The following is a 72,089-nucleotide window of genomic DNA, read 5'->3' as shown; positions in this document are numbered from 1 at the left end:
TCGGGGGAACACTGAGGAGGATGCGGAAGCATGTAATTGGTTAACGGGTGTTAAATTGCGACTTACTTGGGTCGATGGCTAAATTGGTTAACGTGGTTGTGAAATGGGGTGTTAAATGAGTGAACACGTACGGCACGTATGCGAAAGGGACGTCGATCATTCTGTTTGTGGATTCGTTGGCATTCATTTCACGGCGACTTCGCACGTCGACGCGCCGTACAAACCAACGAACGAGCGGCAACTGAGCGAGCGAGCGCCGACCTTGAGTATATATACAGCGCGACGGCGCATGCGCTGTCAGCTGTCGAATGTTCTCGAAGGAGAAGCGCGAGCGGCACAGATGGTGGGCGACGGCGCGACGGCGCATGCGCGCGCGTCAGCTGTCGAATGTTCGAGAAGCGGTGCGGATGGCGCGGACGGCGCACTACAAGGCGCGAGTATAAGATGCTTCCGCATCTAAAAAATATCTCAACGCGTTCAATAAGTGTTGCGCTTTATTCCGATCGACTGACGACGTCGGCCGAAGCAGCAATTTCGAAATGAGCTCGTAGCACACTGCTACAGTCATCCCCATCCCCTGATATCTTTAAAATAGTGGCTTTTTATCTGCAGTACCGTATCAAGCAAGGACAACTGTTTTGTGCATCGACTTGTCTGCTAGCCAAACTGACCACCCCCCGAGCAGCATAAAAGCATTGCAGATCATTTTAGTGGGATAAAAAGGTTCCGTATAGTTCATGGCTTTTGTAGCTTGTCATCGTCACAGTCAAGGTTGAAAAAAAATAAAGAATGCACTGACATTGCACGGCGAGGTGCTTTTTTTCAACTGAGCAGTAAAAAAAGGCGCGCGTGCCACTGTTGACTTGTGTGGTGCGTCGAACCGGAAGCCTTGGTATCCCGCAGTTTCCTGCGATTGCCCGTTTTACCAGTCATCTATATTCTCACAGACCACGAATCACTAAAAAATAAAGAGAAAAAGAAACGCAAAAAGCACAATCTTGGAACAGATTCACATGTTACGTGCGACAAGAAGCAATTTTCCCCCCTTTTCCGAGTTAGAACGGTAGCAAATGAAATTCAGTATTCCCATTCCGAACTCCAAAAAAACGTTTATGCCACCTCCTGATAAAAGCTTCTTCACCCTGAGTTTCAATGTGTTCTTGATGGTACCGAATTATGATCATTATAATCTTCTGTAACACTGGGTATGCAGCTCGTTATGGTCGTCGCCGTGCTTCGGCCATGCAGCGGCGACGCCACAAGACGAAGATTGTGACGTACAGTACGAGTTGTTCAAATAAGCCCCTTCTGCGCGGTTGGCCCGAAGGAATTGACACTCCGAATTGACGACGCACGACGTGCCTCACGCCTTTGGCCGCTACGCATGCAAACATTGTGTGGCGAATCGTTTCTCTTCCCGTCCCACAGGAAGGCTCCAACCAATGACGCAAGGCGGCTCGCAAAATGTTTGGGTATGAGTACAATGTGCCCGATATAAAAAGCATATGCGCATGCTTTGGCTTTCGCCACCGTCACTTTGGCGTCTAGTGACAAATTGAAGTCAGCGGCATACGCAAAGACCTGCGTGGCTCTATGTACGGCGTTCTCCCAATTTCTTTTGGCCACCTCCCCGTCTTGAAAGTATACCCGAGAACTTTGACGGCATCCACGTATTGAATACCAACCGGCAAAGAGCCGTGGAAGCCACCGAAACGAAGGGCTTTGCTTTTCTCCGCATTCAGGAAAGCACCCGATAAACTGCCATACTCTTCGAACAGCTCCAAGAAAGCGCGGTAACTGGCTTGGTTTCGCACGAACACAGAGACTTCATCCGCATAAGCAGTGATGCTAACTGACTCCAGACTTATCATTGGAAAGCCCTGAATTGATATGTGGGGTTTAACGTCCCAAAACCACTATATGATCATGAGAGACGCCACTTGGAAAGCCCTGAATCTTAGGGCACTTTGCCACTTTCCTAAGGAGTGGGTCTATGGAAAGAACAAAGAGCACCGGTGCGATTGGGCATCCCTGGCGAACACCTCTTGTTACTGGAAAGCTTGCTGTCTCTACGCCGTTGATGAGAAGTCGGCTGGTCATGTTGGTGTATAGAAGCTTTATACAGCGAACGTACTGCTCAGACAAACCACACATTCTAAGTACGCTGTATAGGTAGTCATGTTCGTCCCTGTCGAAGGCCTTAGCTTCATCCAATGACACGAAAGCACCGGTAAGGATTTTGGCGTTGGCATAGTAGAAGAAATTTCTTATCGGAGTAAGTGTGTGATAAATTGACTTACCCGGCACTGCACACGTTTGCGTGGGTGACACTATATCGGGCCGAAAAGGTTTCAGCCTTAAGCCAAGGATCGTAGGTACAAGTTTGTAGTCCGTGTTAAGGAGCGTAATCAGCCTCCACGACCGTGTATCGTCAGGCTGCATACCCTCCTTTAGCAGCAAAACTACACGGCCCTCACTGAAAGACCTCGGCTTTTGCCCATACAATAAAGCCGTTAACCATGTCAGTAAGTGCGTCGCCTAGGACGTCGAAGAAAGTTATATAAAACCCCGTCAGAATTCCGTCTCGACCTGGAGCCGTTGTAGTGTTCATATTCCTCAAGGCTAGCCAAACTTCGTCTTTCGTCGCCTCAGCGCAGAGCAAATCAGACGACCCAGGACACCGCGTGGGCAAGCCTTCACAAAAGTCTGCGATTCTTTCATGCCGGTTACTGTCTTTAGAGCGATGATCTGCAGAGCGTTCAAGATGCGTTCTAAAGACCTCCTCAATATTTGATATCTGTGACGATGCTCCCACACTATGTCCGTGCTGCACCGATAATACTGGGCGGGTATTTTCTTACCCCTACTCGCTGTGCGTATGCCACGTTACCTAGTTCATCCGTAGGCAGGTGTAGTTCCTCTGCGCATTTAAAAGCCCCAGATATTGCATTCAACAACAGGTCGTATTTTGCCTTTTTGCCCCAATGTACTCTTGAATTGCGCCGGTTAGATTACCTGCGCGTTCAAAGATTCAAATACGCCTCAATGTTTCATTTATTTGTGATATTAGACGTGCATGGCGAATTTTCTCGGCCTTCTGCGCAATCACACGCCATCTGGCCTTCAAGAGATCCCATGCTGTCGGCGTAATTTGCAGCGTTTCTTCCAAAGACGCATAGATATTCATGCGCATTTCAGATACCGAAACTTCATAATTCGAAATTGATGAATCTATTCACCACAACTTGTAGCAATGCCTTCCCAGCTGGGCCTTCAAGGTGAACAGCACTGGCATGTGGTCGCTGAGCTTGCGTTGCCCAGGCGCTAAAAAATTGACATCGCATGTCTCTATACTTGCAACGAGCTCGTCAGGGATACAGGCTCTGTTAATCCTGCTCTGAGACGTGCCCTGAACGCGCGTGGCTCCGAAGGTGTTCCCGAGAAGCGTTGTCCTTGCATAGACTGGATCACCACCACCATCATCATCATCATCATCATCATCATCAGCCTGACTAAGTCCACCAGCTTCAACTCTCTACATATTTTCTGCAACTTTTTCGAATGGATTGTGCTTCGTCTCTGACTAGGGCCTCAGACATCTTGAATTGAATCAAAAACACAGTTTAAATCATTTAACAACACGCATGGTGCTGAATTTACAAAAATGACCTAGCACCTCTTAAAAAGTCATTGACAAAAGACCTATTCACGGGCGCGTAAAAGTTGGTGAATCGTAATTTCTGGTCGTTATCCACATGTCCACCGCAAAAACACGGCCTTCTGCATCGAAGAGGCAATGCGCACCCCGCCAACCTCGGATTGAAAACACGACACCGGTGCAACGCGACTTCGTCTGCGTTAAGGAGAAGAAGGTTTCAACCAAAAATTTATTACGGAAGGTCATGACATTGTGCCGCGTTCGAAAGTTAGTCTCTTGCAGAAAAAGCACGTCGACCCCGAGCGAGCGTGCAAGGTACATTATCTCCTGTTGTTTTACAAGATCTTTGAAACCGCGAACATTCAAAGTCATGAAAGATAGACCATCTATTTAAAATAAATTTAGGGGGAAATGAAACAATCGTTTTTTTAACAGCGATTAGTCAGGGCACGCCATGGCCTCTCCTGTGTCAGGCGGCAGTACATGAAGTCAACGTGATGATACTCGAAGGACTAACGCTGAGATTTACTCACGTGCACTGACAGAACGGACCCAGTAAGCAACATCAATATTAACAGAAATAGTACACACAGCATGCAACGTAACTCACATGATGCAATTACTATAACAGGGCATAGCCGCCACAGAATAACTCACTAATTGGTACATGAAGGTTCCCTCGTGAATGACAGTGACATATGAAATACTAAATAGTTTGCATGCATCAGAGACAACAAATGCATAGTGGTTGTACGGCTGGGAGCAATCATTGCAACGGTACAGGCAACAGGACGCGAAAAGAATAGGTGTGAGCCCATATAAAAAAAATTCAGTCCTCACCCGCATCAGGTGATAGATCTTTGTTTGGCGAATCCACTCAGGCTTTTTGGATGTTCCGGAGGTGGTGACATCACTTCCACTGCTTGAGTTACTATGCTTGGTGCGACGCTGAGAGTTGGTGGCTTTAGACAACTTGTCGGGAGAACACGTATTTTCAGATGACAAAGATACCGACCGTGAGGCTTGCAAAATTATGTCACTCCTTAATTTTCGTTATGGCGACCGGCTCCTACAATGTCTGGATGTCTTGTCGGACGCTTCTTCTTGGGCCTGTACAGCATGTGTGCGAGGCGTTTTTGGCTTCCTTGAAGACGTGATCTTTATTTTTTTCATGGGCGTCGTCTTCACGCAACCTTCCAGGCCCACAGTTGGCCGTTCATGGAACTCGTAATTTGCACTTGTTGTCTCGGAAGGTTGTAGCTGTTTTCCCGATTGGCCAGCGCCCCGAGATGCTTGGGACGCTTCCTCCAGCGTTGATGCATTCGAAGATTGTTCGTTTTTTTGGCCTTGAGTTCCTCTAATAAAGACGTAGCAGACGCACTCGGCGTCTCCACATCATTGCTGGGCTCCTCTGACGACGTTGTTGGAGATGACAACGCTGTGGTGTCCATAGTCAGCGCAGAAACGTCGTTGTCACTCGTTGTGCATGGCGACGTGGTATCAACGCCGCTGGCGTATTCTGTCTTGGCGTCATGAAATTCTGTTTCTGTTGCGCTGTCTTCATCTCAATAATTTGGAATCTTCAGTAGCCGTGGCTTCGTTTGTTGTAAAACTTTCATGTACCTGGAGGTTCCAATTTGGGTATTTCTCTTCGAAGCAGACTCTCCAAGTTCTGGGAATTCTTTCAGTGACTGTGAGGTGCTCTGCGTCAGCTGCGCCTGCGTATGACTTGGGACAGAAGCAATCTTTCGTCGCGTGGTCCCCATTACAGCGCTTACACTTGGACACACAATCCTCAGATGTATGGCCGAAGTTGGCACATCGTTTACAGAAGGGTGTTGTGCAAGTAGCCGCAACATGACCTTCTCTGCTGCGTGCGCACACTCTGCGCATACCGCGATACTCGAGCATTACGCGGTGACCTTGAATTGATAGGAAGTCAGGGGCGGGCTTGGCCATCTCGATTTGGACAGTGCGGGTGCCAGTGTACGTTGATTGATGCCTTCGCAAGGTAACAAATATGATACTGTCACGGGGTCGTGACGTGGCCGAAGACAGGAGTCTTTATGTTGGGATATAACTGTTTATTTGGGCGAACCTGTACCCAGTAAACGGAAAGTTCGATTGCAGTAGCAGTCTTGCACAGATAGCAGTGAACGGAGCGTCGGCCGTCGATCGACTACTGACAAGTGGCGAAGCGCGTCGGCATTTATACTCTTGCCGTCGAATGTTCTAGCGTTATCGCTGGCGGTGCCGTAGGTTCCAGACTAGTCCGTACAGTTCGCATAGTAGGCTTGATCTTATCGAAATGATCTACTACCGTCCGGAAGCTTCTCGAAAAATGCAGGCGCGGTTTGCGCTGAGAATTGTGTAGTGTTTTCGGAGGATAACAATATTTGGGAAATGGAACGTGGCAATACCCTTCGCTTTTCCGTATAGATGAAGAGCTTTTATAAATAACTGCGTCATCTGACACGTACGATGGAAGGTGGAACACACTGACTTGTGTGCTTGGCATCCCGACTGCATCAACTTGTACCTTGTGACCTTGTAATTTGAATCCATGGTTTCCCATCAACTTGGTTGCTTGTGCAGCCGACCGAGCCGCAACTAGGAACTTTGAAACTTCGAGGTGTTGCAGAAACAGCACCCCTTCACTCCCCATGACGTCTTCGAGACCATCGATGATCTCGTCGACCAACGCCGTCCCCTCCGGGACGGTGAAGTTTAGGCAGTGCTCCTTGAAGGGGTGCGCCGCAGGCCTTAACGCCATCCTCGCTGGTCCCGGAAGGGGCCGACGACGATGCGATCAGGCCTCAAAAAAGCTGGCTGGCAAAGCCGCGGAGTATGCCCCGCCGCGGTGGTCTAGTGGCTAAGGAACTCGGCTGCTGGCCCGCAAGTCGCGGGTTGAAATCCCGGCTGCAGCGGCTGCATTTCCGATGAAGGCGGAAATGTTGTAGGTCCTTGTGCTCAGATTGGGTGCACGTTAAAGAACCCCAGGTGGTCGAAATTTTCGGAGCCCTCCACTACGGCGTCTCTCATAATCATATGGTGGTTTTGGGACGTTAAACCCCACATATCAATCAAAGCCGCGAGTGGACACCCGGCAGCAACGCCGCCGGAACGCTGACCGCGTTGAAGACTGGAACGCCGAAAAGAGCACAACAAAAGGATGGAGCGGCACCGGTTCGTCCCTCGCAGTAATCGTAGTCGTAGTCGCAGTGTGTAACCAGTGTTACATTTTGACCTGCAAGGTGGTACCGGTGGGAGGCTTCTCCTGTGTGTTGTTGAACGAATAAAAATTTGCAGCGTCCGCGTTAACTAAAAGCCGAATTCTCCTGTCTCTCATTCCCCATTATCAGCCATTGGCATGCACATTGAGCACTATCTGACAAGAAAGGGTTGCGGGCTATAGTCGCTGGGCGTAACCTCCTTGGTTTTAGAAAGGTTTAACGAGCGTTGGGCAGCGGTTCCATGAATACAGGTAACTAGTATATACCATGAACTCGAGGTGGTAAAGGTGGGAAGTAGACACGAAGCGCAAGCCGTGAGAAGGTGTACGTGTGCCACCTCTCGTTTAGTTCTTGGACATCCACTGGATGGCGGTGCTTCCATATGGGGAATATATGAAGAAAAGATGCGAGATGGTGGTACTCGGAGTGCTGAATATGTAGACGAACGGACGCACAGGCAGATGCATAGACAGACGTACAGATGGCTGCACGGACGGATGGACGCACGGACGAACGCAGGGGCAGACGCACAGATGGATGTGTGGATGCACGAACAGATGAACGCTCGGACGGGTGGATGGACGCACGGACGGTCACACAGACGAACGCATGGACGGACGAAAGCAAGAAAGAATGGAAAGGCGGATGCTTCGCCCAAATCTCCATCATTCACTCCGTGGATATGCTGCCATTTTTTTGTGTATCTAAAGGTAGGAAAACAGCAATGCTGATGAAGTATGCACTGAAAATCAGAAAATGGTTTCTTGTCGTTGCGTTGCTTTTCAAATCACCAAGTTCCAGCTGGGCAGTACCTTGATTTTCCTGAAACACATCTGCACGCTTCCATGAAACTTTGTGCTCTTTTCCTTAAATGAATAGTTCGTTGATCATAGTTCGTTGATATCCTTTCAAACGAATGTATCATTTATTTTATGGTACTCGTGTTAAAATGTCCATGTTTGATGCGCTTGCGAAACCGAAATTGCACGAAAACGGACTATTTGGCATGGTAACACCTGTACCGAAGCTCCGCCCACGTATCTTTGGCTGCGCTGCCACAGAAAGTTGTCGCCCAGTAGAAGTTGCTTTTCAGAGCAGCGGGACCTAAGCAATGACCGTAAAAGCAATGTTTCCTGCCAGTTTACTTCTGAGGACTCTTCTCTCGCATAAACATTATGACTTTCATTATCAGCAGTTCCACTACGCCCACTAGAGGGCAAAACTACTCTAATGTTCAACCACTCGGATAGGGGGCTTTCTGCTACCACGTTATACCGGTACTTTTCTTCATCTCGCCGGCCCAGAATGGTGTTGTCACGAAGCAGTGTCGAAACACCCCCCCCCCCTCACGCACACACAATTTCAATATTCGTTGTGTATATACGCACACAAGCAAACGCATACAAGAAGATGCCTAAGGTATGCTTGAACACTACTTTATCGTTCAACCATACTTTTCATTCGTCTTTTTCGCCTTACATTCTTCTTTCGGGGATTTTGTCGCTTTCTTTCTGGAAGATTACGGTGGCTGTGTATTTGTTTTATATTTTTCCCAGTATGTTTCAATAGGCTTCTTCTAAGCCCCAATTTCGAAGATTACGGTGGCTGTGTATTTGTTGTAAACTTTTCCTAGTATGTTAAATAGGCTTCTTCTAAGCCCAAAATTTTGCAGTGCTTGGATGGCTGCTGACATCTAGACAAAAAAAATGTCCTCTCGTATACTCCTAAGCATAAGTATATATATTGGTTGCATTTCATGCGTTTTGCTATCGCCTGATTGACAGCGAGAACGTCATTTATTTTGATAAGCCTCTACGGAATGCCTGCTCGGTCTTCAGGTTGATTGAACTCGACTGTCATTGTAGTAGTATTAGCTTTCTTTTTTTTTCAATAGCCTGTAGACAACGATCAATAATTTAACAGGCCTGTAATTTTTTCAATAACTTGAAATTCCTATCAATTTTTATTAATATAACGTTTACATACTGCCCCAGTTATTTTACCTTTTCCGCCAAAAGGCGCTTCATGTGCAGTGTGGTCAGTTTTACAGCGAAAGCTGTACTAGATCACCACTCGGGTCTTCCCCAGAGCCGTAGTTGTCCGCCCCCGCCACCGCCACCACCGGTGTCCGTATCCACATCGCGCGAAATTAGAAAAAATACCTAGTAGCAAGGACACAGGGTGGCTCGAAGCAGTGTCGGCTGCGTGCCGGCCCAGTAGTCCACCACTGAACCACGCCAGTGCTTGGGACTTGTTGGCAAATTCGCCTCAGGCAGACTTGATGTCGGGGAAAAATCGCATTATTACGTCTTATAAAGCATTTTAAAAGCGCGAACAAACAAGCAGTCGTCGCACAATGCGAATAGCAATGTGAGTGGGGAATCCAATGCTCGAACCTATTACAAAAGCTTGCTTTTGTTTGTTTGTTTTTTGTCCCTTTTATCCTGGCGGAACCCACCATGGGGGATCAGCCATGAAACGAGCGGTGTCTTTCTATTTAAAAGGAAATGTTCATAATTTGAAAATGTTACATTTTTAATAAATATGCTTGGTTTTACTAATATATAACGAAGAACTTAGCATTCTATTCTTCTCGTCTCCGAAAGGAAATCGCAAACGGCTTCGCAAACGCTCCTGTGGCTTACATTGCGAACCCAAGTTAAAAACATCAAAAGTGAACGATCGCATTCAGTGTACCCTGGAACGATGCTAAATATCGGCAAATCGAACACCATGACCAGACTTTTACTTCGGTAGCCCTCACCCTGAGAGTCAGGGTGTTTCGTGGAGATCATAGATGCATCGTTATTATTGGGGCCTATGGTAGTGGGACCTATGCTCGGTGGCAACATTATCTTGCAGCCAGCAAAGCTACGTGGGCGAAAATTCTGCTATGTGTTACTGCGCCAATTAGTCCGTTTTCGTGCGATTTAGGCTTCGGTTTCGCAAGCGCATTCAAGATGTACGTTTTCGCTCGACCAGCAGGGAAGTAGTCCTACTTTTATTTTGAAGGAAATATATAAATTGTTTATTTTTAAGAAAAAAATACGGAGCTTCTCTGAAGCGTTGAGATTTAGTTCAGAAAAGATTAGTGTACGGTGAAGCAGGTACTGGGCGATTGGAACAACGCAAAGCAAGGACCATTTCCTGACTTTAAGTGCATACCTAGTTGGCATCATTGTTTTTATTCTTTTAGAGATGCAAGAAATTTCTGAAGACACTCACGTTATATTTTTTCAATTTGACGCAAAGGCAAAGATGGGGAACAGAAATCTTAGCGCCGATCAGTAATGAGCGGGCGTTTGACGTTCGTTAATCCGAGTTGGTTAAGCGCAATCTTTACTCAGCCAAGAACGCTGTTTTTTGCACAGTCAACAGGGTAGTATACATGAACGTGTTTGTCACACAGGCAAAGTGCAAAAACGGCTCCCTCCGTAGACGTCAACGGGAGTGGTATTACGGTACGCGATTTTCAGCGTTATCATATCAACAAAATTAGGCAGCCGAAACACCGACCTTTTATGCCATGCAATTTAGGAAAGTGGTCATTTGTTTACGTAAAGTTTCAAATCGCACTTTTTCTTCCAAGCAGCTGGTGTTGCTGAATACTGGCAGGTTGCCGGGGTTAAATGGAGGTTGCTATAGCGATTAGAGTCCTACTTTTGCTGATGATATCACTCGCACACAAATTCTCTGCGATTGCATACGCGGAAAACAGAATACTTCATGATGCACCGCTTTCGTCGTTTCTCCCTGCTCGATAAATGCTACTGCGGCTTTGAGTAAGAAAAGTGCACATTCTCTGGGCACCAAAAAAATTTTATTACCTAAATTTTGTTTCGACTCCTATCATCCTAAACGAGTAATAATTTTAATTTTAGGTTGTACAGAAAATCACAGGTATAACAAGAAAAACTTTATTTAAAGATCCAAAAAAGTACCACCCCTTAGGGCGTCACCATGGGCTGCCCCCACTAGGAGGGGGGCGGGGCAATTATACCTAGTCTAACTGCCACATCGCAGGCTCTCCGGACAGCCTAAAGTTGATGCTGATATTTCGAGCTCTTGAGCGCCCGCCAAGCTCCATTTCTGCTCTGTCAGGTCCTTAAACGAAGGGCATCACCAAAGCATGTGCTCTACATCGCACACTCCCTCGGATTGAGGGCACTGCTAGCTGAAGTGAATTGGTAATAGGCAATGCATGAAAGCGAGAATAATGATAAAAAGGTAATCGTCAGGACCAGAGACAAACGACGCGGTCGCCTACAGCTTTGCAGCCACACATCAACCAGTTCGCGTTTGCAGGGCAACCGCATGTAGATGTCTTCCAGAGAATGACGTGTCATTTGTTCAGTACAAACCGATGGCGACTACGCTCGACTCACGCCTGCGCGGCTGAACAGATGACATGGGGCATGGGAGAGGGACAGCTTGTACTCGGGTCCACGGGTGCTCATGAGGAATAAGGATGGCCTGATGCCGCAAATAATCTCTCGTATACCTTTCGGGGCCGTTACATTCGCTTTTTGCGCGTACACCATTTGCTGCTTGAGCACCCTGCATAGTAAGTATTGGCTTGCGTTTGATATAAGCTTGAGTCCAAAATGCTTGGGGGAAATCACATTAGCGGCCAAGACCATTTCTTGGGGTAAAGAGGCTAACGGTTCACGCTGTTGTTGATGGGGCACGAGAACAATTCACAGAAAGGGCGATCAATGTCAAGGGTAGGGATGAACGAAGAACAAATGGAGTGAAAAGCCCAGACGAAAACGAAAAGGTTGAAAACATTCAAAAAAAGGTAACGTTTCTGCTGCCACCAATTAACCTTGTGCACAACTATGTGGCTCAAAGAAATGACCTTACGTCCGTTTCAGAACTCTGCCAAGAAACCTACCGTATGCTACCATGCGCTAGTCGAAACATCAATTTTTCTAATGTTTTATTCCATTTCATTTTGGTCACTGCAATTTCATTTCACTTGTTCTTCATGCTTTCACCCCACAACACAATGCCTCGTAAAACCACCGTTTTCCGCAGAGGCAATAACTACTTGGTTGCACGATCAAAGTGAAAGAAATCCTCATCATGGATTACAATAATTACTCTGTAATGAAAAGCAATTGTTTTTTCACACCAGCCGATTGCAATTCTCATTGCTTGATGATATTTCACTCTGCTTATTTTGTTTGCTGTGTGTTTCCCTATGTCCCAATATGTAACCATTCTGCAAGCCTTACACGGAGCGGTACAATCTTTAAGCTTAACTTAAGCGTCATCGCTTAAGACTACAGACTTTGAAGCAGTGCGTATACCCGGAACGGGGGATATTTTCTTGTTTTAGGGTACTATAATTTCACGGTTTATCTGTCAACACACAAACACTTTAAACACTCGCGCGCTGCTGTGACTTCATTTGGTTAAAAAGGACATCTGTGCAATAAAATTATAAAAGAAACGTCATGAGTGGAAATTTACGTCGGGACTTGACCATCATAGTTTCAATGGTATAGTCCACATGCTTGTTAGACATAACATACCCGCACAGCCTCTGAGCCTACACTCCTCACGTTTATGTGACGTCCACTTCACATAAAATTGGTTATCGAAAGGTGCGAGTTCTAACAGAAGATTTTCTATAGTTGGCGACGATGGGACAAAGAACATAACCTAAATATAGCAATTTACGCATGTTCAATAGACGTCTCACTCATTTGAAGGACTACCTCTGCATTCTGTTTACCTACAACACGCCTCTAATAAAACTATGATGCAGGGGAAAGAACAACCAAAATAAAATAAGGCGCTACATGTATAGACTTAGTCTCTGCCCTCAAACACAGTTTCTTGATCCATTATTTTAAAGAAAATGGACATTTTATAAGTGTGCGAGAAACATTTATCGATTTTAAATGTCCTTATCAAAGGATGACGCCATTGCGACGTGATAACAATTTCGTTTTGCCCCATCAGTTGTCTAGACTACCATTTCAATAACATCACGACTACATTTCGCGTGATCAAGGTGATGAAAGGTGGAGGGAGTATGAGCGAAGTTTTCTATAATTTGGGTATTTGAGTGTGACATCAAAGGTTTAAGATAAACAACAAAAACAAAGTCAATGCGCTCAATGGCTTCATTTTGGCTTTATTTCTCTCACTACTTGTGCCATGGCATCATCATTCTCACTGGTCGTGGAGGTGATCGGTTCAAAGACATTAGCCGTAAACTGTAGACGTGGGACTGCCTTATTTTGAGCATTTTATGCTATTGTGAATGAAATTAAGTGTCCGACAGCTTTCTCCTGCACTATATTAGAAACAAAAAAGTGTAGATATTACTCTTATGGGCAAACACTGACTTGTCACCAATGTGACTTTCTTTCAATAGACATGTTAACTCGCTTTTAGAGAAGCACTACTCTCCGAAGTGAATATAATAATTAATAAAGAGAGTTGCCGCGTCCAATAAAATGGAGCATTGTACAAGGAAAGCTGGAACTCTCGAGAAAGAGTAATATCTTGTCATCTTATCGTCGTTATAAGGTGTCACTTCAATCTTCCACTCTCCTCTATCCATATTATAAAACTGCGTTCCTGAAGATGTAATTAGTAGTAAGAAGTCTTAGCGTGTCTAATGGCTATCGTATGGAATCACATTAATTTTTCTTATGAACCGAACTTGCTACGCTAGACAACGCGAGCGCCTTGCAAAGCCAGGTAAGTTTATTCAATTAACCGTAGTATTGCGTATCACAACAAATTACTACTACAAAAAACCAAGCTTTTAGACGACAGCACTTCCTTCTGACACAAAAATTACTTGAGGTCGGTGTTTGCGAGAATTATCGCATCATGAAGCTAACACAAACAGAATGTGTTTCTTTCGATGTCCACACGCATGCAAGATATATGGTGGAAACGCCTGCCTCTATAGTGGACACCAACGTGATTTATTACTCCAGCGTGATACATTGCTACATTCGGCAATGATGTCTCCGAAAACTTGCTGAAATATCAGTCCTTCACCTGCGTAATGTAAATGATATTGCTGTAATTAGGAAGGCATTGTAAAGCAAGGCAAAAAAAAGTGCCGCTTTGTTAAACGTAGCACTGCGAGTCTAAGTACCTCAAAATATACCGTTGTCTTTCTTCGAATGCGGATACAAAGTGGACACCATTTTGAACTTGCGCATATTGTTTACTTTGAATTCTTCATTCAATCAATCAATGCCTTCTTCACGAACTAACTTGTATATGGTGTTAACGTGCTTGAGAATTGAATCGAAACAGGGCTTAGCTACTTGATTGTAAGGTGTGCCCCAGCATATCGCTAAACAAATGAGTAATCAACCCGCTTCTCGCAGCACAAAACAACAGAGAGCACCGTGCACTTACGGAACTTGAGCCGTGACTTAATCAGCTGTAGTCGCGTCTGGCTGCCTCAAATTCGTCTCTGGGCCTCGTGATTGTGAACAATTGCAAGCTGGTGCCCGCCCGCTGAAATTCCACTACTGACACCAGCGGCAACGCATTGATGCAGGCCAGGCACGTGGGTCTTCCTTAGACGTCCGCCAATGTCGTAACTCTATTTACTGAGGAGAGAGGGGTGAAGACATTGTATATATTCTTACGAAGAATAGTACCATTGACAAAAGCTATGACGAACGTCTACGCACCAGCTTGGAAGAATGAAAGCACCACGCTGAGGCGTAATGGTGCTGTGGATCGATACTGAGGCACAGCAATTCTAAAACTGGCAATAAGAACCTGGCGTAGCTACACAGAGGCTTCGGCTAAATTTCAAGGTACGATACTTTGGAGATGTAAGGAATCAAATTTTCGAGATTTTTTAAAGACTGGTAGCGTAGCTACTAAACAATCGCGACAAAATTCTACGAATCGTACTCGGGAGTCGATAATGTTAACTTTTGGCAATTCTTTTAGAGCCAAGAAAGACGAGGATGAAAAACATGACATGAGCCTATTCTACCACAATTACATGCGCCCCTTTCCATGCGCAAAAACAAACGATATAGAAGAACTATGGCCCAAATATTGTTCATTTTCGCAACACCTATTTTGGCTTTCACAGCATCCAAAAAAATGAATTAATAAAATATTCAAATACCTTGATATAGAGTAACAGGCCGGTTTGTGTTTGTGGTGGGGAGCCATCTGGTATCTCTTTGTATATATACTCAAGTATTGAAAGAGAGTTTGTGCATAAATTATTATTTTATCCAATCAGTTGACGTCCCGAATATGAGGTCGCTACCCACGGCCACTCCCACCCTGGTGCAGTATCTGGCCACCCCCTCCCGTAGGCATTCGTCAATTTACTCACGGCCCTCAGTCCCCACCAGCTGCGGAGCAACTGACTACGGCGGCGGTCAGATCTGCAAAGCAACAGAGGGTGTTAGGAATCTCTGGATACGGACAGGCCACCATTGGAACTTGAACTTAGCAACGTTTAAGGTTAGAACGTTATCTAGTGAGGGAAGTCTAGCTGTATTATTCGAGGAGCTAGAAGGCAATAAAGGGATATAATAGGGCTGAGTGAGGTTAGGAGGACTGATGAGGCCTATACTGTGCTACAGAATGGGCACGTCATTTGCTATTGGGGCTTGGCAGACAGAAGAAAACTGGGAGTAGGGTTCCTAATTCACAGAAACATAGCTGGCAACATAGAGGATTACTATAGCATTAATGAAAGGGTGGTAGGGATTGTAATTAAACTGACTAAAAGATACAAAATGAAGGTAGTACAGGCTTACGCGCCTACATCCAGCCATGATGACGCTTCAGTTGAAAGCTTCTATTAAGACGTAGAATCGGCAATGAGTAAGGTGAAAACACAGTATACTATAGTAATGGGCGACTTTAATGCAAAGGTAGGGAAGAAGCAGGCTGGAGACCAGGCAGTAGGAGTATATGGCATCGGCACTAGAAACGCCAGAGGAGAGCTACTAGTAGAATTCGCAGAACGCAATAATCTGCGTATTTTGAATACCTTCTACCGAAAACGATAAAACCGCAAGTGGACATGGAGGAGCCCTAATGGCGTAAATAGGAACGAAATAGACTTTATAATGACTGCACACCCAGGGGTCGTACAGGATGTGGAAGTGGTTGGCAAGGTAAGATGCAGTGACCATAGAATGGTACGGGCTCGAATCCGCCTAGACTTGAAGAAGGAACGACAGAAACTGATACGCAAGAAGCCAATCAATGAGCTAGCACTGAGAGGGAAAGTACAGGAATTTAGAGTGTCACTGCAGAACAGGTACTCTGCTCTTAGCGAGGAAACCAACCTTAGCGTAGATGCGATGAATGATAATCTGACGAGTATCATCACGGAGTGTGCAGTGGAAGTTGGAGGCAGGGTAGCTTGACAGGACACTGGCAAGCTTTCCCAGGAAACGAAGAACCTAATTAAGAAGCGTCAAATCATGAGAGTGTCAAGTACAACAGACAAAATAGAACTGGCCGAGCTTTCGAAGTTGATTAATAGACGTAAAGTATGCGATGTAAGAAGGTATAACATGGAGAGAATTGAGCACGCTCTGAAAAACGGAGGAATCGTCAAAGCAGTGAAGAGGAAACTTGGGATAGGCAAAAGGCGGATGTATGCACTAAGGGACAAAGAAGGCAAAATAACTACCAATATGGATAGAATAGTTAAAATAGAGGAGGAGTTTTACAGAGATCTGTACAATAGCCGAGACAACCATGACCTTAATACTATAAGAACTAGCAGTAACCCAGACGACACCCCACCGGTAATGATAGAAGAAGTCAGAAAAGCTTTGGAGAGCATGCACAGAGGCAAAGCTGCTGGTGAGAATCGGGTAACATCAGATCTGCTGAAAGATGGAGGACAGATTGTGTTAGAAAAACTAGCCACTCTATTTACGGGGTGTCTCCTGACGGGAAAAGTACCAGAGTCTTGGAAGAACGCTAACATCATCTTCATACATAAGAAAGGAGATGACAAGGACTTGAAGAATTACAGGCCGATCAGCTTGCTCTCTGTAGTATACAAGCTATTTGCAAAGGTAATTGCTCGCAGAGTAAAGAAAACATTAGAATTCAATCAACCAAAGGAACAAGCAGGATTTAGAACAGGCTACTTAACAATTGACCACATTCATACTATCAATCAGGTAATAGAGAAATGCTCAGAGTATAACCAACCACTATACATAGCCTTCATAGATTACGAGAAGGCGTTTGATTCAGTAGAAATATCAGCCGTCATGCAGACACTGCGGAATCAGGGCGTAGATGAAATATATATAAACATTCTGTAAGAAATCTACAGGGGATCAACTGCTACCATAGTGCTTCATAAAGAAAGCAACAGAATACCAATAAACAAGGGTGTAAGGCAGGGGGACACAATCTTCCCAATGCTATTCACTGCGTGCTTGCAGGACGTTTTCAGAAGCCTAGAATGGGAACAGTTAGGGATAAGAGTTAATGGAGAGTACCTCAGTAACCTGCGCTTCGCCGATGACATTGCATTGCTGAGTAACCCAGGGGACGAATTGCAACTCATGATTACGGAGTTAGACAAGGAGAGCAGAAAGGTGGGTCTTAAAATTAATCTGCAGAAAACGAAAGTAATGTACAACAACCTCGGAAAGGAGCAGCGCTTTGCGATAGGTAATAGTGCACTTGAAGTTGTAAAAGACTATGTCTACTTAGGGCAGGTAATAACCGCAGAGCCTAACCACGAGATTGAAGTAACTAGAAGAATAAGAATGGGGTGGAGCACATTCGGCAGGCACTCTCAAGTTATGACAAGTAGATTGCCACTGTCCCTCAAAAGGAAGGTATATAACAGCTGTATCTTGCCGGTACTTAGCTACGGAGCAGAAACCTGGAGACTGACAAAGAGGGTTCAACTTAAATTGAGGACGACGCAGCGAGCAATGGAAAGAAAAATGGTAGGTGTAACCTTAAGAGACAAGAAGAGAGCAGAGTGGATTAGGGGACAAACGGGAGTTAAGGATATCATAGCTGCAATAAAGAAGAGGAAATGGACATGGGCCGAGCATGTAGCACGTAGACAGGATAACCGCTGGTCATTAAGGGTCACCAACTGGATTCCCAGATAAGGGAAGCGGGGTAGGGGGAGACAGAAGGTTAGGTGGGCAGATGAGATTAAGAAGTTTGCGGGTATAAATTGGCAACAGCAAGCACAGGACCGGGTTAACTGGCGGAACATGGGAGAGGCCTTCGTCCTGCAGTGGACGTAGACAGGCTGATGATGATGATGATGATGACCCACGGAGAAAACCAATGGATTGTGCTGTCTTTATATTCCTATGCACAAAACACACGTAAACCTGGCAGTAACAATTATCGACACATTGAATGTACAGGACGTGCTGTCAATCTAGCTGATTTCTGTAGGAAATTGCGTCTGCGCAATTTGCACAGCAAAGCGCGTCTACAGTTCCCTTGAGTGTTACTACTCTAAGAAAAAATTTTTTATAGTGTTAACATATGTGCATTATTTCTCAAAAAAGAAGTGAAACATTTTGCTCGGTCTTCATGTATAACGTAGTTGTCATTAAAGTTACCATCTGCATTTTCGCTTTAAAATATATTTCCTCATTTCTCGATTTTTAAGTGCCAGCTGACGAATTCAGCAGTCATGCAGTCGTGACCCACTAAGCCGTTACAGTGCACGACCTTGTTCACCCTGCGTGGTTCATTGCGGCCACCAGCAAACGCGGATCCACTCATTCTCTCACCCCTGATGACAAGAAAAGGTCAAACACGCTCGTGTAGCCTGTTTTGGGGGCAGCAAACGGTCAACAGTAAAGGGTGTGGGCCAATTTGCCAACGCTGGCACGGTGACCTCCCCACCAGTAACGTCCATACAACATACATGACGGGTGCCGTCAAAGGAATAAAATAGTTTTCGAGGCTGAAACGCCACTCAAAGTTCGGCTAGCTCCTTTAGTGGAGGCGTCTCCGAAGCAAGATTTATTCAGCTGGCATTCCCCCGCTACAGCCTCTATGTTAGACATTGGGAGAACCTGCGACCCTACCTTCTCACCTTTTTCTCGGTTTCATTCTCTCCCCTCAAACACTCCAGAACAACCCTCGACAACTCGATCAGCGATAGACGATGAGTCACTCTGCGAGCCCTGGTTTAATACCGATTTCCCAGCCTTTCCCTTCGCTTCATCTTTTGCAGCTCGTTGTTCTTTATTTTTAGCAGTACTTTATTTTTGGATTTCGACAGCTTGACTAATGAGGTTCGGGAATTCGTTTCTCACCTTCACCCCGTTTGACATTTGACGGGGACATCTGATATACAGCTAAGTAGCATTACCTCAGGTGATTACGAACACCCGGTCCTCTTCGCTTCACCTATCGCGTGACGTAAAATTGCGCCTTTCAGATTGTAATTAACTTGAAGGCATTGCAAACATGGTCCTTACCTATTCATTGTTGTGATATAAGTCATCAATTAGGTGTGTTTCATTCACCATGATACTTTTAATACTGATCCTTCAGCAAAGAAAAGAACTTAGACGGTTCGGGCCATAAACTAGTACGATCGACTATATTGACGCTATGGTTCTGGCACCCCAAGGAATACAGTAAAGCAGCCGTTCTTTGAGTCTAGAAGCACTCGCACCTGTAAGCCAGCGCAATAAACTCGCTACACCCAAAGGTGGTATTCGCAAGTCGTGTACATGAAATCTTTTATCCAAAATAAGCTTTAAAACGCTTTCATTGGAGACACACTATATTCCATGAAAAGCACCCTAATTATTTTTTATATGCTTCTACGCCAAACGATCGCGCAGTGTGGTAGAGCCCAGTTATGTTATCCGTACTCCTCGAAAAGAGTGGGACGCGTTTGACGCATATTTCTGCGACACTTGCTAAAGAGCATGCTCTTTCAGAGATTATCGAATGTTTAAAAAGAAAAGATTGCTAAAAACAAACTTAAGATAACTGTATCCTGTACAACTGATTGATATTATGTCGAAACGAAATTGACGTAGCACTTTAAATTGGCCTGTTTGTTCCAGGGAAAAATCAAAGGCACCTGTTTTCGTATGCGGGTTGCGTTAGTTTTACTACTGATTCCTCGGCTTTCTGCTCTCACTGTAAGGAGTCCTTCATCACTTCCGGCTGTCCGCAAGGGGTGCTCGAAACATTTGTGGCTGAGACCTCCTCGATTAGAGAAGCGAGTGTAACATACCTTGGGTTTGACAGCAAAATTAGAACACAACAACATACATAAATAATAATTTTAGTAATGATAGTAATGTAATAATAAATCTATCAATCAATCAGGAACAACTATAAGGTCTTTGTATAGGTTAATGCAAAAGTATAACAATAAGCTATACAATACAGACAGTCTTTAGGTAAATAATTGAAATAACAAGAGAAAATCTCACATAAAAAGACATCAACGCACAGTGGGAAGAATAATAAGACAAGCTGAAAATAATAAAAAAAGGAGTGAAAAACGTGTGAAATATGCACAAACAATGCGGAAGGCCTCCTGAAAGACACAAAAGAAAGAATTTGCAAATTTTAAAAATTTATATCAAGGCACCGCAAAGAGAAGTGAGTGTAACATACCTTGAATTTGTCAGCAAAAATAGAAGACAACCTATACTAAAATAATTTTATATTTAATAATAATAATAATAATAATGTTATATATATTCTATCATTTATTCAGGAGCAACCTTAAGGTCTTTGTCCTGGACGCACTCAAAAGTAAAACAATAAACTACAAAATACAGACAATCTTTAGATAAACAAATGAAATAAAAAGAGTGAATCACACACAAAGAAAGACATCAATGCAGAATGATAAGAATAATACGACAAGATGTAATATATTAGAAGTAAAAAATCATGCGGAATACACACAAACACTGCGGAAGGCTACCTGAAAAACGGAAAAGGAAGAATATACAAATGGCAAAACTATATCAAGACAGCACAATACTGCAGTGGACTACGAAATTCATCAAGATCAAAAAGTTAACATTAAATAGACTTTATAATCTGTGAACGGTAGAGTATTGGAAGAAATGGGCTGGTATATGAAGTGGTTGAATCTTTCCGGTTAATCTACTCAAAATTTGAAAATAATGCAACCTAGAAGTTAAGGGCAGGATGTCAAACCATGAACTAGCATGTAAGGAAATAATAGGTCAGCGTGGTTTCATCGGCAGTAAAGTGATGACAGTGACCAGCATCGTTAAAGCGACATACAGAGTCATTTCTCGCGAATTGATGGTTGGTAATGCTTATAAAATGTTTTTGTGCTCGCTTAATGGCGTTCCTGATGGATTTAGCAATGCCATTTCAGATCACAGATGCCTACTCAAGTAGAGAAAGACATAATGCGGTGTACAATTTGTGTATTACTGTAGCCTAAATGAATTCTCGAGACATTTTGCAAACACAGCCGGGAGAAAGAAGGCCTCGCATGGCGGCACGCTTAGTGTCAGTAGAACAAATTAGCATGTGACCCAAAATCATAGGAAGAATGCTGATCCCATAAATCTTACAAAAAACGCGTTATTGGCAGAGTAATGTAATGACACAGCGAAAGTTTTGCGAGATACCTTTACGTTTGTGGTCTTTGGGGTATTTAGGGAAAAGTTATTGTTGTCACATCATTTGGCGAAAGAACCCAAATCTTACTGCAGAGAGTGAAAATCGTTAACTGAATGGATTCACCCAAATATGTTTTCATCGGTATACAAGAGGAAAAATTACGAATTTCGAAAGAATTGTTATTAACGTAAAATAAAAATAAGAGTTAGTCTAATACCAACCCTTGAGGGACTCCACTACCCTATTTGTACAAGGAAGACGTTCGGCCATTTACAGCTCTATAACATCATATAATAGCAGATATATGTGCAGAAATTTCATAAGTGACGAGTGTGTGGCTCATTAACAGTGTGTGGCTCATTACGTAAAAAACCTTGCTCATTTCACAGTAAACTACGTCAACATGTCCTTTCTGAAATATGGGTGGGGAGATTCGCGTAATGAAACAAGCAAGATTTGTGGTAGTTTAACAGCCAGCGAGAAAGCCGTGTTGCTTAGAAATCAACGAATTATTCGTGCTAACATGGAGTGTGTAGTGAGGAGTCAGCTAAAAGATCTTCAATGTTGTACGCAGGAGAAAAATCTGGCGATAATCACAAACATCAATTTTGGATCTCGACTTAAATACTGGACAAACCCGTGCAGTCTCCCACATCTTGGAGAAAGCGGAAGTTTTCGGACGCTTATTAAACTTTGTAGTCGGTACTGGGGAAAATATAGTATCAAGAGCATTCGTATGGCGGAAGTGATGAGATATGGGCCACGCGATAAGGATCGTTTTAAGCGGCTAATGAATGAGAAAATGAGTGCTTCAATCGCCGACATACCACCATATGGTCTAATTGCCTTTGGCTGTTGTGTGATCACAGTTCATCACTTTGATGCCCTCTAAACAGATGGAAACTGCATGGCAAAACAGTCAGCAACGACATGCACTTTAACACCGTCCGAGTGCAGTAGTCTGAACAACTCGTCCCTTTTGCTAGACCATTTTTCTACATACTTCCTAAACTCGGCTGGCCTGTCAGAAGCGCTTTTCTTCTCTAATAATTGACCATATGAACTGGGGTCCTCTATAGAATTCTTTAAATATACCTAGGAAACATCTGCTGTTAATTCCACTCGCTGAACGGAGATAATTTAGCTTTTTCGTGAACGCAATGTTTATTCTTCGATGCAATAATTGATTGAGGTGAGCAGCAGTAGAGATATTTACGTTGCTTAGGTGTATACTGCGAAACAAAACTACGCATGCTGCCTAATACAAGCTCCACAAATTCCTGAACGTGATCATCAAGATTTGGTTTGTTGGTGAGTAGTCCCCAGTCAACGGCTGAGAAGCAAGAATAGAAGCGCGTGTGGTCACCTTTCTTGGAAGCAAACCTAGCAAATTAGTTTTTACTGCAGGTTGTTGTTTCAGCACACACAGATAATCCAACGTTGAGTGGTGGGTGTAATTTGTTAGGACGAATAAAAAAGATGTCGGAGTGCAAAATTTTAATAGGTTAATTGCTTGACAGAGAGAGCTCTAAGGCATTGCCTCTGCTATTGAAGACTCTGTTAAGTTGGAGTAGGAAATTATTCCAAGAAAATTCGAGACAGGTTGAGCCTTTTCTCAATGAAACTGTTATAATGAGAAAACGTAAACGTGCTTCCGTCAAATCTAGGCGCATTGAAATTACCAAGAACGACAATTCTGTGCTCAAAATAAAATATGAGAAGTTCAAATGAAGACATGTCATCATGAAAAAAAGGCAGGAGAAATTCTGGGCACTAAACATATATATCCATTACCAAGTTTTTCCGGCGCTGCAGGCTGATCTTTAGCCAGAGCGATTCTTCGAAAGATTCCAGGTATATCCGTCTAAAAGAGTTTAGTAAACTGTCAATGGCAATCGGCACGCCACCGCCTTTCTATTTGGTTGCACTGAAATCTCGGCTGCTGCGGAAAGTGGTGAAGATCGGGAAAAAAAGAGTCCGACGATGCAATTTGATAGCCCAGCCAGGTTTCAGAAATAGCGATAATAAAAAAAAGACATGAAAGAACATCAGAGAAAAACTCCTTGGTCTTTGTATGCCAACCATGTTAATTACGGTAGAGAATGTGTACATTACATGGCACTTTCAACACTAGGCACTAGTTCAGAGTTTTAAACTTGTCATCACTCAGGACCCCACGAAAAGGTTTGAAAAAAGAACCTTGAGCCCAAATCGAAGGGTGATTGAAGCGCTGTAGCGGTACCCTGTTAAGCTTGATGTAAAAAGAATATTGGTAATGAAATTAAGTTTGAAGGCGGTGTTAAGAGATCTATTAATGTAATATGTTTTTCATGCCAGAAACTGTAGTATACTGGATCAGCTTCGTAATAACTACATCGCCTTTGGCCGTTGCGATTGAGGTTTCTGTTGAGTTACAGACATAAGAAATGTCGTAGCTCCAAACTAGGCAGGCTTCTTCTGTTTTTCCACTTCAGATAGAAGAAAAGCTGAAGAAGAGGCTGGTGCAGGATTGATGCCGCGTCGCTCAGACGCGTGTGTTCAGCTGGCGGCGATTTGGACGGCGAAAACGTAGTGGAGAGAGCTTCTCAAAAGTACGCAGCTGGCTTGGAAGCTGCAGATGGGTCAGCGTTTTCTTGCGCTAGGACGGCGACAGTTGCCTTCACTGGCATGGCGGCCGTGCGGTACTTCAGCACCTTACCCTGTAAGCGGACCTTTCCCTGAAGAAAGGTAATGACATGGGCTTGTTGTTCAGCACCTCGGGACTAATACTTACGCAGGCGCTCGTTTTCTTTGCATACTTGGGATACTTCGTCGACCAGGAAGGAAATTTCGTTCAACACCTCAAGGAGCAGGCGGCGTAGCTGGGCGAGACCACAAGCAGCAGCGTGCACATGGTAAAGGAAGTGGTTTAAGAGCTGCATTGTTCACCGCAGCAGGCCACCGAGTCGTCATCGCTAGGCTTAGCAATATCAAGGCCCGGATAACATAAATTGCTGCAAAAAGACGAGGATCCAGACTTCAGAAGTTACAGTTCTTCATCAGGCCAGGTTACACACGCTGTGTGAACACGTTTAGAGCACCGTTTACAGCAGGAAACTGCTGCTTACTAAAAAAGTCGTAGCTTCGCCGCAAAGAAGGAGCAATGAACTCAATAGCAACAAAATGGAACGTCACGCACAGAATGAAAAGCAGATCGAAACTTGCCCCACGTTTCTCACGCACAATTGACGCACAAAACGTCCTCACAGGTACAGATTCACGTGAATAAGCGTCTCAGTTGTTACTTCACTGCGTCGAAAAGTGTGCACGTTTCTCAAACAGACTTCAATGATTGCAATAACGTTTGTGCACTCAGTAACCACAACAGAATCGTTACAGGTAAAGCCCAGGGCCAGCCAAGACGTACGAAGCTCCCCTTCTCCCCACCGCGAGATTAGGGTGCGCGAGGGAGCGTTGCTTCCCTCCTCTAAGTGGGGCAAAATACGCGTCGGGGATTAGAGAGCGTGCCACTGCGCGATGTGGCAATGCGCAATCATTGCACAATCTTCTGGCAATGCTTAAAACACAATAATCGCTCCCGAAATACCCGTTAGCAGGGATAAGTGGTATATATTAATAGCTTGCTCTTTAGCAGGTGAAGGTAGTGCTCCTGAGTAGCTCAAAGGTTAGTGCATCGCTCTCGCAATTTATAGGACAGAAGTTTAATTTCGCACACCGGAGTATTTTTCTATATTTTTATCTTTCTTGCATTTTCATATATGCAGATACGTATACATATAAGGTGAGCGACGGCGATGCCGACGCTGGTGCCAGTGCCAAAATTCAGCCAAGAGTGTCCACATGATTGCTATCGCAATAAAATGGGCAAGAGCACAGAAAACATGCGTTTCTGCTGGGAGCCATGGAGCGGGACTACTGCTACTACTACGACTACAAATAATATTATTATTAATAATAAAACTTGTAGTATTGGTAGTATTATTAATATTTCAAAGCAACTAAGAAGTTCATGTCAATGCATATAATGTTTTTTACAATGCGAACAAACATTGCAAAATCCACACATATTTTCTTTCAGAAGTAAGAACATTGAAGTTTCGCATTTCCCGGTATCTCTGTTATCAGTGATGCTCCGTTACTTAGCAACTATCACTAGCGTGATTACCATTGCTGTTCCTCTGGACAACATACAGGTTTGCTAAAATGTTTAGTGGATTGATAATCTGTGTTTGGAAGTGCTATTTGTTATTGTTGTGATATTCACTATACAATCGGCTGGTTGTTATTGCAGCCACAGTGGCTCACAATAACTCCATTCAACGCATTTCCAGTCCGGTTTTCATTGGGTACCTTCTCGTATACATGACGGCATACTACATCACATGAGCCCATGTGAACTATCCAGCAACCAGCGTCAAGTTCAGTATGAAACTCTCAACTGGCGTGATAAAATGCACGATATATAAATTCGATGTGGCGATGCTCCCTTCTCCCCACCGCGAGATTAGGGTGCGCGAGGGAGCGTCGCTTCCCTCCTCTAAATGGGGCAAAATACGCGTGGGGGATCAGAGAGCACGCCACAGCGCGATGTGGCGATGCGCAATCATTGCAAAATTTGCTGGTAATGCTTAAAACACGGCAATTCCCCCCGAAAGCGTCACATGACGGTTAGTAGCACGGTTTACACAAACGGTTTACACCTCCATCGAAATGATAAATAGATAGATAGATAGATAGATAGATAGATAGATAGATAGATAGATAGATAGATAGATAGATAAATAGATAGATAGATAGATAGATAGATAGATAGATAGATAGATAGATAGATAGATAGATAGATAGATAGATAGATAGATAGATACTCAATGTATCTGCAGTACGCAAATAAGTGTTTCGAATTTAAAATATTGCAGAGCCTCGATGATGACGGTATGCGTGCTTTAACGTTCCAAACACACAATATTATGCTGCAGGACTCCGGAAATTTCAACCACCTGGGTTTATTTGATGTGCACCCAAATGTGCGCACACGGGCCTATGAAATTTTCACCTCCATCGAAAGTGGAGCTGCCGCAGCCTGGATATTTAGGAGCCTTGTCCTAGAAGACAAATCGGAGTCACTCTTCTCAGTGAAAATTCTTAATGATAAGAGAGGTATCTGATGAGCAGCATTGACAGGTAGACAGGGCGACGTTTAAGACTGTGAGATGAGGCTGGCTAAAGCAGCTCTATTCAGCTATAGTTAGTAAGCGTGATAAAAGCGACCAGAAACAAAGTGCCATTTCATGCATACGCAACATACCATACACGGAACTATGAGTTAATGTAGCTAGCGTTTTTGCATTATAACTCCTTCCGTTGCCGCGTCTGAACGCTGCACCCACAAACTATTCATTAGGATTTATTTTCTCGAAACATCAACAGAGCCACCGAAACGAAAATCATTGTCCGGCAAAACCTCTGTTTACTTTGGTTTTTAGCTTATCTTTCACACTGTACTGAAAAATAAGCCGAGTTCAACGGACTACCTTGCTTTATAGTTTGACTAGCGCCTAATAAAACTCTTGCCATCATTTCTCTCACAACCTCTCAAGTCTTCCTTCGTGGTTGAAATGGTCACAAAAATTATAAAAAACAGTCATTTATGAACAGTATATACGCACAGAATAACAAGACGTCGCCCGGCATAATTTCATGAATCGCCAGGAAGAAAGCCTGCATGCTTCAATCCTGATATTTGCTCATCGCACACAAAGCGGGGAGTTTGAGTACAAACGTGCCATCATAAGGGGCGTGGGGTTGCGTCTACGGTTACAACCCCTCAACAAAACTAAATAAAACTCTGAAACAATTAACAGGCGAAAATTTTAGATTGTGCCGAAAAACGGGTCGGAGTAATTTGTCGAGGTGCACTATGCGGGAACGAAGATGGGAAGCGTGATGTGGAGAGGAAAATTCGTTTTCCCCTCGCTGGGGAAATCACCCCACATTTTCGAAGCACTCGATCTGTCTCCGCCAATGAACTTCCCTGACTCAGTTCCACGTGCAGACGAGGTCACGTGCTCCATGTGATTCAGTAAGATACACGCAACTCCACAGGGGACGCTCACGACCTACTTACGTCACAGCATCGCTAAGCACCTATGTAAACAAAGTGAACAAATAGGAGGCAGGCCGCGTTGAACGGTAAAATTGTAGGATGCAATGAGCCAGTGAGGCAGAAGATGCCCTAAGGGACCGTCAATTTGTGCCGGGCGTTTCTGGGCGTTCAGTTTATTCATACGCATTGATGCGGTTCTGAAAAAAATAATGCCAAGCTCCTATTGTCAACATACTGTTCTCATAGGAACTTCCTATAGAATGGCACAGGCTGAGTAGCACGGTACTTCGTCACAGTTTTATTGAGTGAATCGTTTCAAAAATGGTGTAAACTGCCCCAACACTTCTCTATGGTTCTTATATGCTTCACCGTCCGCTAATAGATGTGTCGAGAATTTTATTTCTTTTGCCTGTGCCACTATTTACAAAAAAGCATTCTGTGAGGACTTCCACAACAATCGCTACGTCTGAGAGATGTCACTGACGTAGCCATTTTTCTCCTTCCTGTGCTCCTTTTGTGTTCACGTCTTAATGTGAGCTACAGGCCACATTATGCACGAAAAAATACTACAAAGTTTTTTTTTCGCATTTACCTTCAAAAGCTTCAGCAAATGTAGTGGTAATTTATTTATTTACACAAATATTTATTCGTTTTTTCAGAAATTTACAGCCCTCAAGGGGCATTCTTTTAAGGGGTAAAACAAAAAAAATATTGATACATTAGAGGTGTTGTACAACATCACGAGTTAACTTAACAAGATCAGCAATGTGTAAATACAGATTACGTGACACATGTGTGTTCCGAACAAATCACTCGAGAAATATGTCACGCGTAACCTTCAACAGTACGGGTGTTTTTCTAGATTATGATTTTCCAAACGGTTTACACTAAAGAATAAGATGACCGGTGCGAATGAGTATAACAGCACATTTAGAATTACGCCGACAAACATTTTTCATCACCTATCGGGGGAAAATCTTGAACTTACCATAAACGGCATGGAGAAAGCCTTTTACTCAAAACCAACGATCATAGAAGTAGAGCCTATCGTGTTGCACTAATTATGAAGCAGTTGTCAGCAATATAACGAGACGTGTCACCCACTCTTCCTACTTCTTCATTCTCATGCAGGTTCCTTAATCATTATGGACAAGAGATTCGTTCCTACTTGAAACATTTCTTTGGAATGAGAGGGAATGAGAAATAGACAAAATTGCTTTTCGGAGCAGCGGGACATATACAATGACCGTAAAAGCACTGTCTCTGGCAGTTTACATCTGAGGCCTCCTTCTCTGGCAGTGCAATCATAATTATTATTATCATCAGTCATACTACACCCACTACACGGCAAAGGCCTCTTTTATGCTCTACCACTCAACCCCGTCCTGTGCTTCGTATTGCCACGTTATACCAGCAAAATTCTTAATCTCATCGACCCAGAGTGGCATTGCCAAAAGCGGTGTTCACCCCCCCCCCCACAACCCAGAAACATTTTTATTTTTTGCTTACTATACACACACATACAAACAAATCCAGGAACATGCAAAAAAAATTGCCCGCAGCTTCCCTCGGGGGAACACTGAGGAGGATGCGGAGCATATAATTGGTTAACGGGGTGTTAAAGTGCGACTTACTTGGGTCGATGGCTAAATTGGTTAACGTGGTTGTGAAATGGGGTGTTATATTGCGACTTACTTGGGTCGATGGCTAAATTGGTTAACGTGGTTGTAGGAGGGGGTGTTAAATGAGTGAACACGTACACACGTATGCGAAAGGACGGCGCTGGTCGAAGGGACGTCGATCATTGTGTTTGTGGATTCGTTGGAATTCATTTCACCGCGACCTTGGACGTCGACGCGCCGTACAAACCAACCGATGAGCGGCAACTGAGCGAGCGAGCGCCGACCTTGAGTATATATACAGCGCGACGGCGCATGCACTGTCAGCTGTTGAATGTTCTCGAAGGAGAAGCGCGCGCGTGGCACAGATGGCGACGGCGCGACGGCGCATGCGCTGTCAGCTGTCGAATGTTCTCGAAGGAGAAGCGCGCGCGGCACAGATGGTGGGCGACGGCGCGACGGCGCATGCGCGCGCGTCAGCTGTCGAATGTTCGAGAAGCGGTGCGGACGGCGCGGACGGCGCACTACAAGGCGCGAGTATAAGATGCTTCCGCATCTAAAACATGAGCAAAATGTCCTTCCCCTGCCAACCCCAAGGTTACCTTTTGACTACGCCCTTTCCTGCCCAAGTACTTTTCTCTCTCGCCTACGTACAATTGTCTTCTTTTGAAGTATTTCCCGTTAGCCTTAGTGGCGAGAGGTTATACTCCTTATGTGCACGTGCCGGACCCTAGTCTATTTATACTTGATTACGACTATGGTATCCTCGACCTCCTTTTTGTTCCCTGACCTACTACGATTTCTTCTTGTCTCTTTAGGTTTCGCGTGTCTTTTCCTTTTTTGTCACTTGCTGTGTCGTCCCCAATTGAAGTTTCGCCTACATTTTAAGGTCTTAGGTTTTTTATTTTCATACATTTCGTAATACCCCTAAAAGCCCTAAAGGGATTATTACATACCGGAAATGAACACATCAATCAAACGATGTACGTGTACATAGTGTGAAAACAGTGTGTGTGTTTGCACACCGTAAATGAGTACAGGTAAAATTCAGCTCTTGTATACCTTGCTCTTTCGAAATAAAGGTAGACTTCACTAAAGTTATGATGTTGTTTCCGAATGTGCTCCGGCTCGTTCTAATTCCTCTAGTTATTTCACTCCCAAAGTTCTGCTCCACAGTTATTTCCAGTCCTAACAAGGCTTATTTTTTTAAAACTTCGCCTTACCACGGTGGTTAGTGGCTAAGGTATTCGGCTGCTTAACCGCAGGTCGCGGGATCGAATCTCATGTTACGAGACTACATCACGCTGAAGAATCAAGACAGACAGCGAGAAAGACGACGTGATTCTGGGATGTGGGACACGCTCTGGCTTGCCATCTGGGCTTAGACTTGGCGCCGTGCATATGCACCTTAGCTGTAACCTTGTTTCTCTGTGTACACTCCCGTAACATTTTATTTATTTTATTTTATTTATGAATACTGCAATCCCTAGTAGGGATTTTCGCAGAGTGAGTTACATTTTGGTGGAGGTGCGGTGTACATTTTCGATGGAGGTGGGAATGTTGAAGGCCTGTGTGCCCAGATTTGGGTGCACGTTAAAGAACTTCAGGTGGTCGAAATTTCCGGAGTCATCCACTACGGCGTCTCCCATAATCATATGGTGGTTTTGGGACGCTAAACCCCACATGTCATCATCACAATTCTTTAACACTTCTAGGAACTTGCTAGAAGCTAGTTACAAAGCGCTGTTTTATGCCGAGAGTTAGTGCCGAGACTGTAGTGTTATTCATAATATTTTCCGACGAACACTCGTGTATTCTAAAACAAACTCAGTAATAAAAAGTTGTAATTTTGGCCTTGTGTTACTTATTCATGCAATGTCTTAAGAGAGTCGCAGGTTACGAAGATACTCTCGGTGAAATATTATCGCTATGCCTTCTCAATATAGAGCCCTGAAACTCTCTTGCAAACACATGGTGAGTAGCACTGGTGAGATGGTGTGTCTCTTCCTTAAATTCTCCTTTTTGGGAGTCCGTCTCTTTCATTGTGCAGAAATGTAGTAGCTATGGATGCGCTGTCGATTTCTCGTGGTAAGTTCAAATAGGCTTCGTCAATGCGCTGATTCCTGAGTGCCTGTTTGTTGCTGAGCTCTCGACCAAATGAAATACGTTCTCGTAATCTATGAAGGCTGTTTTAGGGGTTTGTTGCATTTCGCGCACTTTATTTATCTCTTGCTTGATAACATGAATATAATCTGCATTGTTGAGTAGTCAATACAAAATTTTGCTTGGTTCTTTGGTTGATTGAACTCTGATATCATCTTCGTTCTGTAAGTTATTTTGTACATAAATCGCCCAAAAGAGGCCGCAAACCCAGAGGCCTCAAATTCTCCAAGACCTCCACGTTCACTTGATGTTTGTTCAGATGATGTTAGCATTGTGCAGAGGTTCTGGTACCTTTCATGTAAAGGGACTCTTCGTAAACAGGATGGCCAATTTTTCTGACACAACCTCTCCGCCGTCTCTAATTGACGTGATATCACCTGAACAAGGAAAAACTTTATTTTGAGGGAAGGGGTAGAAAATGGGTACTCAGTAGCATGTTGGTTGGGCCCCAACTCCAGCGCCCGACTGCCTTGCTCCGATCACCTAACATGACTCAGAAGCGCTGATTGCATCTCTAGATCCGAGCTTGCAATTTATGCCTGCCAGTGCTCCAAAGTAGTTATTGGCGTTGCCTAAGTGCCTGTTTGAGAGCTGGTCTCTTGACCGATTGAAATACGTTCTCGTTCTCGTGTCGGCACTGCTGGGTATCCGATTCATATGGGTCATAACTGTTTCCTACGGTATCATTCTGATTTTTTCGGCTGCTGTAGGGATATTTGTACAATTATTCTACTATATCTAATCTATATTGTTAGTGAATTTTCCTTGTGCCTTAGTGCTCACACTTGTTTTTTTTTTCTATGCACACTTCGCAGCTTTGGGGCTCCCATTCACAGAGCACGTCTGATTCTTTGTATTTGGCACAACGAAAAAGGAACAACCAAATACCAACTATTGGAAATTTAACAGAAGGACTTCACTGCTAACATGAAGTGCCAATTGTTGCCGCACAGCAGTTGGCATCACATCGTCTTTTTAGGGGAACCAAGCCTACACTCACGTGTACACTGACGGCTTCGTCGCCACAAGGACAGTGACATCGGCATTTATGATTCCAGAATACGCGAAAAATATGCATGTCAGTTGGGCCACCTCTCCTCTTCAACAACGTCAGAGCTCGTAGCGATTTCGCTAGCCATAAGCTCTATTAAACTGTCGATGACACAAAGAGAATGGGTGTTAATTACAGACTCTCTGGCGGCACTCGCATGTGTGGAAAATTTCTTTCAAGACACAATGATGTGTGCATAGTATTGCTATATTTAAATAGCTTTCGGTATCTACGAAGTAGAATCCCTGAGTGGTAGTTCATGGCTTCCCCGTAACGATAGAAGCAAGGGAAATGAAATGGTAGATGAGTTGGCGAACACCGCTCATCAATCTACGCAAACCTGCCTCATTCTTGTATCTGAATATGATGTAAATAGAATTTTAAGAACAACAAAACGTAAGATATGCTTGTTGACCTGGTACACCGACCAAACCAACGAATAGGTCTTATATAATGTTGATCATAATCTTAAATTCCAATTAGATCACCATCTCCCAAGGCGTCCCGGCTCTCTCACACATCACCTGAGACTCAGAACTGCTTACACAAACACTTCCCTACTTCCTAATTAGTGTGCAACATCGTCAGCATGTTTATGTGGCCGCGACGACGAGGGTATTGATCACCTCTTGCTTGACTGTCCGAAACACGACGCACACCGCAGGCAACTCGAACGGGAACTCCACACGTGACATCTCGAGCGGCCGTTTGCATTGGCTAACATACCAGGCCCATGGCCATCTGAAATAAATGGCGAATCAATGAAGGTGTTGCAACGATTTTTCGAACAAACAAAGATTTGTGACCACAACTGAGCGCACTGTTGTCAAAAGTGAGCATGGCGGCTACGTGTTTGTTCTGCCCATATGAGAACATTTGTACTCACCTATGTAGGACTGTATATATGTATAAATGCTATTTTACTTTTTTTACTCTTTATTTTTAGCAATCAAGAAGAAAAGAATAGCCGTCGCCAAGTAACGGTAATAACAACTCTTTGTTTCTTTTTTACTTCAATAAAAACAGCAAAAAATAAGAAAGAAACGGCATAAAAGAACAGCAGAAAGAATCTGAATGATGATTTAGCACTGGGAAGGAGAGTGCAGTAATTGGGAGTCTCATTTGATAATCTACACGTATCTCTGGCCAAGAAAGCCCATTTCATAGTGGACGTAATGAATGGCATGAGGACTGACGTCATTATTTACTGTGAAATGGCCGTTGGAGGTGCAATCAGTATACATGTTACAGGAAGCTATCCCAGGAGTCGAAAAATATTAGTAAGAAAGGTGAAACTGTGAAAGTGACACAACTGGCAAAGCTTTCATAGATAATCAGTAGGCGTTTGGTAGCCGAACTAAGGAGGTATATAGCATGAAATCAACTAAAGAACGAAGCTCTAATTTGGACCACGGACCTGATGCACCACCCCTGAAATCACGTGCGGAATGGTTAATAGGCAGCAACAGTTACCCTTTCCTCTCCATTGTAACTGTTCTTCAACTTTCACACTGCAAGGTAGCCTGATGGACTCAGCCCTAGTTAACCTATCTGCACCCTTTTTTTACAACAGAGAAAGCTGTTATCAGATCACAATTCGGGTGTCGCGCAGCGTCGTAGTTGTCTGCCACCGCCGCCACCGGTCTCCGTAACCACATCGCACGAAATTATGAAAAAAACAACTAGTAGCAATGACGCAGTGTGGCTCCAACCAGGGTCCGCTGGGTGCCAGACCAGTATTTTACTACTGAGCTACGCCGGTACTTGAAAATCGTTGGAAAACTTGTCTTAGACAGGCTTGTTACCGGGAAAGCAATCGCTCTAATGCGACTTATACAGCGTTTGAAAACAGCGAAAGAACAAGTAGTCGTCGCAAACTTCGAATAGCATCACGAGTGGGTCATTCTATACTTCAACCCGTTACAAAAGCTCGTCTTTTTTCAGCTAAGAATCATTGCACATACCACTTCAGGCAGAACATTTGGCAGAAAAGTTCTTGCAATAGTTTAGCTGATACCACGCTTCTCCAAAAAATGAGGGAAAATAGCTTAGCGAATGCTAGCCAACTGCCCTAAAAGTTTCATCATTAATACCGTAGTGGGCATAAAGCAAGTGTACTTGCAGCTGTTACGCAATAAGTGTTAAGAAAAGGCTCTGAAAGGCCGCTCTTCTAGCTTTTTCTGTGACTGTGCTGTGCCTTCGGCGCATGCTTGGCGTTTTTTTCTTTCTTGGCTTCGTGTTTTTTCTTCACTATATTCGTAACTAGTTTGCCAGGCTGCAGTAGTTTGTAATACAGATGTGTCAATTGCTGCGCCAATGCACAATTCTCGCCAAATCAAACGTGAAAAGCAGACGCTTGGCTTTCTTTCAATTGACATTCACCTGTTAACAAGAATCGTTGTCATAGTGCACACTTTTACCGCCTCTCTGTGAAAAGTTACTCTCACAAATCCATTCATTACAATACTGCCGGTATGATCTTCAGACTTTAGAAAGGAGTGGGTACAAGTGAATAAAAAAAATTGGCAGATACCATGTACAGTGGGAATTGATGATATGCGAAGCACGAATAGTGAAGGTTTATATGTCATTTTAAAATCAGCAAAACGTTACGAATTGGGGGAAAATGAAGCCGTACTTGACTTCCATGTCATTTTTATTCTGTTCAGATGTGTTGTTTACTTTCTTCATAAATTAACGTCACGTGATACAAGATTTAGTATATGCGGAGCTTGCGAAACGACCGCGAGCACGCTATGAGCGTGGTAAGTTGTCATGTTCTTCCATGACACGCCTTTCAGGATTATCACGTTTGCACCAGTCATGTATTTTCGTCATCCATTCACGTCACGAAATACCAACTTTAGCATTTGTGAAGCTAGCAAAGCGGCCGCAATCAAATCATAAGTGTGGCATGTTGTCGTGTTGTTACATAACACGTATGTCGTGGTTATCATGTTTGGATGTTGTATTTACCTATGTCGTTCGTTTGTGTCACGTAAACCAATTTTGGTACATTTGAAGCTATCGAAACGGCCGCGAGAGAATCATGAGCGTAGCATGTAGTCATGATGTTACATGACACACATCTCATGTTTATCACGTTCGCACCAGTATCATACCTTTGTCATCCATTCACGTCCCGTAATAAAGAGTTTGGTATAAGTGAAACAAGCGAAACGGCCACTGGCACATCATGAGCGTGGCATGTTGTCATGTTGTTATATGGCACGCAACTCATGATTATCAGGTTTCCACCAGTCACATACCTTCGTCATTCATTCACGTACCGTAATATCAAATTTGGTATATGTGACGCCACCGAAACGGCCGCGATCGCATCATGAGCATGGCATGTAGTCGTGTTGTTACTTGGCACGCATGTCATGATTTTCATGTTAGGGTATGTCGCTTGTGTTTGCCGTGCAATCATGTCATACTATACTAGTTTTGCAACATGTAATTTGAACGAAACCCCCCCAAGAGCTGCAGGATCATGAAATGTAAGTCGTAATATTCATGACATACATATAATGATTTTTATGTCGTGACTAGAGAAATATGTTTCTGATACAGTCATGTTATGCCATACCAAGTTTGGTATCGATGCCATTATCGAAACGGCCAGGAGAGCTAAAAGTCGTAAGCGGCTAGATAGATAGATAGATAGATAGATAGATAGATAGATAGATAGATAGATAGATAGATAGATAGATAGATAGATAGAGATAGATAGATAGATAGATAGATAGATAGATAGATAGATAGATAGATAGATAGATAGATAGATAGATAGATAGATAGATAGATAGATAGATAGATAGATAGATAGATACGCTCAGAGTGGCCAAAGTTCACTACGAAATGTTTCGCATTTAAAATGGTTACAATAAACACATATTGAGCATTGCGGTGTTAATACCAACAAAAGAAGAAGAGTACAATGAACTCACACAAGCGAAGCAGCAAGATATTTAAATAACCAGTGAAAACATAAATACGTAAGCATATGGAATAAAATGAGCGTCAGGGTTCATGTGAAACTATGTCAGAGGTATGTCCCATAGACTGAAGGGCCTGTAGATAGGATGATAGCGATGGGCATTTCAGCACAGCTGAGGGGAGGGAATTTCAATTGGTTGCATATCTCGGGAAACAAAATACTGGAAAATGTTGGTGTGACTAGAGAACATGGTTACTTTTTTACGAAGAGACCAAGTAGGCCGCCGGTGGTAGTGCTTTAGTTATGTATGCTTTTTGATACTTAAATTTCCATGATAAAGAAAGTAAAATAGTTAGATAAAGAAGCTAAATAGTAAACCTAACTGATTGCCTCTGTATTTTTCTAATATTAAAATGTTTCTTTGTGTGTATGGATCCTAAACAGTGGCACAATATTCCAGGAGTGGCCGAATAGATGTTTCATAGGCTAATATTTTAACTTCTTGAGAAAACTTACTCAAGCGCCTCCTTAAGTATCCGAGTTTTTTCTTCGCTTTTTTATGTATGTAGTCAATGAGATCATTCCATTCAGAGTCGTGAGAAATGATAACTCTCAGATACTTATAGTTAGTTATTACATCGAGAGGTTCATTAGGAAACAGTAAGAAAACGTTATAGGGTGCCTTTTGCGACTAATTCTCATTGCGACAGTTTTATTTTTGTTGATGGTCATTTGCCAGTCTGTGCACCATGTTTGAATTAGGTCCAAAAATTTATTTATTGTTATCTGGTCTTGGGGTGTGGTAATTTCGCATGTTTAACGGGTGTGTTCTGAACGATATCATTGATGTATACAAAGAAAAATAAAGGACCAAGAACAGAGCCTTGTGGGATTCACGAAAGGACTGGAATGACACGAGAGGTTTTGTTATCAAAGGTCATGACTTGTCGTTTACATGAGAAGTAGGCTTCTATCCAAGCTAGTAATACGGTTTTATTGAGTATTGTTTCTAAATTCAATAGTAATTGTCGATGTGAAACTTGGTCAAAGGCCTTTTCAAAGTCGAGAAATATAATGTCGACCTGGTTATATCTGTCTAGGGCCGCTGCTCTGTTGTGCACAGTTTAGATGAGCTGGATGACTGTAGAGTGACCACGGTGAAAGCCATGCTGGAAGGAACCAATTAGGCCTTTGTTTTCAAAAAAACTGGATATATGTGTCACCATTATTTGCTATAGGACCTTGGCGCAGGTACACAATAAGGAAATCGGTCTATATGATGACGGAGTTGATGACGGGTTTGTTTTAGTAATTGGTGTGATTTTCGCAAACTTCCAGTCGCCTAGAAGTTCCACATTAGACAGGAATTTCTTGAACAACAGGCATAGATATATAGAACACCAATCAGCATATCGCTTTAAAATGTATTTGGTATACCGTCTGTGTCTGGCGATTTCTTGTCATCTAGTTGTAGCAGTAGTGCTAGTATGCCTTCTTCAGATATAGACACATTATTCATATGTTAACTATGATGAAATTCGCTAAATTCTGGTGCGCGGCCATCGTCAACGACAAAGAACCAAAATAATCATTAAGAGCTTCGGCAATTCGTGCGTTATCTGTCGCAGGATTACCATCGATAGATTGAGTAGGAAGATCTTTCTTCTTTGGCGATATGTGTCGCCAAAATGTTTCCGGCGAAGTTTTGAAAACGTTTTTATGACGAACATGTTCATAAAATTCTTTGGCCTTTTTAATGCTCTTCTTTAGTTGTTTTCGTAACTCCGGTTGGTTATCTGAACCACTTGAGCATAGATACCGCCGTTACTGCGTTTTCGCTTTGTTTAACTTACGTTGGTTGTGTGCAATCTCTTTTGTCATTCATGAATTGTGTGTACGCTGCAAGTGTCGTTTGTGTGGGACAAACTTTTTCGCACAAGTTAAAACCAGGTTTTTAAAAGAAGCACTACATATGTTCAGCAGTAGAGGCGTCTGATTCGTAAAACGAGTTAAACAAAGAATAATAACCATCTAAAACATCCAAAATATCAATATCACCAGCACGAGGAAACACCGGAACAATACACTAGGTTTTCGCCAGCCTTGATCGGAATTTTACTTCGAGATTTAAGCACAGGAGCATGTCGTCTGAGACGCCTTTGAATATGTCTACTCTTGGGGGCACGATCAAGAACACTGTCACTAATAATGAAGAGATCCAATATTGATTGACTATCCCCTTGTATTCTCGTAGGCACATTTACTAGTTGTGTTAGGCCATGTAATGAAAAAATATCTACGAGTGGTTCATCGGAGGCACAGAGTACTTCAGGAAAATCACCATCCCAGTTAATTCCACTTCATCTGAGCAAGTGTATGGGTGGAGGGACCTTAGTAAGGCAGAGGTAGTCTGCCTTTAGTCCCTTCAACCAGGGCAATCATTGTTTTTGTCTGAATAAACAGTGAATGAATGAATGAATGAATGAATGAATGAATGAATGAATGAATGAATGAATGAATGAATTAGTGGAGTGTTGAAATCTCCGGTTAGCACCAGGTTAGAAGCGTGGTTCCTGCACATGAACTCTTTTAGCGCCCCAAAAAAAGTATCGCCACTGTTTGGGGGGCGGTAAAATCCGGAAATTACCGAATGGAATTCCTCGAAATGATCTTTCACCAATGCACATTCAATGCTGAAAATATCTGGTAGTCGGGTAATGCGCAGTGAGTCTGTGTATAAAATAGCAATGCCGCGACCGCGAGAATTGTGGTTCTTGCGGTAGATACTGTATCCATGTGGTACGACTTCTGAGTCACTTATGTGACCGTGCAGCCACGTTTCTGTAATTACTATTGTTTTCGGGCTGTGAGCGGCAACTATGCTTTCTAGGTCAGCTGTTTTCGTTATTATAGTTGGGGCATTTAGGTTAAGACATCTCAATGTATTTTGGAGGTCTTTATTTCATTCCGCGACTCTCGCGCCTGAGCGGAGCTGACAGCTGGTTGTCTGCCTGTTTTCGCGGTGTTCATTACTTGGTACTCGTGCCTTTATCGTTTCGTCCCAGGCGTACAGTTAACTGCAGTTTTTTTCAATTTATAATAAACTAGTGTTCCCTTTCTTCAATCTCGAATGTCGTCAGCCGCGCCATCTTCTTGACACTTTCAAACTTCTTTAGTGACAGCCGAAAAATCCTCTGAGACTGATATGGCCTTTCCCTTTAACTTGTAACAGTTGCTGAGACTGGAAACTTTCTCGTGGTGAAACAACTTTAAAAACAGAGGGTGCGAATGGTTGTACGCTGACGGCCGATTCTATGAATTCTTTCTACAGAGGATACCTTCACTCCTAATGTATCTCAGAATATATCCTCAATCACTTTCTGTGCGAGTGATTCTTGAGTATCCCCAGACGGCTCCAGGACGCGGATTCCAAGAAGATTGATCCACCTGCTCCTGTCCTCAAGCTCAATTAACTTTTAATCTAACTGTGTCACTGTGTGTTCCAAATGAACAATTTTAGCTCCGACTTCTTTAACAAATGCCACTCTGTCATCGAGGCAGTTGTGGCGTATTCGTGTCATTCGCACTTCTTTGGCGCTACCTCGAGCATTCTATGCCCGTGCAACGCCCAATTATTTCTAAAAAGAGGACTTATTTTATTCAGTGAATTTGAGCACAGTTCCGTTCTCTTTATTTTTGAAGTGATTTTGTACTCTGGGCATACCATCCGTGTGGAAAATCAGGGTTCAGCAAAGCAGACTTCAGAGATGCCACAAATGTGATGATTTTGAGCGCAAAAGCTACATTCACAATAGAGGAGGACAACACTGACCCTGCCGTAAACTTAAGACGTTGAAATTGATAGAACACACTGAAAAGGAGAAGCTCATAATAAATTAGACCATATGGGTTAGATGAATAAGCATCCGGAACACAGGAATTCTTCCCTTCCTCCTTTACAAGGATGAGGTTGCCTAGGAATACGAACCAAGGGTGCAACTCCAAACTCCACAGCACAAAGTCATAGTGAATTTATCACCTGATATGTTTACTGAGAGAGCATATTATGAAGTCTTTTAGGAGGCGATGAAAGCCTGACCTTCTATGCGTACAGGATTAGCATAGTCGCAGAGAAATGAAGTGTGGTAGGAATATAATTGTTTGCATTAGCCTAGACTATAAATATCCGAAAATCATTTAAGTCAGGCTACAGGAATGACCGTGATAAGGCCTACTTAAGAGGTATTCGACTTACGGAATAGGCTATGCTCTCTTGAAGTGTGTCCATCGCATGATAATATTATTCCTAGCATTTCAGATCCCAAAACCATGAATTCACTTTGAGAAATTATGACAGACGCCGTAGTTAGGTTTTTTGCAAGTGCTTTATTGGAATTTCTTGCAATAATTCGTGTACAAATATGTGGACTGATAGCCTAGGGTGGATAGTATCCGGTCCAAGGTTCTTAGTATACATACGGGTCAGCGAAGTCTTTTACATATAGCTTTACATTCCATATCCTAATAGACTTATAATGATTTTTACTAAGTGCACCCGAACAATTATAGCAGATACGTCAAGGATTCTGATTTGCAAAAAAAAATAATTTACTACCTGCTTAAAGATACGTGCAGTTCTAACCTCCAAAAGTAGAATATTCCAGACTTATAGTTTCATTGAATTCAGTCACTTTGTCCCCATATACACTAATACACTTTGGTAAATTCAGATTGCTTTTCTTTTCTGCACTGTATTCTTCGTATTTTTACCCTCTCATATGCAATAACGCACATACCTTAGACGCACGAAAAAGTCATTTACAAGGACATATTTCTACAGTATACAGCCATTCCTAGCTGTTTTCATCCTAAGAAAACCACTGAAAAAAATTAACAAAGCGATAATACACCAGTGACTCACCTCGAGTACGTAGTTGGAAAACCCTGACACAGGAAATAAAATATTTACTTTATTTATTCAACACTTCCAGCCACCCTTTGTCAGCTGAGGCATAAAAATTTTTCCGCAAGTGAAGTTTCAACTTGAGCCAGAATGGTATGAGATGACTCACAGCGTCGGTTTTATGATGATAGCGTCACGTTGATGGCAAGAGGTGGCAAAACTGTCTAATATTGAAATATTCAATTTTTCTGTTTAGAGGCATAGTTGTGTGCCAATAGAGGTGTAGATCAAGCACTTACAGGACCAGTAAAGGATCGAAGCATCTTCAGCCCAATCACTGGAGCGTGGGTGCGATACATAGACTTTTTATCTAGTTAAATATTGTCTTCCATGCTCCGACGCTTTAAGGCCGGGTTGCAAAAAGGCGGAGTTGAGAGGCGGTTAGTGACAAATGACAGTGCTTACTTGTTAAGAAGAAAGCCCAAGGGACCTTTCAAAGCACACCATTTAACCATCGTCCTGAGTTCACATCCTACAGAGACGGTGTTTACACGGGTGATACATGAAGTCAACATCGCGGCATAACACCACCGTATGACTTCTAAATGACCCCAAAATTTTCTAAAGGGGTGATATCATGATGAGGTCATCGTGGCATGAAATCATTGTTTGGTAAAAGTTGTGCTGCTCCTGGAGACAGTACGAAACAATGTGAAATGCAGAAAACCTTTCGGAGGGGACTGCAATTGTTTCAATGCATCGACTTCAAACATAAATGTGAAGCCAGATTTTGTATTCTTAATAAGAATATCTGGGGTTCAACGTCCCGTGCCACTACATGACTATGTAGAACGCCGTAGAGAAGGAATTCGAAAATTTTGCCATTTGGTGTTCCTTAAACACTGCCATCGCGGAGTACACGGGCCTCTACCATTTTGCCTCCGCCGAAATGCGACCTCCGCAGCTGGGATAAAGCCCCCGATTGGTGGGTCAGCAGCTGATCACCGTCACAGCTTTCGTCTTAGAGCGTACCGAGATAGACACACAAAAAAATTCTGTTAGTGGGTTTATTTCTCAGCTTCCCGGCTTACCCTCCGAAAGAATTGTTGTCATTGTTCGCTTAAAGCTATGTGATTACAAACCAATTATTTTGTTTACTGCATCGCATTACTTTCTTTTCAAGCGTCAGTCAATGCTGAGTGATAACGCTGATAACATAAGTGCACAGTCTCGGCCCTAATTAAGCAGAGAACACACAATAGATGCTATATAGTAAACTTACAGTAGTTAGTGTTTATCCGGTAGAGTTTGCATTATGCGTCTGTGAACAGAAATTGTCACTCCCAACGCAGATTTAATAAACAGGAACATTTCTGTTGTTGGCTGACGTACATTGAGATGAGGCATGTCTCCTTTGGTATAGCAGCTCCTGCACCTTCCCATGAGTTTTCGGAGAACGTTGGTGCGTTCAGCAAGAACGCCTCATACAAAAAATATTAGTTTGACAAAAAATGAATAAAAATAAGTAGTTTAAAACACCTCGCGTCACGTTACCAAAAAAATAGAATATATCAGCAGAGTACTTAGTCTTGAAAATGTTTTTTTGCACAATAACAAATTTTTATTTCAGCCCTCTCCAGAAGTGTTTCTTGTTCATTATTTTTCGCTTGCCAATCGATTTGTGTGCTTGCTATGGTAGCTCTCTTGGTGGCCCCCACAAAAAAATTGGCAAAGCCATTCATGTATTATGCAGAAGTGAGACACAAACGGGCTGGGCCTAACAATGTTCTCTGGGTATTCTGTACAATCCTTGTTTTAAAAAGGCAGCAAACAAATAAGAGCAGGCCTGCAGCAAATAAAGTGAATTTTGATGAGCGTGCCGTCTTATCACTGTGACACCGTGACGTTTTCCTGAGACAGGTATTGTGTGCACACCGACTGGTAATTGAACAGTAAAGAGGATTGCGTTATGTGACATGGGATCCCAAACCTAGCTGGTGAGATTGTCTTTCAAATTGCGTTAGAGGGTGTATCACTTATCCATGCAACAGCACAATTTTTTCATAACTACAGAGACTCAGAGAAATATAGAGATGCCTTACCTATCTGCTGAATCGAAAGTTGACTCTTTTGGATTAATTGAAGTATATCAATGATACTTGTTTCAGCAAAACATTTGTTTGATAAAAACAATAACTCTTACTTAGCTGATGCCGTTTTTGGTCCGGTAGATGAGCTGAATGAATGGTTCGTGCCAGTGGGGCCCTTGAATAGGGGCACCACCCTGCAGAGCATATCATGTCCTTCACCACGTATATTTTCTACAGGGCACTGGAGTTCTTGCCTGTCTAGTTAATGTATATAATAAAGTTTTGTGCTGCCATACTACTACTAATATTATAACTACTGCCACTAACAATACTACTGCCTGCACAGATGAATACCGATGAAGAGCTCCACATTTGTTATTCAAGCAGGTGGATCCACGTGACTTACAAGGAGAAATTCTCGGGAATTTTTTTTTATTAAATTGCCCAACCATGAATGCAGTGAATGTTTTAGGATTGAGGATAGTGAAGCTGCAGCATGCTGCCTTTTCCCTGCTATTTTCGTAGCAAAATGTTCTACTTTGTTCTGTATTGGCTGCCGTGAAAAGAAACGGTGTGAACATCTTGACTGATGAAATTAGTATACCGTGCCCATTTTAACGCGACAGCGTTAAAGTTTCCTTTCTCAGAAATTCTGGCGTCGGCGTCATTGTTTGTGAGCAAAAAATCATGTTATGCATGACCGAAAAATTGATAAGGATGCAATTCAAATAAATACTTAATAAAAAATCATAGAGCAGGATGTGGACCAAACCAGGGCTGCTTATGTCCAAGTGGAGATCAAATCCAGGTCGTTTACGTGGCAAGCGAATGTTTCACCACACGCCCACACCTCTGCTTGTAGAAACAGTGAAAAAAATGCAGTGGAAGCAGCTTTCATGCTTCACAAACACACGTGCCCTGTGTAAATTCTTCACAACGCATTATGAAATTTTACAGTAAGAATGCGTGGTACAAGTGTCCATGGTCAATGGGCGTGAAAATATGTGATTGTCATAAGAACTCCGTAGTTGAAAGCTGGTACCGCACTACAAATGACCCTACACGCTACTGCGCCTGATCCTTTAAAACCACGTTGTGGAAGCGTAGCAAATTCAAAAGAGTTTAATGCACTATGTGTTTGAAGCACGCACTACAAAAATGATATCGATATAGTGTTCAACGCCTAAAGTCAAAGCTTTAGGGTCCCCTAATTTTTTTTCTAGTCTGATAGATGCTTGTTTCAGCGGTCCTGCATGATTTGATAAGCAATTCTATGAGTTTCATGAGCTCGTCAGATGAGCACACTTAGGGCTGCAGGCCTCATGTGCCTGCTTTATGTGGTTTTGTACCACGCTCTAAACTAGAAAGCTAGAAACCAACTGGCCCAACATATTGCTTTGTGGAAAAAAGGCCACCGCTCAAAACGAAAGAGGTGGTCAACAAAGCAGTGTTGCTAATGCAGTTGTTCGCTGAGTCGAAATGCTCACTTGACTGCCGGACGGCTAGCGCTCTCGTACAGGTGCGTGTACTCTTCGACTATTGTAGCTACATTTGTGGCAAAACAGCAGGTCCCATCAGCGCCCCATATTAGGTGTGGTGAAACGCTGTAGTGAACTTCCTAGGCATTGCAAATATTGTGGCATATATATTCCTTTTTCACGCACGCCTACGTGTCGGAGGTTTTCAACGCTACTCTTTTTCTGGTTTATTATCGTTTGATTTTGCGAGAAAATCAGTAATAATGCTTTAGTGTCCCTGAGATAGCTAGGGTATATATTGAATTCTTATATGCGCTGTTAAGAGCTACACATAAGACAGTGCGTGTTATTCCTTAAACCTACTTGCGAAACCAAACGAAGATAAACTAAGTATGTAAGGTATCTTCCACCCTACATTCAGTACTATGGGGCACCGCACAGACCAGGTCACCACCATAAGAGAAGATGAGGAAAATTAATGGGCCCCGTCTCAACCACCGCGGCTGATCGGAGGCCCTAAAACAAATGGGACCTATCTATGTGCGCGCTACAGTATAGCCTCAGGCGTTGATACTTTGTGGTGGCCTTTGGGTCTCTAATGACATTCCTCAGGGTACCGATAAGAAGGAACCAAGCGTAGTCAGGAAGGAGATAAGTGTTCTATAAGCGGACACACAGCCTCTGGCTCCGAGAGACTCCCGCATGTGGCACCTACAATTCGTGCTAACGAGAAGCACGTTGTCCGATCGATTTCTTCCCTTGAGTACGAGATGCTGTGACTCGCGGGTCATGTAAAAACGATATTCTTGAGGATCGTCAAGAGTTGAATGAGTTACTGCCTGAACAGAACTTCGTAACGGCTCTTTCAATTGCAGTGTTGTGTATAATCCACCTGCTGCTGGAGCATATGTAGTCATTATAATATACTTTATGGCATGCATTATCTTATCACTTTAACCTTTACGACAACATATATTGTAGGTAATTTCTAATTGAAAGGTTATGTGTTTGTAAAAAAAAGTATTTTGTCGTGGTGTTTCTTGATTTTCTCAGCACAAAAAGGTTACATGAAGCGTAAGTAGCCTTTTATTTTCAACGATAGCCCACTATAGTAATCCTATCAATTTTCAGATTGTTACTGATGAAAGTGCAATAGTTCACTCACTAGGAAACCTGGACTATAATTCATAAGTTCATTGATCATTACGTCACATCGTGATCCTGATTTAGAGTTTTCAACATGTGCGATCTGAGAAAAATATAGTTTCGATACAGAAAGTACACTGTCACACGCTGGCATCTAGAAATGCCACAATACACGATAAATTCTCGTAGAAAGCTCGTGCCAGGCTGACTTCAATAACTGAACAACGGGTAATGTATACATCAAGTGGGTATTGAGAGCCGAAGAGAAAACCAAAGAAACAGTGATTTTGCATAGCCTGATAGAGCTGGTGATTGACAGTGGTGTATGAATAAAACTGGTGTTGAATAGACGAACCGCTTCTGCAGCATAAAAATTCAAGGAGCCGCCTAACAACCGCATAGAAAATGACGGAAGCGAAAAATAGAACAGCTCACTATGTCCTTCAAATGTATCGCTGCCAAATTAGGTGAAAGGCTAGTCAGGCTATTCAATGACACCTTTTCTTTTTTCTACATAAACACATGTGTACGTCGTAAATATGACAAAACAAAAACAATTACATTTCAAGTTATAATGCATTTTTCGCTTTTAAGGTGAGAGGCTAAGAGACGCCAATAATTTTTAAAAAGCAATTATCACTAAAAAGTGTTAGTCTGTAATATAAAGCACTTCTTTAAAAACAGGTGTGAGCCTTATGAAGCAAGTCGTAATTTTATTGCGATACCACATATATAGACACTCTCGGCTGAATTTTGTCGTCGGCGTAACTCACCGTATGTGTATACGTATCTATATATATATGAAACTGCAAGAAAGAAAAACAAGAAAAATGCTTCTGCGCGCTCAATCGAACTTGGGTCCTCTCAACCGCGAGTTCCACGCTTTACCTACTGAGCCAACGAGGAGCATGTTCCTTGTAATTCAAATAGCTAGCTATTTATATCTACCGATATCAACAAATGTACCACTTGACGCGTTCAGCCAGTGAGAAGTGTAAAACATTTATGTTTAAAAATGATGCGTTTTGAATGCTTTTATAGCATTATGCCATGTTTGAACTTGACATGCTTGCTAAATAACCTACAAAATACGACGTATCAAGCTGATAATATTATGCATTTTTCAGTTTAGGTTTCGTAGGTGATGAGTTGCCTAACTTTTTTGGTTGTTCTTTTCAAGGAAAAAAATGCGTCAATGGTAGCTTTATGCAGCAAAATTATGGGAAATAAATCGCCCATTTAGCGTAATCGAGAACATTACCACAATTCCTTAAGGAAAAAAATCGCTTTTTAAGCTTCACCTTGTACTTTAAGCCGAGGCGTAATGAGCAAGCCCCTGCAAAGCTTGGTTATTAGTGAAGAAGGGGACGCGTTACATCCTGGATGGCAACGACATCAAGTACCGGGAGCACTCGAGAAGTGTAAAATGAAAGAAACGACGCTATTGTTGAAAAATTCCACGGGGCGGAAATCCATATTCTGGAACTTGCATGACGATTTCTACAAATTTTCTTGTCTTGTCTAGTTTAGTTTCAGCAATAAAATCAACAGATAACGCCATGTCACGAATTCTAACTAAGCGCTCTTAACCTTCATTGATTTTCTGACACATGACAAAATATACTGCTAAGTTATATATTAACTGTGTATGACAATCGCGCCAGTGCAGGCGTGCAGAGAGATATGTGAACTCGCGCTGAGTGATAAATCTGGCGTCCTTCAGGCGCTGCTTCAGTTTCACGGTGGCATCGTCTCTCCTAGCTGTTGCCCCGCTTGCGGTGTAAGCCGGGGAGAGCATTTCATTATGAGGTGGCTGGTGTGTTTTTGGAGGGTGTCTCCAACAAACTCAACAACCATTTAATACTTGCGTCTCGTGTATCTTTCTCTTTGTACTATTATTTTTATACCCCATCAAACAAGAAGCTTAGCCATTTCGCCAATTAGGCAGACAGAAATTATTCCTTTTTTCCCCTTCAATAACCAGTTACTACTTGAAGACATGCGCTACATGCTTTCTTTGCGAGTTGATATTTAAATGATTAGTTTTCAACTTTACGTTCGATTTAGTCTATTTGTTACTTGTCATTTTTTATCGCTGAATTGCGTGTACAGCTGGTGTTCTTTCGGTGTTGGTTTGATTGATTGATATGTGGGGTCTAACGTACCAAAACTACCATATGATTATGATAGACGCCATAGTGGAGGGATCCGGAAATATTGACCACCTGGGGTTCTTTAACGTGCACCGAAATTTGGGCACACGTGCCTACAACATTGTCGCCTCCATCCAAAATGTAGCGGCCGCAGTAGGAATTCAATCCCGCTATTTGCGGGTTAGCAGCCGAGTACCTTAGTCACTAAACCACCACGGCGGGGCATTTTTTTTTTGGTGTTCAAGTGCAAGAATAATACATGCTATCTTTGTGCTTATACTTATGTACACCAGTTTTGTTCGCAGTCATTGCATGCTGCTGGACTGTAAACGGCAGAAAGGCTTAGTCAAGCTCAGAAGACCTTTTTGATTCCGTGGACTGTGCTTCTTGAATTTGTCTATAAACTGGCTGAATCATTGAATGAATGGAGATCACCGAACTCAAAGTGTATGAAGCTGTTCGCGCCAAAAAGTATTGCTTCCTGTTCAAAATAGGTGGTTGCGTTCGGTATTATAAAAGTGCAGCTCAACCCACCACGCGGAATCGGCCCAAAATCATGGCGCAATAAAGTGTCTTGGAAAATATACTGGAAACGTACTTTGTAGCATACCGATCAGATAAACAAGGGGTATGTTTTGTTTCTTTACTCAATGCTATTGAGAAAAAAAGATCTCCATGAACCAATGCAAATTAATACTGGTAAATAAATAAATTATTAAAATACTGCTTTCAGAATTTCGACTCAATCGAAGTGCGGCGGCAGTGGCACGGATGCAACCCTGCGACCTTTGGGTCAAGCAACAAAGCACCATTAGCATTCGATGACGAGGGAGGTTGAAGATGTTCAGGTGATCTTTACATCTTAACGGTGTTTTCTCTCGCGTAACCCACAGCCCCATTTGAAAACAGTTGAAAATAAGAAGCAAAAGAAAAAAATCAGACGAAATATAAGGTATCTGCGCAATGACTTCACCAGAATTTGCGTTGTAGACTTCATACGCAGAACAAACTGACTTTGTATGAATTACACCTACACCCGGCAAAGCAGAGTAGCCTGAGTCATGTTGCAGTACCGAGATTGAACATATAAATGCGCATGCATGCGTCTATGTAGTTACGTGATTGCGAAAACTTTTACTTAGGCATCTTTTTGTAAGAAACGAGCAGCTACTCATATGCACAAACCTCGCCTTAAGTACTTTTAGTAATGTAGTTTTGGGTTATCACCACTGAAAACGAGGTTTTATTTTCTCGTTTAGGGGGTGTCACAACAATAAATTATTTTGGCCTACAATATAATGAATTTCCCTATACCATGGTTAGAACAGAGCACTGCGTATGCAAATCAGCGTCTCATAGCTCTCATTCTTTTATTTTTTTTGTATCCACTCACGTTGCCTCCCGTGCAAGCACGCGCTTGTCTTGCGCGAACATCTACAGAGACGAAAGGTGATGGTGAGTAGCACAGATGCATATTTTGAAGATATCGCATCTCTGATACAGCATTATAGATTGAACTACACGCCGTAATACACACACATACGCTCCCACACATGCACATACACGCACGAATCAGCAGAAATGGCGGAAATTTGTACAAAAAGGCTTATTTTGGTGAGTACCTTGTGGAAAAAGAGACAGAAGCGCTGTTGCTTTATTAGGCACCTCTTTGTTGCTTCAGCCACCGCACAGTTGAATCACTTGCTCTCATTCGATGTGAATAGTGAGCTTAAGCAGTGATACACCCACAGTGGGCAAACATCTCCAGACGTAGCTCTGGCCGGTTGGGTGACCGAAAACTCAATAAAGTGGGACGGGCGTCCAGAAACAAAAAAAGGAACCAAGATTCATATAGCCAGTAAAGTGACCAAAGAAAAATCATCTAGCGTAGGACACACACTTGTGGTGCGGGCGTTATTTATTGCCCTGGTGCGTCTGCTGATCGAGCCCGAATATTGGAGCAGCACTGTACCGCCAACACATAAACTAAAAAAAGACGCAGTTGCCGCGAAGGGCTCTTTGTCGTTAGTTCTCTTCAACAAACTAGCAGATTCGTGTTCTCGTTCATGCAGTTTCTTAAAGTTGGGTGTTGTTGTCTTCAGCCCCAACAACGAAAGCCAAGTTTTCTTTGCAGGCATTTCGTAATTCTTTTTTCCCATAAATGTTGTGGCTCGGACGAGTAGGTGATTCATAAACGATATCTATTGGAAGAAAAGACGACACAAACATCGACAAAGGTAGGTGCTAGACTTCTAGCTGCTTCTTTCGTGCCATTTACACCCGCCTTATTCATGAGCGAAAAAGAGAAATACAACCGACATTGCATGTGATCTGATTCCAAGGTACGTCATTTGCTTTTTCTGTCAAAGCAATTACTGGTAAACTCACACTGACACTCTTCCTTGTTCCTTTCCTTAGTGTATTTCATTTTACTTTACTTTCTTTATATACCACGCAGGTAACAATGTGAGAACAACAGGTGCTGCTACTTAATGCTGCCCAACTGCGGCTTCTACTGGACGCTTCACCACATTAGCTGGCCAACCATTCCTAAATAGATTGACCTGCTAAGTGCTAGTTTAAAGATTGAGGCTGTGTCTTGACAGTTAGCGCTAAAGTATGCATCTGCGTTGTCATTTAATAGCGGAAATGCGATGACTATGAGGCAAAAAAACAATGAGTCTTTTCTAACTAGAAGGAGCACATTATAACTATAGAAGGAGCCTTTTTGTAACTACAAGGAACGCACTGAGGACCACGTTGTCTTCTCACCTGTTGCTGACTTGGATTTTCGGCTTAGTGCGGCAGATGAATCTCGCTATTCCACATCTCAAAGAAATCCCAAATCAAGATGGGAGCTGACTGCTGGAAACACGTTGTGAGATAAACAGGGTGAACAGCAAAAGTGCCTCAGACAGGCTGGCCGATGTTTTGATAGGAGGACCTATCTTTGTCAAAGGCGCCTTGTCAATCTGGGCGTGTTAGTTTTAAGGGGGTTAGTATTGATGTCTTCTCCTTGTAGTGGTGCCTGTCCCTGTTGGTTATCACTGTCTGAAAAGAAAAATGCTCCTCTGTCTTATAGTTTTCTTTCTTTTGAGACGGTGATTACCAACAGGGACACGTGCCAACCACCAGGAGATGATGTCACTACTAACGCCCTTAAATCTAACAACCATGTTATCTCAACGCAACAATAGTACTTCTTCGCACGTAATGGATAAGCAAGGAAGACGAACCTGCTGGAGAAATGTGCAAGGCTACTATGTCGAATGATTGAGGCAAGTTCAATGCTCAGGTTGCGCAACGACTGGCCTGTAGCGTCGGTGCAAGTCCAGCGGCTTCTCTGTACAGCCAGAGGCCGCTGAGAGCTGGGCCGCATGAATGCATATTTTATGAGCGGCCCGAGTATGCTGCATGAGGCTATTGCAGTAGAAGAGCAACAGCGGCATCACTCAAGCGGCGCTATCCCATCCATGAGTTCGCTGCGTATAGGTGCCGCCGATCTTCACTGATACACACTTTGGCCAAGTGAAAGGGCGTGTCTCAAGGGGTTCAAATGAATGTGTAGGCCACGTGAGGGCTCGTTCATATTGCACTGAACAGCACAAGAGTATCGCTGCATCAGCCTAATGTTTTTTCAAAGTCCTGCTACAACAGTAATTGTAATAAGAAAAACGTTTCCAATTATTTGTTCCTGTTGAGTGCATCTCTCCGGTCCCATTCCCATTCCACACAAAAACATAAACAATTTATATACATTAGATGCGAAAATGTTGCCACTGTATTTACGATTTTCGCATATGTAGAAGATATGTATGTCTTCTTATTTTTGCTATTCAGAAAAATATAGGTGTACGCGTGTGTTTCGCTTTCTGCGCCGCATATCAATGTCAGCTTGACAACATCCAAAATTAATTTATGGTTAGTTGATCAGAGCTTTGTGATATAAACAAATAACATGCTATGCATCAAGCTGTCAGGATCGGATGAAATGGCAATAAAATACACGTTCTCGTATTTACATGCTCACAGAGAGCCGTCTACACTGTCATTTTACTCAAAATAGATGTTCTCATCGCCGTCATCTTAGACATCATCTTAAATGCAGTCATCGAGGGCTTTGTTTATATTAGAGAAGTGGTCTATTTTTAATGTACAAAATGCAGTGGAGTTCTACACGCTGCAGAGAAATTACTGTCAATCACTCCCTTCTTCAATTCCTTCTCTTACTTCTTTCTCATCTTTCTTATTCCCTTCACTAATCCCGCAGTGTAGGGTATCCAACTGGACTTCTGTCTGGTTAACCTCCCGGTCTTCTCCCTTTTCTTCCTTCCTTCTTTCAAGGTGCTTAAAGAAGTATGAATGATGTCCTATTTTTATACCGTTTGACTAGAGCTTTCGCGTCCTGCGTCGCGCGTGAAAAAGCACACCTTTGAGAATTCTTTCTTTCAGAAAAACACTCCTGAATTGGCGATGTGTATATCACTTCTAGCCTGCACGCCTCTGCTTTTTGCTTGGATGAAAAAATCGACTCCTCGATACCAGCATTCCTTTCAATGTGCTGCTTCGTGGAAGAGGCGTTTTCCGAAACTCATAAAAATGCTCGTATCGTTGCCCTTTATGGCGCTTGTAAACTGAGCTCTTGCAAGTGAATTTTCCTGCATTTACGTCTCGATGAATGAACCACCACCAGTGCTCTCTCTGCATGTCTAGCGCAGAAGTATGTCGCACGCCGCCCCGCCATGGTGGTCTAGTGGCTACGGTAATCAGCTGCTGATCCGCAGGTCGCGGGATCAAATCCCGGCTGCGGCGACTGCTTTTCCGATGGAGGCGGTAAAGTTTTAGGTCCATGTATTCAGATTTGGGCACACGTTAAAGAACCCCAGGTGGTCGAAATTTCCAGAGCCTTCTAATACGGCATCTCTCATATTCAAATGGTGGTTTTGGGATGTGAAACCCCACAAATGAATCAATCAATTAATGTCGCTGCCAGTACAGGTACTTAGCTTGGTCGGCTCATCGTGAAAGAATTGAAGCAATAACGTCTGGCTCGGTGTGGTATTTTTCTGCCCGTTTTTGAAATTGATAGTGCCCTTAGCCGTCTATTTTTAATTACGGGTAAATTTTACACTTAAACTCAATGAGAGTAGGGATTAATCTGTTCGGTGATTCCTCAATCGCCTTGTATATGACTATAAAATAGTGTTTCAGGTGGAACGATTCTTCAAATAGAGTATTATGACTTCCAACGAGTGTTCAGGCGTCTTTTACTTGATAGTCGTGTACGAGGGAAGAAAACTCCAAGGAGCTTCCGACTTCATTGTAGAGCCAGCGCGGTTCGCTACGTAAACCCAGCGGCACTTAGGCTGCTCACCATTAGTGTGCTGAAGAACGTTCTCTTTGTGACCTAGGTTTTTAACGCCGCGTGCTACAGAGAGGAAGGGGGGTTACAGCATCAAAACTATATTTTGAATGAGATTTTATTACATATATATAAATGCAAGGGACATGACGGTGACGGTGACTATAAAACTGAGCCGATAGTGCTGTTATAAGTGTTATAGTTCAATAAAGTCTGCATTTATCTCAGAGTCAAGATCTATTTTGAATATAAGATTCCTGTTGCAATATTTTTGTTTTAACAACACGTTCCTAAAGGCCCTAAATAAGGTAGCCTTGGTTCCGCCCCAACACTCGAAAAATTTCTTGCTCGAAAGAAGAATAGGGGTGCAGTGATTGCCTTGTGAGAGAGCCAGGATTTCGCCGTCAGCGCCATAAGGCACTTTATCACACTGACCATGTTGTGCGTGGCGGGAACTCTCCACATTCTCATTGCGTCACAGAGTAGCTTCAAGCTTGTGCTTCAATCTCAAGAAAGATAATCATGTGCTCTTAAAAACGCGTGGGCTTTGTGACAAAAAAGTGAAATAACAACGTGCTGCACTGTTCATCTACATATAGCAAGATAATTTCACCTTTGAGTTGCCAGCTTTTTTTTTGGAAATGTCTGTCGATAGAGAACCACAGGTGGTAAGACACTATTTCGGTGCTCCCATAATACGGTACTTCCCATCGCTGGCTAGTAAGTTTGTTTTCAGGCGGGATGGCTGAACATAACATCTCCTATTGCTGCAGTTTGTTCTCTTCTAGAACACCTTTTCATCAGTATGTTAGAACTGAGGACAAATGTCCTCACACATACACGTGAAGCGTTATGTGGTCATTGTTTTAGGTTTTGCCTCAGCGAAGCGGATTGCATCATCCACTTTCAGCTCACAGCATTTCAATAACACACTCGATAGCCAGTAACAAGGAAGATATCTAGTGGAGATGTCATGAAGGAGGAGGAGGAAGGAAAGAAATGAAAGGCAAGGAGGTCAACCAGATGCACGTACGGTTTGCTACCCTGCACTGGGGGAAGAGGTGAGGGGATTAAAGGAGAAAAGAAAAAAAGTGAAGGGCAACGTGTGTGTAGATGTGACCTTGTCCATTGTACGCTTATAAGCGGTCGCGTAGTCCGGTCGTCTTTAGAAAACTTAGCAGTGCTTGCGTCGCTTTGCTGGCTGGCGACGCGTACAGCCATGAACCAAGGGTCTTCTCTTCGGAAAAAGGTCTACTGTCTAGTGTCTCTAACGTTTCGCGTAGCGAGTTGCGTTCGCTCGAAAAACGTTCACATGAACACAGTAGATGTTCCATGGTCTCGACAGTGTCACACGATTCACATCGGGAGCTATCCGCCATTCCTATGCGAAAGGAGTACGCCTTTGTAAAAGCTACTCTTAACCACAGGCGGCACAGTAAAGTTGCATCCTGGCGGGAGAGGTCCGATGGAACTTGAAGCTTTCTCGATGGGTCCAATTTGTGTAGGCGGCGGTTCCTGACATTGGGGTCACTCAGCCAAGTTTCCGACATGGTGTTAGAGAACGAGTGAAGGCCCCTTGCAGCGTCGGATCTCGACAATGAAATTGGGGTTGTCTAGGCGTTCGCGTGGGCGAATAGGGCAGCATTATTGTAACAGACCGGACTATCTGCTATCAGCATTCGCCCTAGGCGATATCGTCTTCTCCTCCTCTCCACCGTTTCGTGCGCTTTACGTTCCTTCCTTTTCTTCTTTCCCCCTTCCCCGCTGTGAGCGCGGCTACTTAAGCCCAGCAAATAAACGGCCAGGGGTCTTTCGTTATGGCGAGGCCCAGCCACGTGTTCATCGTCGTCTTGTCTCTGAGCTAAACAATACATGGTGTCAGAAGTGGGGTACTGACGTTCGAAATGGACCTCGTCAAGCCCCCGGAACCGCTGCAACTGTCCGGCAACATCAGGAAAAACTGGCTGGTATTCAAGCAGAAGCTGCAGCTGTTCATCACCGCTACGGAACCGGAGAAGCCCCGCCAAACGGCCGTAAACGCAGCGATTCTTCTGAGCACCGCGGGGGACGAGGCGCTCGAGGTCTACAACAACTTCTCGTTTGCGGCAGGTGAGAGCAAAGAAGATTATGACACTGTCACAGAACGAGCGCTAAAAAAAAAAGAGCGCGCCGCCAAATCCTTGCGACAACGGGCGGTAGAAACGCCGCGAGGTAAAAAGAAAAAAAAAAAGAAAGCAAACATCCAAGGCTCCCGGGCGCGCGCTCTCCCCGCAGAAGCACGGCTTCGCAGACGAACCTCCTCACCCCACATCGGCGGCCCAGTAAGGCCGCGATCTTTCTAGAACGAAGGAGGCGGGGTCAGACCGAGTGACTCATTCTCCGGAGAGGGCAGTCGAACCGTCTCGTGCCTCTCCCCAGCCTTCGCTGCGCGTCGCGCCGACGAAATGAAGAGAACGTTCTGGAAGGTGGCGCGGAACGTATTTAATCGAGCAGCCGAGACGAGAAAGCAGGAGGTGACGGAAGTTAACGCCAGAGCGCGTAGGAATTCCGCCGTGTAGTCGGCGAAGGTTCTGCCCGTAGTGACAGAACAGGAGGTGACGGAAGTTAACGCCAGAGCGCGTAGGAATTCCGCCGTGGAGTCGGCGAAGGTTCTGCCCGTAGTGACAGAACAGGAGGTGACGGAAGTTAACGCCAGAGCGCGTCGAGATTCCGCCGTGTAGTCGGCGAAGTTTTGGTCCGTAGGGACGGCTCGAGCTACAGGCAAGAGCGTGGGTTTACCGCTATTGAGCGAGGACGCGTGGCAACAGGTGCGTATGTGAAGCCGACGGATTTCCGGCGAAGAAGTGGAAGTTTGAAGAGTGGCCTATTGAAGACGGGAGTTTTCCTGGAAGAGAAACTCCGGCGAGGTTTCCTGGAAGAGAAACTTCAGAGGGCTGCGGAACGACAACCACGCTGGACTTTGAGTGAGTGATTCTCGGAAGAGTATCATCTCGACTTTGGTTCCAAGAACTTTGGACTGGATAGGTTTGCTATCTCTTTAGTCTTTAAGTGTCTTGGTTGTTCAATTCATGCGACTGCATTGTAGTGCGCATTGTTGTCCGTGTCCGTTGTATTAAGTGTGGCTGATTGTGTTGTGTAGTACGTTGATTGATTGGTTTGATTGGGGTCATATTGTATGCAACTATTGTGGAGTGTGCATTCTTATGTATTGTTTTCGATCTGCCATTATTGAGAATATAATTGTTTGTTTATCAACTCTCGACTCTGACTTGTTCTTTGGGCCACGACCGGCGTCCGCTGGCGCACCAAAAAGGACCACTTCAAAATTGTCCACGCTTTCGTGGTGCGGTTCGGGGGGCCGATACCTCGGCTCTTGGAATTAGCCCGGCGATTGCCTCCCTAATAAACGGGACAGGTGTGACAATTAATCTGGCGTCCGCGACAGGACCTTTTGGTGCAATTTGTCCAAAGTAGTGAGAAAGAGCCTCGAGTTGTTGATAGTGCTATCGGAACGATTTTGTGTGTTGTTTAGTGTTCTCGTTAACGAGTGCAGGGGAGTGTTCCGATAGACTGATTTAGGCAGATACTTTTTGCACGCGGCAAGGTTGTATTTGCGAGTTGCGAGACACAATGGATCTCGAAAAGTTAGTTGCTCTGGGTGAAAAGATGGGTCTTTCTGGCGCCGAACTACGGAAGTGGGTCACCCAGAGGGAAAAAGAAGAAAAAGCAGCCGAGCTGGAAAAAGAGAGGTTGGCGGTCGAAAGAGCCAAAGCGGAAAAAGAAGCTGAGGTGGAGAGAGAGAGGTTGGCGGCAGAGAGGGCCAAGGAAGAAAAGGCAGCTGAGTTGGAGAGAGAAAGGCTGGCCGCTGAAAGAGCGAGAGAAGAAAGAGAAGCGAGGGAGCGGCAGCTGAAGGAAGAAAGAGAGGAAAGGGAGCGGCAGCGGCAGCACGAGATGGAACTCGAGCGGCTCCGTTTGCAACAGCGAAGTGAAACTCCCGTCCAAGCTAGAGTTGAAAGCAGCGAACGAGAAGATCACGGCTTCCGCTTGAACCCAAGCAAGCTGCTCGTAGCGTTTGATGAAAGGAAGGACGACCTAGACGCGTACCTCCACCGATTTGAGACGATTGCGAAGAGCCAGAATTGGCCGGAACATCAATGGGCAACTGCTTTGAGTACTTGCTTGAGTGGTGAAGCGCTCAGTGTGAACGGTAGGCTGACGCCGGCCGATGCAGCCAACTATGCAAAGGTGAAAGCTGCTTTGCTGAAGCGATTTAGATTTACCGTGGAAGGTTTCCGGGACAGATTTCGGACAGGAAAGCCAGCTGATGGTGAGACGGCTACGCAGTATGCCGCCCGACTTTGCCATTATTTCGACAGATGGATTGAACTTTCAGGGACAGCACAGGAGTACGATGAGCTTAGAGAGCTGCTAATTAGAGAACAATTTCTTACTAGTTGCCACCCAAGCCTGTCACTGTACTTAAAAGAGAGGAAGGCTGACTCACTTGAAGACATGCTTGAATTGGCTGATCAATTCTTGGAAGCGCAAGGTGGCACTAATTTGGCCAAGGTCAAGAAGGATTGTCCCGATGACTCGAAGAAATTGGCTTCCGAAGAAAAGAAGCGTGCACCAGAGAGCATTCCGCGATGTTTTCTGTGCAACCGAGTGGGTCATCGCGCGAAAAACTGTCGAACAATCTTCACGAGCCCTACGACAGTAAAATGTTTTAAGTGTGGTCAGACTGGGCACAAAGCAGATGCTTGTCGGAACGGAGTGAGTCAAACTCACCAGGTATCCTGTGTTCAAGCGGCACCGAAATCTGATAATAATGCCGTCACCGATAGATTCGTAGAGTTGAAAAATGGGGAGAAAATTCCTATTGTGGGTGCTGTAATGTCAAAACAGCCAACCGGTGTTACGAAAGGAATGCCAGCGCTGCCTGGAAAAGTTGCGGACAAAAAGATTACGGTGTTAAGAGATACCGGCAGCTCCACTGTTATCGTGCGGAGAAATTTGGTACGGGAAAGTGAGTTGACAGGCAGAACAAAACCAGTTTGCCTAATTGACCGTACAGTTCGGATGCTTCCCGAAGCAGAAATTGAGGTTGAAACCCCGTACTTCAGCGGGAAGGTTACTGCTTTATGCATGACGACCCCCCTGTATGACCTGGTCATCGGAAACATCGACGGGGCGCGAGGGCCAAGTGATCCAGAATGTTTGGGAGAAGACCCGAAGATAGAGCCCTCGCCAACACAGCGGCCGCGAGATACAGTGGAGGAGCATCCCGTGACGGATCTCACTAGAGCCCAAGGTGAAGCTGCGGCGCAAGAGACAGCGAAGGAGAAGACGATCGTGTCGAATAAGTTCACGGGCCGAGCAACCGGACTTACGTCGGCACGACCTCAACCGACCGACAGTGTAAAGGAGACAGAGTTGGCCAGCCGGGCAAAATGTAGAGGCATGATCAAGCGGGTAAATAAACAGACAAGACCCGTCGGATGTAATGACGCGTTAACGGTGTCGGAGGAGACAACGATGGCTGAGATGACGCCTCAGATATCGTCGTTGGAAAGGGCTCGCCGAAAGGGAACGTGGAAGCACAAGAAGAGATCGAGCGAGCACCGCAAAAAGGGGCGCAAGCGCTGTTCGAAGTATTCAGGATAAGTGCTGAGGTCAAATCAGAATGTGTTGGGCAGTGTTGAGTGCCATATGTTGTGTTAACGTTGTGTTATCCTGTGTCACAAGTGTCAAAGAGTTGTGCTGTGATGTGATGTATAGTATTGGTCCATTGTTGTATTGAGAGAACTTTGTACATTTGTATTATTGGGAATGTGTGGTGCAGTGTTGTACTCATGTGCTTGTGGTTGTGTTTTCCCGTGTTGTGTAATTGAATTACAATGTACAATTGTATTAAGCGATTTATGGTGAATGTGAAGTGTCATGAGCGACGGATGGTGTTACAGTCTGTGAGAGTGTGTGGTGACCGTTCGCGCTCGTTTGTGTGGTTTGAATATTATGAGATAATATTCTTAAAGTGGGGGGCAGTGTCACAGAACGAGCGCTAAAAAAAAAGAGCGCGCCGCCAAATCCTTGCGACAACGGGCGGTAGAAACGCCGCGAGGTAAAAAGAAAAAAAAAAGAAAGCAAACATCCAAGGCTCCCGGGCGCGCGCTCTCCCCGCAGAAGCACGGCTTCGCAGACGAACCTCCTCACCCCACATCGGCGGCCCAGTAAGGCCGCGATCTTTCTAGAACGAAGGAGGCGGGGTCAGACCGAGTGACTCATTCTCCGGAGAGGGCAGTCGAACCGTCTCGTGCCTCTCCCCAGCCTTCGCTGCGCGTCGCGCCGACGAAATGAAGAGAACGTTCTGGAAGGTGGCGCGGAACGTATTTAATCGAGCAGCCGAGACGAGAAAGCAGGAGGTGACGGAAGTTAACGCCAGAGCGCGTAGGAATTCCGCCGTGTAGTCGGCGAAGGTTCTGCCCGTAGTGACAGAACAGGAGGTGACGGAAGTTAACGCCAGAGCGCGTAGGAATTCCGCCGTGGAGTCGGCGAAGGTTCTGCCCGTAGTGACAGAACAGGAGGTGACGGAAGTTAACGCCAGAGCGCGTCGAGATTCCGCCGTGTAGTCGGCGAAGTTTTGGTCCGTAGGGACGGCTCGAGCTACAGGCAAGAGCGTGGGTTTACCGCTATTGAGCGAGGACGCGTGGCAACAGCTGCGTATGTGAAGCCGACGGATTTCCGGCGAAGAAGTGGAAGTTTGAAGAGTGGCCTATTGAAGACGGGAGTTTTCCTGGAAGAGAAACTCCGGCGAGGTTTCCTGGAAGAGAAACTTCAGAGGGCTGCGGAACGACAACCACGCTGGACTTTGAGTGAGTGATTCTCGGAAGAGTATCATCTCGACTTTGGTTCCAAGAACTTTGGACTGGATAGGTTTGCTATCTCTTTAGTCTTTAAGTGTCTTGGTTGTTCAATGCATGCGACTGCATTGTAGTGCGTATTGTTGTCCGTGTCCGTTGTAATAAGTGTGGCTGATTGTGTTGTGTAGTACGTTGATTGATTGGTTTGATTGGGGTCATATTGTATGCAACTATTGTGGAGTGTGCATTCTTATGTATTGTTTTCGATCTGCCATTATTGAGAATATAATTGTTTGTTTATCAACTCTCGGCTCTGACTTGTTCTTTGGGCCACGACCGGCGTCCGCTGGCGCACCAAAAAGGACCACTTCAAAATTGTCCACGCTTTCGTGGTGCGGTTCGGTGGGCCGATACCTCGGCTCTTGGAATTAGCCCGGCGATTGCCTCCCTAATAAACGGGACAGGTGTGACAGACACGTTAGTGCGGAAATTTGAAGAATATTGTGTCGACCAGGGTAATGAAGTCTACGAAAGGCACATTTTTCGATTGCGAAAGCAGGAAGAGGCCGAGCCCTTTGAGCGGTTCCTACGGGACTTAAAAAAGCAAGCAAAGCTGTGCAACTTCGGTACGCTTGAAGAGTCCATGATCAGGGATCAAGTGGTGTTTGGGACAAATAATGTGAAACTTCGAGAAAAGTTGCTGAGCGACAAAGACTTAAACTTGCAGAAAGCAGAAGAAATTTGCAAAGCTGCTGAGATTGCTGCCATTCAGAGCGCAGCATGGTCAAATGAAAGCCTGCACGTTGACGTTACACGCCGCACACACCGCACGAAGTTTGCGAATGGAACTCGGTGTCGAAATTGTAACAAGGTACATGCCCCCGAGCGGTACCCGGCGTATGGAAAAACTTGTTGTGCATGCAAAAAACGAAATCACTTCGCCGCATGCTGCAACAATGCGCGCAGGATAAGCGAGGTTCACAAAGCCGAAGAAAGCGATGAAAATTTTGACATCTTGGGCATCAGCATTTGCGGCGTCACCGGAGATATAGGAGCGGATTGGATGGTTCGCGGAAAAATAGCCGGTCAGGAGATACAATTCAAGGTAGATACCGGGTCTCAGGCAAATTTGCTGCCCCTAACCCTGTTCAACCGAATCGCCCACGCAAGCACTCCGCGAAAGAGCGCCGCTGTCCTCTCCGCCTACAACGGCAGTACAATCAAACACGTTGGCGTGGCGACCGAAGATCTCGAGATAAACGAAGCACAGCATTCAGTCTCGTTCTTTATCGTGAAAAAGGGGCGCCAAGCCATCCTTGGCTTAAAGACATGCCAGCAGTTTGGTCTGGTACCGGTGACGATGGACGCCGTGAAGGTAGGCGATGGGCAAACGAAATTCCAGCTTGCATTTCCTGACCTCTTCAGTGGCACCGGCTGCGTCAGGCGACCCTACAAAATGGTGCTACGAGAGGATGCCGTTCCAGTCGTGCAGCCTGCCCGCAGAGTACCCATAGCATTGAAAGGACGCCTGCGACAAGAACTGCAACGAATGGGAAAGGCCTCAATCATCGTCAAGGTGGATGAACCAACTGAATGGGTGAGCCCCCTGGTAGTTGTGCACAAGAAGGATGGTACCCTTCGCATTTGCATGGACCCTAGAGCAGTGAACAGGAGCATTAAGCGGGAGCACTATCCTATCCCTTCAAGAGAGGACATAGAGAGCGAGCTGGCAGGAGCACAATATTTCTCCCGGCTCGACGCTAATGCCGGCTTTCATCAGATTCCTTTAGATGAGGCCACTTCACGAATATGCACTTTTGCGACACCATTTGGGCGGTACCGTTTTTTGCGTCTGCCTTTCGGAATTTGCTCAGCCAGCGAGGTGTTTCAAAAGACTCTAACAGAGATGTTCGAAGAGCTGCCGGGAAGGCGCGTCTACGTAGACGACGTTTTAATATGGGGCGACTCAAAGGAAGAACACGACGAACGCGTCATCGCAGTACTAAGGCGGGCGCAAGAGGAAGGGCTGACATTTAATCCAGCTAAATGCGTGTTCGGCACCACGCAGGTTGCATTCCTTGGCGACGTTATCGGAAGAGACGGAATTCGTCCGGACCCCGATCTAATCGAAAGCGTCCGTGCCATGCCAGCCCCAAAAGATAAACAGGGTGTGCGCAGACTACTCGGGGTTGTGAACTACTTTCGGAAATACCTGCCAGCTTTGAGTGATAAAACGGCGTTGCTGCGTAGCCTGGTGAAAGAAGCATCGGTGTTTGAGTGGACAACAGCCCATGAGCGCGAATGGGACCAGATCTGCGCAGCGCTTGCTAATCCTCCATTGCTGGCTCTTTTTGATGAAAAAAGAAAGACTAAGATAACTGCGGACGCCTCAGGAACAGGTATTGGCGCTGCCTTATTGCAAAGACACGGGGATGACTGGCGCCCAGTGACCTACGCCTCAAGAGCGCTGACGCCGAGTGAAGAGCGATACGCCCAGATAGAAAAGGAAACACTGGCAATTGTTTTCGCTTGTGAAAAATTTCATCAGTTCGTGTATGGACGAAGCATTACGATAGAAACTGATCACAGGCCATTACTTGCGATTGCCGAAAAGAACATTGCAGATATGCCACCCAGGATACAGCGGTTTTTCATCCGTCTTATGAAATATGATTTTTTGTTGCAGTTTGTACCTGGTAGGGACCTGTTACTCGCAGACCTGCTGTCTCGGGCTGCACTACCAACTGGTGGAGGCGACCAAGTCGAGGACGTGGACGTCCACACAACGCAAGTAGTCACCAGCATCATAAGCAAAGCGACTATGTTGCGGCTGCAGAAGGAAACCCTCGAAGATCCGCTTCTCAGCCGCACCATGAAACAAATGGAAGATGGCATTGCAATAGACGGTGTACTGAAACCGTATGCGGAAGAGCTATCCGTGGTCAATGGAGTGGTGCTAAAGGGTTGCAAAGTTGTGGTGCCTAAATCAATGCGTGCGGAAATTCTTGAGCGAATTCACGAAGGCCACTTAGGTATGAACAAGTGCAAAGCTAGAGCCCGTAGACTGGTTTTCTGGCCGGGAATGAGCAGTGACATTGAGCGACGAGCGCGAACGTGCAGCGTATGTCGAAAGTACGCATACAGTCAACCGAGTGAACCCCTCCTGCTTCAGCCAACGCCCGACCGACCGTGGCATCGCGTAGGCATAGACCTATTTACATTCGCTGGAGAACACTACGTAGTTGTGTTTGATGCCCATTCTAACTTTCCCGACGTCGAGAAACTCAGAGGTACCACGGCGGCGGAAGTAATCGACAAGATATCTGCTATCTTCTCGCGATACGGCATTCCCAACCAAGTTTGCACCGACAACGGGCCTCAATTTGCATCGCGAGAGTTCGCGTCCTTCGTGCGCCGATATGACTTCGAGCATATCACCTCAAGTCCAGAGTTCCCACGATCAAATGGCTTAGCTGAAAAGGGGGTACAGATCGTGAAGCGTATTCTAAAGAAAACCCACGAGTCTCGGGTTGATGTATGGCTTGGTCTGTTGGCTTATCGATCTTCTCCCCTTGACAGCGGTCACTCACCCGGAGAACTACTGCAAGGTCGTCGCCTGCACGCCACTCTTCCAGAATACAACGTCGACGGAGGCATACCCGTATGGAAACAGCGACAGTCTTCCCGAGGCAGGCCACTACCACCCTTGGAAGCCAGAAATGTGGTCCGGATCAAACATGGAAGCTGGTCACGCCGAGCGAAAGTGGTACGAGAGACTGCACCACGATCATACGTGGTAAGAACGGAAGACCATGGGCTCCTGAGACGGAACCGACAACACTTGCTGCGAACGGACGAAAACTTCAACGACAAGGTCAGCCCCGAGGGTAATCCGAACCCCGACACGAGGCCCCCGACGAAGTTCAGTGATGGACACCGCGGCAACATCACGCCGGACAACCCACTGGGGTGTCACCAGGTGCAACCAGCTCAGCCAGAAGAAGATTATAGCGCCACCACTTCTCCAGACACTCCAGGAAGCCCACTGGCTGGCCTGCGCAGGTCAGGACGCCAGCGCAGCGAACCGAAGCGCCTTCACTACGGGCCATCCTTCCATCAAGTAAATGAGTGCAAAAGAAATCAGTGTTTTGAAAATGTGTGAAGAGAAGATGTAACAGACCGGACTATCTGCTATCAGCATTCGCCCTAGGCGATATCGTCTTCTCCTCCTCTCCACCGTTTCGTGCGCTTTACGTTCCTTCCTTTTCTTCTTTCCCCCTTCCCCGCTGTGAGCGCGGCTACTTAAGCCCAGCAAATAAACGGCCAGGGGTCTTTCGTTATGGCGAGGCCCAGCCACGTGTTCATCGTCGTCTTGTCTCTGAGCTAAACAATACAATTATCTGCAAGGTCATTACCGACAATACCACAATGTCCCGGTAACCACTGGAACACCGCGTCATGTCCTTTCGATAAAACTTAGTGAATCTCTTCTGTTATTTCATTCACTAGTTGTTGATGCTCCCTTTGCCGTAAAGCTGATTGCAAGCTCTGAAGAGATGCCTCGGAGTCGCAGAACGCAGCCCATTTTTGAGTTGGGCTTCCGCGATATAATGTATAGCAGCACGTAAGGCGGCTAGCTCCGCTACTGTGGATGTTGTCCTATGCGACAGTTTGAGCTTTATAGTGACCTGGTACGCCGGGATAACAACAGCAGCTGTGAAGCTGTCAGCCGAGACCGATCCATCGGTGTAAATGTGGGTCCTCTGGCCGTATTTTTCGTTGAGTAGTGACAATGTCACCTGTCGTAGGACCACTGTTGAATGACGTCTCTTGTTCGTTATTCCCGGAATAGTGAGGCACGCCTGTGGTTGTTGTAGGCACCACGGAGGTGACGCTGGTCTTGTTTCTGGAGTGAAGCCGAAAGGAAGGCAATCTCTATGGGCAGAAATAATCTTTAAAAACATCGCTTGTGGTCTTTTAAGTGGCATCGCTGCAACATGGTGGCCAGGAACTCTGCAGAGGTGTCCTATGTGGGCTCTCAAATTGTCAGTGGTAATGTATGTTTGAATTGGATGCTCTCTTGCGATCATAATTACTCCGTAGGTTGAGGTGCATCACGGCAATTCTAAGATGCAATGGGAATCTTGAAATACCATGCGTGTGGCCATATCAAACGTCGAGTCTACCAACACAGGCTCTGGGAGGTTCCGTTAACTGGTACTGTCATTGCACAGTATTTTCTTTGTGCGTTCTGAATCCTAGTTGGAGCCAATTATTACAGGCTCCGCGCTGTCGCTGTAACCTTCAATCCGCAGAAATTAAGGAGCAGCTAAGAATAAGGCCTATAAGCGACCTCTGTCTGTATATATAGAAAGTCGAAACTTTTTATTGTGAAATAAATGTGAAGTAGAAAATGATCGAATAGGTCACTAACGTCAGAGGTGATTTCAGACCAGGCTTCTGTTACGGAAGTGCTGAAGTGTGATGAGAATCAATTTGAAAATGCGATCCACCACTAAACGGGCGAAACGGGATCTGAAGTGGTCTTGCCGTGTTTGCTTCCGGAAAACAACTACAAAAAATTTACATCCCGAGTGCATGAGTTTTCCAAGACAGAGAGGAAGGCGGTGCTCTGAAATAAGCACGCGCGCTAGGCATTTCCGGAACGCATTTTTGGCGCAGCACTTTTTACGACTTTAAACGGCGTATGACTTGCGTTTTGAAGGCATTCGTCCACTCCTCTCATGTGCCATCATTTCCTGCTGAGGTGTGTCCGGTGTTTATAGCATAGTAGAACGCAAGCACTTCAAGAAGGAGGAACTCGAGTAAGTGCGCTTGTGTAGGCTTAAATGGAAACTGAACCTGAAATCATCCAATAACACTACAAAAATCACGTGAGATCAGGTGTGAAGAATTCCATCCTGCGTGAAAGGAAGCACAAAATGCAAGAATAGACTTGCCCATAAGCTTGAAACACTGAACAAGAAACAAGGAAATGTGCAGTAAAATCTAGCACGGTTGTAATTCTCTTTAAATCGTACCTTGTTAAGATTCAGATTCAGGGGAATGCTCGCCTGCTCATCTGAAGGTCAAGGGTTCTATTCTGGATACGATGGTCACGTTTCGGTGAAGGAAAACTAGTACGATTCGACAAACTGGGTGATTAGGTGCACGGTAATGAGCACCAGAGAGTAAAAGTTGTCAGAGCCCCATAATGCTTCGTCTCTCATAATCGTATCATGGTATTGGGACGTAAATTTTAAGACATTGTTTATATGAAGCAAAAGTTTTGCTGGTGGCAATCACGCAACAGTACACGATTTATCCGGTTTGTGTACATGAACTTGTCCTTCGACGTTGCGCGGCTCACAAGCGTAGATGTGCGCATTGTTTCCGAATCTTTGATGCATTCTCCATCGTGGGCTTGTCGGATATCAGCTGTTTATATTGTCACGGGGTCGTGACGTGCCCGAAGAGTGGAGATTTTGTGTTGGAATTTCACTGTTTATTTGGGCAAACCTGTGCCCGGTAAACGGAAAGTCTGATTACAGTAGCAGTCTTGGACTGATAGCGGCGAACAGAGCGTCGGACTTTGATCAACAACACACAAGCGGCGAAGCGCGTCGTCATTTATACTCTTGCCGTCGAATGTTCTAGCGTTATTGCTGGTGGTGGCGTAGGTTCCAGAACAATCTGTACCGTTCGCGCAGTGGGCGTGATCTTATCGAAATGATCTACTACAGTCCAGAACCTTCTCGAAAACTGCAGGCGCGGTTTGCGCTGAGAATCGTGTAGTGTTTCGGGATAACAAAACTTTGGAAAAGGAACGTGGCATCGCCCCCCTCTGAAAAAGGCATCGTCCCGATGCTTTAACTAAAAATGAAGGTACAACAATGATGCAAGAAAGTACAATGAATAAATTACGATACAACAATAATACAAAAAACTGTTTCAGTTTGTTAACGCGCATGAAACGGCTTGAGGCGCGCGACATGGACGACTTCAGGTCGCGATCAGCGTCGTTGAGAGTTCGTGATGCCGTCGGGGACAACCTCATAATCAAGTGGGCCGAGACGTCGAACCCCCTTGTACGGTCCGAAGTTCCGTCGCAGAAGCTTTTCACTTATTCCACGTCGGCGTATCGTTTTCCACACCCAAACACGTTCACCGAGCTGGTATTCCACGACTTGACGGAGGCGTCCGGTACATGGAAGAAACAGCACCTCCACCAGATGTCACGGGGTCGTGACGTGGCCGAAGACAGGAGACTTCATGTTGGGATTTAACTGTTTATTTGGGCGAACCTGTGTCCGGTAAACGGAAAGTCCAATTACAGCAGCAGTCTTGCACAGATAGCAGTCTCGAACTGATAGCGGCGAACGGAGCGTCGGCCTTCGATCAACAACTGACAAACTGACAAGCGGCGAAGCGTGTCGGCATGTAGACTCTTGCCGTCGAATGTTCTAGCGTTATCGCTGGCGGTGGCGTAGGTTCCAGAACAATCTGTACCGTTCGCACAGTGGGCGTGATCTTATCGAAATGATCTACTACAGTCCGGAACCTTCTCGAAAACAGCAGGCGCGGTTTGCGCCGAGAATCGTGTGGTGTTTTGGGACGATAACAAAAACTTGGGAAACGGAACGTAGCAATATTATGACGATTGGATATTCTTATCGAAGTAGCTTGTGATGTAACGTTGTAGTACTTACTTTTTGCTTAGATATGAATACATGAAAGTTTTTGTTGCCAGTAGCAACGAAAATATTGTGCTGCCACGAAGCTGGGTGATGAGCAGATTTTCGGAATAGAGGAAGAAAAAGTTCGGTTCATGGAATGCGCAGTACAATAAAAAAGAAAACACGGGAAATAATAAAAAAACGGTAAAAAATACACAAGAAAGAAAAACAAATTCTCATCAAAAAAGTACACTGTACCAGTAGCTTGAGGTACAGCGTGGCTAGTGTTCAACCTTATTAGGTTTTGGTATAATGCCGAGCTTGTTTGCTCAAGATGCAAGTTTCTGGTGACTATAACTATGTATGGGCTTGGCTGCTGTTCGCAGGCTACGGCCGGTTAAACTGCATACGTGACATGGGGTTCTTGCGCGAACATGTTACCTGATTAGCTACGTGATTCTACAAGATTTCGGTCCCGATGCTAGTTGATACAGCATGTTGTTCACGTGACAAAAGTTACGTGCTTTTAGGGGCTAACATGCCACGCGACTAGCTGTTACGCGTTCGCTGAAAAAAAATGTCACGTGACTGGTTGTTACGTGATGTTGCATAATTTTAGTCACATGGCCGGGGGCTACATGTAGAGAGTCGCGACCATAAAAAAAAGGTTTGAATCCCTCGGTGCCATATTGAAAGGAAATATATGTGAAATTCACATAGATTAACGTAGTACACCAATCCCGTTGATCCCGATGAAAGCTGCCACGTTTTGGAATCAGCTCTATGGGTACACCGTGGTACAGGAGGACGTCATGAAGAATAAGATTTTCGATGTCAGTGGCAACTAGTTGGCATGGCCTTTCTTATCGTCTAACAGGTCGCATTATCTGTGGCGACGGCGGTTCATTTATTTCCCAGAGTTATCCTTGCAAAAGCGCCAAGCCTACTAAAGCCCATGCAATGAAGTGCTTCAGAGGATAGATAATTTGGTTGGGGATAACCAGCTGGCGGCAAAGAAGGCCTTTTCCGCTGTTGGCATAGGTCGCAAGTACATTTCAGGCCAGAAGCACCGGCGTAGCACGTGGTTGTATATGCTCGAAACTCCCAGATGTCCTGCCAGTCGTGGAGTTGTTGAAGGATGATGGGCCGTACATGACGAGGAACCACAAGCAGAAAACTCGAAAACTCAGCACCTTCAATGTTTGAATCGCAGTGGAGGCTACCTCTGCACAAGTGTATCGTACCAGTTGTGCCAAACTGATTGACATCCCTGCCTTTCCTCTTACTCGTGTTCTCTTGTTGGCGGGAAGATATCGCGCGACATTGGTTTCACGTGTAAGTCATTTACGTCGCCCGAATAGATGCTTCGTTATGGTAGCCGCATGACTTGAGCTTCCGTAGTTTCTGGCGGGTACAGATTACATGACTAGTTCTTACATTATTTCCAGAATGATACATCACATGATTATCCATTTTGCGATGGCACCTCGTTTTAGTCGCGCGAGCAGTGGTAACGTGTTTTATGGCCGTACTGTCACCTCACTAGCTGTTACGCGATGGTGTGTGGTACTGGTAGCGTGACTAGTTGTTACATTATTTTAGAGGAGTTTAAAGCATTAGGCTAATTTTACAATCGATCCAATAATGTAAGTCATACAGCAAGTTGTCAGGTAGGGGCAGGTACACAATCTTTTTAGTTACTTGACAAAGAGTTACGTTGTTTTCGTCACGTGAGTACTTGTTACATCGTGTTGCTCAAGTATACCTTTGAGAGCAAGTAAATTACACGGCACCAAGAAAAAATGCGCAGACCACCGCGTTTACTCGTTATGCTGCATGCGCACATTAGAAAGTCTAAACGTTACGTGACGAAAGATCCGTAAACTGGGGTCGTGAGGCAGAGAGGCGGGCAGGGTCAAAACGATGCCTGTTGCGAAAAATTAGCGCCAGCATAATCACTCTAGTTCAACGTCCCAAAACCGTCATTATTGTTCTGAGAGACACTGTATTGGAGGGCTCTTGAAATTTCGACCACCAGGGTTTCTTTTAACCTGCACCTAAATCCGAGTACACGGGCCTGCAAGCATATTCGCCTCCATCAAAATGGCGGCCACCACTGCCGTGATTCGATCCCGTGACCTGCTGGTTAGCAGACGAGTGCGTCATCCACTAGACATCCGCGGTGAGTTCTGCTCGAATAAGACAGAGCACGAAAAGAGAAGCTAAGGCACTTGTACCACGTTCTTCTCTTCTTGTGCTCTGTCTTGTTCAGGCAGATCAAAGGCGTTCACCATACGTTTTAAGTGGCTACGGCTACGGTAGCGTACTACAGCGGCTCAAAATATAGCCATAATTTGGCTAGCGCATTTGAAATGGCTCAGATTGGCTTTCAACAACACGTGCTTCTATATAGATCTACCAGATGGCGCACCACGCTTTACGTTTTTTACGTACACGGGTACTACAGCGCACTAAAAGCCCATTCGGGGCAAACGACGTCACGTAACGCAAGGCGCTTGCGTGATCCGTACATATAGAGCACCATTACGCAGCACTAAAACTCTCGAATAAGTCATTGCGTGATGATACACGTTAATTTTGTCACGTAAGAGACTAGTCCATTGGAGATTTAGTAGTGTACGCCACAGAAATCGTGTATTTCTTCTGGCAGCGAAGCTAAAGTTGATGAGGAGAAAGTGAGCGCACACCAATTCATCATAATGGCAGATCCTTTTCGCACTTCCCGGTACGACTAAAAGCTATAAACGCTTCGCTCTTGAACAAAAAGAGAGGAAGAAAAGTACTATGTGAGGCACGCACAGGCTAAGCTTAGCTTTTCTCTATTATCTCAATAAAAGTAGCAATCTCATATTCTATTTTTTTGTGTTGCTTATAAAGAGGCAAGCTGTCTTTTGATGTATATTTCCAAATATATTCAAGCCATAAGACTCCTAAATACAACATCACACGCAGAAAGTACAGTTCCCTGTCTTCTAGACATTTTTTATCACATTTATTAGGCATCAAACAGGAATGCAGATTTACGTTGGATGTGACGGGGTACTAAGGTTGTACATCCGAAAAAACATGCATTCCCGATGCATCAAATCTTTTGCTATAAACGACACATGTCTGCCGCAACTTTATAGTCTTTTTCAGAAGAACGGAGCCGCTATTGATTGCGTTTCTTGGCATTTGGAATTTTCGCTGTCCATTGCATGGTAGAAACGGTCAAATGGTCAGTTAGCGCATATCGGTAAAACCTTTGCGTAGTTCTACCGAAGCTTTACCTCTAAGACTGGACTGTGTATTAATTGCAAAAGACTACCAGCTCATTCATACTGGTACGAAACGACTGGCTACAAAACCGTAAGAAAAACTGCGACTTTGTTCTGCGGTCATGGCGACCTACGTGTTTTGCCGTCCCTTCTAGTGCGCGCCTGTCCCAACTTCGTTCTCCTCAATCGTCTGGCCCACTCCAAGAGAATATTCTGCAACATCTTCCCACGGGGGGCCAAGATGACTCGCACGCTTCGATGAAATCTGGACCACTCCAGGTTTCTCCATTCCGCAATATTATGCAACATCCTCCCAGGGGAGGGGGGGCAAGGAGAATCGTACCCACCGAGAACGCAGTTTGCATTGAAATTCACTTGTTTGCTACCAGGAGTCACTAAAGCCGTTGATTGGTGGCTGTCGCACCCCTTGCTCTCTCAGGAATCGATGCTGATGAGACTGAGGGCGTTCTTGACGTGCTTGGCATGCAGAATTACGAGTACGCGATGCTTGTCGTGGTGGTCACTTAAAAAGTTGCTGGTCTAAGAAAAGTTGTTCAAGTATGGCGTCACTATGGACACACAGCCGATAAAATGAATTCCGTGCTGTCTGGGCTTTCTGTCGCCATGCTGTCTTCACCTTCGTAGGAACGATGACGTAGTTGCAGGCGACCTTCCTCCCGCACTTCTTGGTGCGAAGGAATGTCAACTGGTCCTTCGCTCAGCGCAGTCTGTGTTCGGAAGTCTTCGTCCTACTATTGGT

The sequence above is a fragment of the Rhipicephalus microplus genome, chromosome 3, assembly GCF_043290135.1.
Source record: "Rhipicephalus microplus isolate Deutch F79 chromosome 3, USDA_Rmic, whole genome shotgun sequence".
Classification (NCBI taxonomy): Eukaryota; Metazoa; Arthropoda; class Arachnida; order Ixodida; family Ixodidae; genus Rhipicephalus; species Rhipicephalus microplus.
Note: the sequence above shows the minus strand (reverse complement) of the source record.